We start from the raw sequence: 72,089 nt of genomic DNA, 5'->3' as shown, positions 1-72,089 counted from the left end.
AAGTTTATAATAATTTTTTATTTGTGGGAGTGCCCGTGCTTGCTTGTCCCAGGCCATCCCATCGTCTCCCATGATGAAAATTCAAAATAGCAGTTCCACTAGAAATGCTCCAAAGGCACAGTAAATACTCATCAATAGGAGGGTCGAGGGGACATATACACGCGCAAGCCCAGGGCATAAGCTCCAAATTATGGAAATGACCTATTCGTCTGATCAGGCACGTACGCAAGGGGGGGGGGGCCTTCGGCCCCCTTCACCCGGAATTTTGTGAAATGTTTAACTTCCTAATGATTTCTTGGGATTTTTGGCAAAGATAGGATATTTATTAAGCATCTAGATACATGTGTCAAGCCTTTTTTGGGGATTTTACAGCATGCCATTATCCGGTCAAGTCACTGCCCAATTGTTAACCCATTTTCTGTCTAACTTCTTACCCTCTTTGAAGTAATTAGCGATTGTACTGTTTTTTTGTTTTTCGTAAAGAGAGTTTGCTTTCCACAACAAAATAGAATTGTTCTTGATATTAGGGCGTTTATCACCCCTTTTCAGGAGGGGTGCTCCAAAATTATTAAGCTCCAAATTATGGAAATGACCTATTCGTCTGATCAGGCACGTACGCAAGGGGGGGGGGCCTTCGGCCCCCTTCACCCGGAATTTTGTGAAATGTTTAACTTCCTAATGATTTCTTGGGATTTTTGGCAAAGATAGGATATTTATTAAGCATCTAGATACATGTGTCAAGCCTTTTTTGGGGATTTTACAGCATGCCATTATCCGGTCAAGTCACTGCCCAATTGTTAACCCATTTTCTGTCTAACTTCTTACCCTCTTTGAAGTAATTAGCGATTGTACTGTTTTTTTGTTTTTCGTAAAGAGAGTTTGCTTTCCACAACAAAATAGAATTGTTCTTGATATTAGGGCGTTTATCACCCCTTTTCAGGATAAAGTACAGCTTTTAATGGATCAATTTTGGAAACTATCATTTTTCATTAAAATCGACGTTTTCGCAATAGAAGAACTACCCCCTCACAGCACCCATATTGCACTAATAACCCTAAAATTTCCCTTTCAGTGGGATATAATAGATTAATCAATGGTTCTAAATCGCTATGAACATAACCTGAGCCTAAAACGTACTTTTGAGGCTTCAGTCTTCTTCCCCCCATCCGCTACAATACTACATATTAAAGTTAATCTGTATTTTCCGATATACGTGCTTTTTGCATTTATTTAGTTACTAAATAAAAAAAGTGCTACTTTATATCTGCTGTTTCGAAGGTTTTGCCCCCCCCCCCCGAAAAAAATTCCTGCGTACGTGTCTGCGTTCTTATTTTAGCAGAGAAGGTGGGCATATTGCCTGACGTCAAAACTGGAATCATGCTAGAAATTTTAATTCATATGATTTGGGGCAAAATTTGGGCCAGATTCCCTCTAATAGCAGAAAGGTAGGCTGGTAGCTTCTTGTTAAAATCGGAAACACAAATTTATTTTCAGTCTACACTATTGGAGGCATAAAATGGGAACTTTCCTCCAGCACGCCCTCTCAGAAGGAAGAAAGTTATTTATCTATATTGTTGGAAGGGGAAACGGTTCCGTGGTCCCTTCAGCGCTTCTTCTCGCCACCAACTTTTTAGCAGAAAGATTATAAAGCAGGAAGAGAACTTCAAAAGAATATTTTTATTCCCATAATAGCACACACCTAACAGCGGACGTCACACGACAAGAAAATAAAACACAATAAAATGAATAAATATAAAAATGAATTATCAAAACTTTATACAGTATTTTCAAGAAGTTCACCATTGTAGTTCTTCACACAGTACAGAAGACGATACGTACCGTTTCGATGCCTCTTCGGGGTGGACGACAAAGAAAAAGATATGGCAAAGTGAAGAAGCCGTCACTACGTGTTTTTGGTCGACTGGTCGACGGTTTTTGAAAAATCCGTAAAATTTTGCAATGTGCATCAGAGCATAGGCATTTTTTTTTTTTCAAAACGCATCGTAAAATGGTGGAGCCTTTCAGGCAGCTTCTGAAGCCTTAGTGTCTGCAGGCTGTCTTCATAGAATGGATAATTTGCCTGAAGCATTAATTGGCACATCAATTCGTGAGAACCTGCTATAGTTTATTCAATTAGCAAGTACACTTTCTTCTTTATAGTTAGTGCTTCTCACACTCAGAATCACTGAATGTAAGGGTTCACGAAAGCAGATCCTTTGAATTTTCGGCTTATGAACAAATCATAGATTTTCAAGGATGTTAAGGTTATGTCAAGATTATGTTAAGCGCATCTGATTTACCACCAAATCAATACTTAAGAGAAACCATATACCTTTTTACTGTATCTACCACTGGGTTTACAATTTACCATCATATTAAGTACTGCAATGTTAGGCTAAATCATGGAGAATGAATTAGGAGATCTGTGAATTTGAGATTTGGAGTTTTTACAATTCGGATAGGAATTTCTCTGATATTTACAGAAAAAAAAATGCAGCCCCCCCCAAAAAAAAAGTCCCATGTAGATATGTGACGTGGATTCTCAAATATTTTATAAATAGCTAAAACAGCTATCCATCTAATTGCATTAAAGTAAAGCAAAGCGTCGCTTAGTCATTTGATACCAACACTGACCGTTTGTAGTGATATTTACTTCAATCTATTATGCTTACCTGATAAAGCATACAGCTTAGAAACTGAAAATGTAAGACAATTTTTCAGTAGTGATGGCTTTTTTCTAGTAACAACTTTTTCCATATCTGATTAAGGCTGGTAATATAGACAGATCTGCAAAGAAAACAGATGTTGCTAGTAAACAAAATCTGATATGAGGTTTTGATGTTATAAATACGCCAACAAAGTGTGTAGCGCTTCAAATTTTTTTCAGACTGAACTTGATATTATTAACAAAATAAGACTGACTGAAAGAGGAAGTAGAGTAGCTTATTCAGCTTTTAACAATTAATAAAACAAAAGAAATAACTTTTTATGGCCTTTCCAAATACGTAGAGTTCAGTAAGTTTAACGTTACCCGTCAAAGGCTACGAGCCTACAAGGGAAGCACCCCTAAAGGGCAAGTAATCTTAAAGAAAATAACACCATTAGATTCAGTATATCAGAGACCCCTATCCTAGAGATTTCAAGCTCTTTTCTACAAAATGAGAAATTGTGTATTTTTTTTCCAGAAGAAAGATCAAGGAAGGGTGTTTTCTTCTTCTTTTTTGTTTTACTTATTTTTTTTCAATAATAATCGCGTCGAACTGTTGGTCCTAGAAGATCGGGAAATGCCTTATTCAAATAAAAAATAAGAATTATATGGCCATTTTTAAGTAACCAAAAAGATTATGCCAGGGGAAAGTAAAATTTTCTGTCATTTTGTGGCACCGAACTACTATTTTGCCCCAAAGAATTGCTACCAAAAGAGAACTCTGAAATTGTCAATCGATTTAAAACTATCAAAAAACTATATATTGAGCTTCCCCACCGCAAAGCAAGTAATGCTGCTTGGGTGCCCCTTCGTTGCTCAAAAGTCACATAGTCACCATGTACCCTCAAATATATATAGAATCAGTTTTTGGGTAGGGAAGAGAGGTGGAAATTTATATATAACCCCTCTTGATTCATGCGCATGTTTTTGATCCACACTTTTAATTTTTGGTGCTAAGGGGGGGGGGAGTTAATAGTCACCCTCGTACAGCGACAGTGTCTTTCTAAATAACATAAAAAATTACATTCTCACGCCTACTTGCTCAGAGCTGGAAAAGGCAAGACAGAAATCATGAGCCTCGCCAGGACATTTCTTGTGGGGGGGGGGGGTGACAAGCACTACCAGGAGCTATGTTTTAAGCGATCTTAAACGGTAATATTTCTCTTTTACTGCTTATTTACTATTATTATTTTACTATTGCCAGTTTGAATTCTGAGCGAATCACTCTACAGAGCATGCTTGCGTAGCATTCTTGAATTTCATTCACTCGGCAATAGATTCTGGTCATATCCCAGCAGAATTATTTTTGGATGTTCGTAAAGCTTTTGATTCCTTGACTCATCAGATTCTTCTTTGGAAACTCTCGCATATTGGTATAAGACCAAACGCTTTTTCTTGGTTTGATTCATATCTTTCTGATAGGCTTATTTCAATTGATCCTCTTTTTCGAAGCTCTTCTGAAGTATATTATGGCGTCCCTCAGGGATCTGTTCTTGGCCTCATTTTATTTCTGATTTATTTTAATGATCTGATTTCGGCGGTAAAATACACCAGGCCTCTGGCATGCTGCAAGCTTTGTCATCCTGACGCTCGATCGTGTTCCAATACTGCTTCTAATGATGATTCTCTAGTTGCTTTTGCTGATGACACCACTCTTGGGACTCTTGAGAAGACGTAATGTGATAACAAGTCTAACCTTTAGGCAATATTCGAGAGAGTTATTTCATGGTTTAAAGCGAATTACTTGGCCTTGAATGTTGATAAGTCACATTTTCTTATTTTTTCTCGAATTAGTATAGCTTTCCCTCAGCTGACACATTTTCAGGTGTCACAAGGCTCCTTGTGTAGATCAGAGAATTGGGTGGTTCAGTTTCTTGGTATCCTGCTAGATGAGAACCTTTCGTTTAGAAACCATATAGCCATGATTAGAGTTAAAGTCTCACGGAGTTTGGGTATCATTCGAAAACTTGACACACATTTCCTGGACCTGTTCTGAAGGTTCTTTTTTTCTGCCTTGTCCAGTCATGTTTCTTATTGCCCCATTGTATGGAGGTCTACTTTTCTGTCTACACTGCGGTCGCTTTCTGTCGTGTATAATAAAGCATGGCGTCTGGTTATGGAGACTCCCGTTCCTCACCAACACTGCTCTTAAGTCTACAGTGTATTTACATTATTCCTTGTGCTTCTTTTGTCTTTCATCAGCTTCACGGCAATCTTCGAAAATCTCTTCAAAAAATTCCGGTGTTTATTTCCTATTCAGCTCCATATAGCCTTCGCTCGGCATATAATATCTGCATTCTGCCTATCCCTAGTATTCAATCAAATTTCAATCCACTCATTGCTTGTCAACAGGTCTGGAATTCACTACCTTCTTCAGTGCAGAGATGCTACTCGTTTGGGACTTTTAAAAGAATTCTTAAGGTTCATTTAGTAAACACCCAAATAGAATAGCATTTTGTATTTGTTTGCTTTTTGTTTCTTTTTCCTTTTCCTCTGAGGAGTTGATGTCCCCTGAGTGTTTGTTCATGGTGTATGGTTGTCTTCTCTGCGCTTTGACTCCCAGGCCAAGTATGTTCTCTTTTCCATCTTATACGATATTTGGCTATTATTCTCTTTTTTGGTTGTTGCTTATCTTGTATTTTTTTTGTATCTCCCTTGTATCCCTGACCATGGAGCCTTTTGAGGGGGAATAAGAGTATTGTATTTCCATTTCGTATTTATTGGTGAATAAAACTCTGAACTCTGAAAACTCTGAACTATACAAAATGTTTCAATGAATGAGCCTTATTTGTAGCCCAGCATATAACAAAAGAAATAGTTGGAGTAACAACAAGAAAAAAGCAAATAAGAAAGGAAAAACTAAGAAGAAAACTTCTTATTAACATATACACAAAACGCGAAAAATCGAACATTCAGTAAACGGGACTGTGGGTAAAGTACATATATACACAATCAGAAATACCAATCAGAGCTTTTGTGCAAGCATGATCTTCAACTTCAGGCAGCTGAATTAAAATATTGTGTAATATTATGTATTTCTGGTGTAAAGATCGAGATGGAGTAGAAACTTCAGGTACTTGAAAAAATATGACCTAATCTTTATTACCTCTGTAATAAATAGCCCATTCCACAATGGCAAACATAATAAATAACTGGTAAAGCAACTGCTGAATAAACTCGCGACAAAAATTTTCTATTTAGACTGAATTTCAGTGTATTAGTTGTAAATTTTACGCCAAAAACACTTCAGAGAATGATTTGAACGTGCAGCGTGGCCGTCAGCACTTATAACCACACTACTATGTAGGCTTCACATACGGAACGGCTCGTAAATGAGGAATTCAGCCTTAGCAGCATGAACGATACCCCAACAGATTTGTACCTCTCTACAAGTAACTCGAGATTCCTTGAAGCGTGTGCACATTGCTGCTTATCCTGAATAAATCATCAGCATAGCATATAAGGCTCAGGTAAAAAAAAAAAATCAAATACAAATTCTCTGGCTATTTTCTGTGCAGTAATGTGAATCCGACTATTAAAAGCAGAGAACTCAGAACCGGTCCCTGTCTTACACCTTTTAAAAGGCGCATTGGCAACGATAAACTTCCATCCAACAGTGTAACACAAACAATGTGACAAGAGGGCTACTATATAAGAGTTAACTCCTTGGCCCGGAAGAGTTAAAAAGAGCTGAGAAAACACAACCGAATCAAATGCGGCGGAGATATCGACACTACATGAAATAAAGGCAGGTTCCGAGCGTGAGCTTTAACTATGATTTTATTCACTAGCCAGTGCACAAATACACAACTCATTCTTATGCGAAATCCGAACTGGCATTTTCCAACGTTACATTTAAACACCATTTCAGAAAGTAGTATGCGTTCTAAAACATTACTTAAAGCTCCCGAAACTGTAATGAGGCGGTAACTAGGGCACAACTTCAGGTTTGTTGCTTCTTCCAAAATGTTTGAAAAAACACAATTACAAAAAAAAATTAGTTCCCGAATCATTAAGCATCTGAAGGAGCAAGGTGATGGACTCAAGGAGTAGTGACGATGCATTATGAAGGTGTTCGCTAACAATTCCATCAATGCCGGCCACTTTACCAGCCTTCAGCTTCCAAGTAATATGCTACACAACAAAATAATTTTTTTGTCATTAGGAACTTTAGACTTTTTTCAAGCTCAGGCCACCACTTATCTTCCAGAACTACGTTTTTTGGCTTAAAAACAGATTTGTAATGCTCAACCCACTTATCTTTGGGAAAGTTATCTGACTGTTGATACATCTTATTCTGCTTAACAGACTTCCACATATCATTAGGCGAATAAAGAGCTTGCACAAATACCTCCCAAGCTTGCACAATCTTTAATCTGTCAACTGCTTGATTATACGTTATGAAGTATTATGATGCATTATGATGGTCAAAATGAAGCAAAGACGGGACAAGAACGAGGCCTGTTCCATTGACGCTATACTTAGTACCAAAACTTTGATTTTTGCATCTTTCACGTGAGGATTTTTATTCCGACCCAGCTTGCGAGTCCCTAATCAAATAAGGACTTCAGGAATGGCTGTCGACTGCGCCAATTTCATGGCGTGGCTTATCTCACAACAATACAAATTCAATCCTAGGGTGTCAGACGACCCATGCTTCAGTAAATAAAGTGGAACCTTGATCTTCTGTAGAACTTCATAACAATCGGCCTGATACAGATCTCTATTATTTTTTTCCATTCAGTTTCAGTGTACAACTTGCTGGTTCTTGATCTAACAATCTTTAAATATGGCACTTTGAATCGCAAACCAAGGTGGTCACTCATGTTATGCACAGAATCAACGTAAATAGGATCCACAAGGTAATGAGTTGAAGAGTATGTGGTCAATGTTAGTGAAACTTCTGGAACTATGGATGTAAGTGCATGAACTGTCTTAGGAACAGATGACTAGATCGTCTGGTATACTGGACATAAATATTTCTGCAAGTTTGCAAGGGACAATAACAGATATATCGTATTGTAATTAGCCTGCGACTATACACCAATCCTCAAGTTTGTTCAGAAGTCACGATAGTTTTGTACAAGAACCTTTGTTCTTATAAAGGTTCTTATGTCCTTATAAGGAGATAAACATTTACAAGGATAAATCCATTAGCGTCTGGTACCTCGGCGGTGATATAACATTTGCAACTCAACTTTTGAAAAACCGAAACTTTACTACCAATAAAAGCTGTTTCTTTCAAGGACCTACCCCGAAAATAAAATTGTGTCGCTTCATAGAAAAAAAGTTCTTTCTCAGCATGAATCTGAAGCAACCCGTAATGTTACAATATTAAAAGGTGCTTTTGAAGGCATACAGGATCATATTTGTTGCTCATTTCAGCGACATAATCCATTTTTCCAGCATTGTGCCCATAAATTTTGCGATAAAAGATCAAAATACTGTTCATAAGGAGGCTATTGATCTCCTTTAAGAAACAACGTTCTTCAGTGCGTCCTTGACCAGACAGTTTATACTATAGCTCGGGTGCGTGTTTCTGCCATCAGGACATAGTGCATATTTCACAGTCGTGTTTGGTCATGGTGAAATTCTGGTAGCAACATGGGCACCACCACATTTAGGTTGACTAGTACAGGCTTTGGCGATGTGGCTGAAAAACTGACAATTCAAACGTCGTCGCAGTGGGGTAGCATTGCTCCTTTTTTTTTCTTGGATCCACTTAGATATCTTACAGTAAAGCTTTGTATTCTATCAGTTTGAGTATCAGAGGATATACATTGAGTTCTGTGCTCTGTGTGTTGTTATGTTCTGCAAGACTCATAGCTGATGATGACATTTTGTGGTGTTTGAAGCACTTTAACAGTTTAAGTTGCAGGGTATAGTGTGCAGACATCAGCACATTACACTCAAAAGGCAACAGTCAATTTTTTTTTTCAATGTCTGCAAAGAGGAGATGAGGGAAGTGAGCCACTTGAATTAGGAAATTGATACAAAAATTTGAGCCAGACCGAAATCTGTGATGAATTTTAGAAAGGTGCTTATTGGGGAAGGGAGATAAATTTGGTTTATTCTTATTTAACATTACCTCTGATAATCTCAGTGATAGATGTCTCTAATGGGGATTGTTCTCTCCTGCTATGCCTCTTGAAGCAAGAGTATCAATAATGCTAAGACAATAAAATGAATCGATATCCATCTTATACTGAGAAGCTGAATACAGCAGCTCTAGGCTTGACAAAGAGTCAGAATAGAGAATTTAGCCCATTTGAGCCAGACCAAAACTTATGATAAATTTTTAGAAAGGTGCTTATTGGGGAAGGGAGATAAATTTGGTTTATCCTTATTTAGCATTCCCTCTGATAATCCTCTGCACTAGACGTCTCTAATGGGGATTGTTCTCCTGCTTGGGTGGTCAATATTTAGAGTATTTTTTACAATTTCGTCTGCCTGCTGGTTAGCAATCATACCTGAGTGGATTGAAACATAATGAAGGTATGTTCTTATGCCTCTTGAAGCAAGAGTACCAATAATGCTAAGACAATATACTGAGAAAATCCATCTTATACTGAGAAGCTGAATACAGCAGCTCTAGGCTTGACAAAGAGTCAGAATAAACTGTAATATTTTGTAAATTAGGAATCAAAGGTTGATTATTCATGAGATGCTCTAATGCCAGAGTTATGGCATTTAACTCTGTAGACATTATAGATAAATTATCATACAGTCTCTCACCCATTCCAATATTAAGAGGTGGGAGAAAAGCTCGACTTGCCACCTTCTGGCCCCATCTGAGCCACTCAGTTTGGAAACATCGAGAAAAATTTGAAAATGATTTTTATCTGTAAGTTTATTAAATTCAGCAATATTTTTCTGGATGAAAGTAATGAGGGTAAGTTCTTTATTCTACTTTGTGAAATTAGTGTTTATTATGGGGATTGACCAACTCCATGGGGGCGCGGGGGATGTAGGTGCAGTAGACTTAGCTGGCACTGGGAGTTTCTTCAGGGTACTGGCAAATTCATTTGCAATGCCTCTATACATGGATGGATTTCTTAGCTAGTTATGCCGGGTATATGAGCTATTAGCTTCAATTTTTGTTAGATAGTTTATTAGAAGAAATGTTTGGCTTTCATTTGTTGCTGATAATCCACCCACAGTAAGCAAAAACTTAGTACTTTTTGGTTTCTTAAGACCAATGTGAGATGGATTATATCATTTTGTGCTGTTTGATTTTGTTTTGCATCTGGGTCTTACATGTGATCTACAACATAGGAGTAAGAATTTCTCATTACAACCCCAGGGTATGGATAGTAATCTTCTTATTATTCTGATTTATTATTATTCTGGAAACTAAGTTTTTGGTCAAGTATAAGGCCTAGTGATTTTGTTATTATCCTCTGGAATGATTATGCCATTTAGTGTTTGTTTTGCATTAAAATTTTTTGCCTTATGGTCAAACTGAATGATTTCTGACTTGGTAGGTGCAATGGGTAAATCAGACTTTTGAGAATTTTTTCAAATAGGAAAAGTGACTTTTGCAACTCCAAAGGTGTTGCAAAATAGCATAATACCAGATCGCCAGCATACTGTAAAGTCCCAGAGAAATAAAAAGAAGATGAGGCAGCTCAGGACTGCACCCTGTGGAAGACCTTTGGTTATTGTAGTTTTGGGTGAGAAGGCTGAACCTACGCAAACAATGAAATTTCGATTTTCAATGAAACATTTTATGAAGAATACTAACTTTGGGGGTAATCCAAGATTTGCAAGTTTGGCTAAAAGGACCTGGTGGTTAACATTGTCATATACCCCTTCAAAATCTAGGAATGCAACAACTGGGACATTATTTTTTGATTGAGATTCATTTATGGCATTTGTTAACAAGATAAAAGCATATGTTGAGGAGTGGTGTTTTCTTAAACCAGTTTCAGTATGAGGTACCATATTATTCTTCTCAACAAACCAAAGGAGTCAGTTATAAATCATTTTCTCCATTAATTTTCCCAGCACAGGAGTAATCATTATCGACCAGTAAGATCATATTTGGGTTTATTTTGCTTTAAATTTGGTAGGAGGGACGAATATTTCCAAACATTGGGGAATGTGGAAGTAGCCCATGCATGATTATAGAAATTTAGAAGTTCCTGTTTATAAGAAGGGGTAAGATCCTTTATCCGTGTAGGGTGTATGTTGCTGCAGCTACTATTAGATTTAGCCCTAATGTTTTGTATTGCATTATTTAGTTCATGAACTGTGAATGGTTGGGTTACATACTCTGAGCCTGGACAAAGCTTTTATATGGGATTTATGCAAATTGGGGTTAAGGCTGTGCTAAGGTCAAGCAAAAAACCATCATGACTAGAGAGTACTGGAGAGATTTAATTTAAGCCCACTTGGTAACATTGACTTTTTTGGCAGTATTTGGGGTAGGGTCTGGGGGGGACTTTTTTTGGGGGGGGGTGTTCTCTACATTGTCCATTTGAATAAATTTTAATGCTAACAGAAATTACAACACCAAAGCGTCTGCACTCTTGTGAAGGGAGGTCTTTGCCATCCACAAAAACCATCACAGCATGATCCAGAGCGTGGTTTGGTGCACAATTGGTTGGTTTTTCTTCTGATAACTCAAGATAAACATACACAAGACATTTTTTTAATAAATTTGTAAAGATGTTGCTGTTGTTTACTGTTGACTTGAAGTTAGTGTAGTCTATAAAAATTCTCTTCTTCAAGGAGTGATCACAAGACATGGAATCCTTAAACAACACCTCAACAGTGGAAGTGCAGAAAACCATTTTGTGACCATTCTGGACCAAGGATTATACAAGGCCACCATTCAACTGGAGGTCCCAGAGACTTCTTGCTGTCTGGTACTAAGCCAGCTTAAGCATATCATGGAATCCTTAAAGAACACCTCAACAGTGGAAGTGCATAAAACCATTTTGTGACCATTCTGGACCCAGGATTATACAAAGCCACCATTCAACTGGAGGTCCCAGGGACTTCTTGCTGTCTGGTACTAAGCCATCTTAAGCATATCATTTAGAGTTGACAAGGCTTGTTAGTTGCCCTCCTACATTGGTTCTGGGACCACTGTTTTTCCTGAGGCCAAAATAATTTCAATGATTAAAAGAATATGGAAACTACAACATGAAATGTTACCATGTTAAAAAACAATCATCATACCAATATTTTGACTGAAGAATCCAGAAACTTCAGACTGGATTAATTAGGAGTTCAGAAACTAATATGTCAGGATTGGGGAGCATGAAATTAGGGGCTACAGGATTTATTTACTCATGCAGGAAGGATGAGGTGCATAGACATGGAGTAGGGATCATTTTGAATAGAGAAGATTTGAAGTTTTGCTAAAGTTGAAAAGGTATTAATAATAGAATACCAGTTGCTCATTTTATGACTAAAAAGTGCAGGGTATCAGCCATATTAGTATAGGCCTCTGTAGAACCAACTGACAGATAGCAGTGACTCAGATAAGTTTTACTTACAGCTACAGGAACAAACAGTAGAGATAATTTCATGCAGAAATAATGCCCAGGTTGGTAGAAATAGGGATAGATGGTATCCTAGCCTGATAGAATTTGGTTTTGGAAAAGAAAACAGTAATGGTTTGAGACTGTTGCAGTTATGATGTTTAAATTTTTTTATAACTAATTTGGCCATAAAACAGTCAGACAGCTAATGTTATTAATTATTTTATTGAAATTGAAGAGTAGCAGAATCAGTACAAGATATTAGGGTATATAGAAGTGCTGTTAATGATGTTAAAAGTAAAGATCACTATCTAGTAGTTTCTAGCATTAATTTAAAGCTGAACTTTAGGAAGTGTAACTACCTTCCAGGAGGCTATGACATTGGTAGATTCCAGGATGAGAATTTTAGAGAAACTTCCCAGGAACAGTTGAATATTAAACAGCAGAGTTTAAAATTTGACAATGTAGAAGATAGGTAGAACAATTTAAGTAAAATAGTTTGTGAAGTTGCTGAAGGTGTCTTAAGAAAGAAAGTTAGGAATGCTGCAAGGAATATTAGTGAAAATACTTTATGTTTAATAGAGAGGAGAGGCTTTTACAGGAATTGTTTGACTGATAGACCATATGAAAATAAAAGTAATGTAAAGAAAGAAGAGAAAGCATTAAAATATCTGCTAAGGAGGTGTAAAGTTGAGGTCATGGATAAAACTGCCAAATATCTGGAAGGTACAACCAGACTGCATAATAGTAAAATATAGCACTGGCAAGTTAATAAACTAAGAGGGGCTAGTTGATTCAGACTTGTCTGAGTTAAAGATAGGAATAGAGCAACAATTAGTGATAAGGGAAGGGTCAAAGAGAGAAGGGTAGAATATTTTGAAAATGCACTTTACCTTGGTAGAGTTGCAGGAAAAGATGTAGAGAAGAATAGTGTGGTAAGTGAGTTTCTTAAATATGGTTGATATGAGGTTAGAAATAAGTAACTGAAGATGATGAATATAATTTCTGAAAAAGAAGAAGTACCTAGTGATCTCAGAAAATTCTGATTATACCCCTCTATAAAAAAGCTGATAAGAGTGAATGTGACAGTGAAAGTATATAGCAAATTACTTAGTATGATGATACTTTTTAGAGAATATTGAGGAGTGTATTAAACTGAATCAAAACATGTTATGTGTGATTACTACGAATGCCACAAGGAATATTAGTGAAAATGCTCATGTTTAATAGAGAGGTGAGGCTTGTACAAGAATTATTTGAGATATAGACCATAGGAAAATAAGAGGAATGCAAAGAAAGTGAAGGAAACATTTTAATATGTGCTAAGGAGGGGTGAAGTGGAGGTAATGGGTAAAACTGCTGAAGATCTGGAAGGTGCAGCCAGACTACATAATAGCAAAATATAGCACTGGCATGTTAATAAGTTGAGAGGGAATAGTCAATTTGGACTGGTTCAAGTTAAAAATAGGAACAAGGCAACAATTGTTGATATGGAAAGAGTTAAAGAGAGAAGGGTAGAACATTTGAGAATGCACTTAACCTTGATAGAGTTACAGGAAAAGATGTAGAGAAGAATAAAAAAAGTTTGCAATTTGAATGTGAAGGAAGATTTATTTTGTAAAGAAGAATTGGTGACAGTACCAAAAGGATTAAAAAACAACAAGAATCTACTGATAGTGTGGTAAATCAGTTTCTTAAATATGGTTAATATGAGGTTAGAAATAAGTTACTGAAGAATATGAATATGATTTCTGAAAAAGAGGAAGTACCTAGCAATTTCAGGAAAACTCTAATTATACATTAGAAAGCTGATAAGAGTGAATGTGACAATGAAAGTGTGGAGCAAATTACTTGGTATGTTGATAGCCTACTTTTTATACTGAAGATATATTGTAAACTTAGTTTTAAGAGAAGAAAAGTGTAGTCTTAGGAAGGACTGAGGATGTGTTGACCAAATTTTCACTCTTTTTCTCTGGTTTTAGTTTTGAAGATGCAATTTCTGTAGGCTACTTGTGTAGAATTTTGAACAATATTAATGAGTTTTTTCTAGGCCTAAATTCAGGAAATATATTTACAGATCTTTGAAATCTCCTAAATTCAGACTGATCAAAGTAGTGAAGTTAAAATAAATTTCTTGCACTTCATTTAAGTAAAAGATATGGGATAATTTGCAAGGTTTAGTTTTTATAACACAAAGATTTTTATTTCGCTCCAAAACCCAAGAAATTATACTTGCTTTTTTACTGAGTTGTCTAAAAAAATTGAAGAAACTCTACGGCATTCAAAGAATCAACAATACTCACAGAAAGATTGCTACCTTAAAGAAAAGATTTAAATCCAACCAGTACGCTTTATCATGTTTCGAGAGTTTAAATTTGTTTATTAACGTCTTTCCTGCCATCTAATGAGGCAGATTTCAAATTGTTTTCCGCTAATAAAGTCGACCCAAGTATTTCAAACACTGGGAAGGGAAAGAAAACGATGGATGTTTTTTTTACAGCCGAAAACATTAGCAATAGTGCATTCATGGTGCTATGATATGGTTTGAAAATAAAAATAAAACCTAACAGAAGTTATGAGAAGAACTAATGTTTGGAGGTGGGTAAACATGTGTATTTGACTCTTTCGGTGATGCAACTAGCCCATCTACCCTTGTAATTCTACCCTTGACATTCTCATACAAGATAAGATATTTATTTTGAAAATGTCCATCCCAGGCAAAGAAGAGCTGAATTAAAATTTTAGAGTCATAAGAAACAAAACAAGCAAAAAAATCCATAAAAAAGGGAAACAATGCCAAAACGAGAATATCACAATGAAAAATAGCTTGTTGGTAAAAGTAATTAAACTGCCTAGTGTTAAAGAAAGCTAAAAAAAACCTGGTAGGATTGAAAAGAATTAGTTAAAAAATACATTTAAGAAAAAATCTTTTTAAGACGAAATACAAAAAAAGGGAAGGCAGATCAAGCGAACGAGTGCAAAACTTGGGAATCCTCCAAAAAATGAAAGAGGAAAACTTGTGGGATATTTTTTAAATATTTTCCATAATTGCGGGAACAAAGATTTTTTCGTACCTCGAGGTAAAGCAACGAATGTGAACAAAGTAGGAACGGGTTTAGAAACAGTCCCAGGTGGGCAAAATCTGGGCGGAGAGTGTCTTCTTGGAAAAATGCTGTCCATGAAAAAATTTGTAATTGCGTTTTCTGCAAAACAGAGACAAAACCAATGGCAGATCGAGAGGGCCCCCCCCCCCTGAAAAGGTGGTGGATTTTTGGTTGGGACTGTTTGCTCTGGTTTGGGTTGGGATGAAAGTTATTTTTTTGTAATTGGTTTTAATAAGTTTTTAATTATTAAGATTGTTTCTTTTTGCAAGCAAGTTTGAAGCAAGGTTTTAGTCACTTTTTGTGGTCTCTGTTAGATTTTAATGTCGCATACCGCCAAAAAGTATTTAATTAAATTTAGGTTTATCAAGGGAATCCGTCCGTATTACCATATATGCCAACTGGGAGGCGAAAATATTCATTTCGGAATAACACAGAGGGGGAGTTTAAAATCCTAACTTCTATGGCTGTCGAAATACAATTTCAGGATTGTGCTGTCACAATGGGGCCGAAAATCAAGATATTCACTTCTTTTTACTGTCAAAAATTTGGTTTCGAGTCTTGCTATGACATTGAGGTAAAGAAATCGATATAATTACTTTTTTGGCTGTCGGTTTCGGTTTTTTTGATTTGCTTTTTTTCAAAGCTGGATAGTTTTTCAACAATGTTGTTTCTTAAGGGATTTGTATAATATAAAGTAAATATGTGAGAAGTGCAAAAATCATTAATTTTAGTTTTGGATTTTGGTGAGGAAAGGGTGGCCACTTTCATGCCTATTTTCATCTAATTAAAGCTCTGTATTATATGACACATCACCTCCTCTGTTCATCCTAAAACATTAAAATAAAGGCCAAACTCTTTAGAACTTTAATATAAGTTTGTATAAGTATATACTTAAAACTCAGTATATAAGTCGAAATACTCCTTCCAAAGTCGGAGCAATCATTCAAGAAAAATTATTTTTTGAACAATTTGTTTATAGAAGAAGGCAAATAACAATGTGTTTTTTGTTTGTTTGTTTTTTTATCTAGCTGGTATAGATGGATCTCTGAATTCTCATTTTGAATCAGACGAATGGCAGGGATTTTTTTTCAAACATTTACTAATAAAATATCAACAAAAAGAGAAAATTTCATACAACTTGAGTTAACCACGGAAATAGAATGCAATTACAATATTACTTTAAATTTTTTCACCTTCTCAATACTAACCAGGCACAACATAGCTCTCCTGCGCTCAAATGTGTCTTACCTGGAGTTTTTTAGAAGAAAAAAGAATGAAGCCTTAGCTTGTTTGAAGTCTTCTTTGGTGCTATTTCATAATAATGAAAAGGAAAATTACAGTAGACCTTTCTGCAAATTCTTGAATGTACGAAAAACTACTGATACTCAGAGTCAACGTTAGGTGTTGCCTATAGTAAAGAGCCATAATTCATCAGCTTATTCTAAGTTTTTTCAGGCACTAGAGTCGACCCAGCTCTAAATGGATACATGGAGAAATCTGGGGAAGGTAAACAGGAAGGGTGTGCGAAAGCACAGGATGGTTGGCCCCCAACCCCTATTGAACTTCGTGGCTGAAGGGCCAAGAAATGGAGATCAACACCGTCGGTAGGGACTGTAAAATCGAAGCCGTATTCTTTAACTTTACCTTTACTTTTTATGCAAGAGAAGGTATTACAAATATCGGAAGGGGCTAAAATGACTTTGAACTGAAAGTACTGGTTCTATTTGTAAGGTATTAAATGCGGCTCTGTATCTGTTATCCCAAGTTATTCACTGAATGTTGAAACCAGACTTCCTGGTAATACTTCCGTCCTCTCGGCAGAGCTATCGGCAATGAAAGAAGCTTTATAGGTCATCAATATTAATCCACCGTTTTCCAAGACAGTAGTATTACTCTGAAACTCTAAAGGTGCCTTTCAGCTCATTGATAATATCCATTGGAGGGCCATGGATACAGACCTGAGGAATATCAGAGATCATTTCATCAGTCACTAAAATAGCCGTATTGAAATCAAGTTCCAGCATATTTCCAGTCACCAAGGCATTAACTATAATGAAATAGCAGACCAGTTAGCTAGTAGCTCCTTGTATAATCCAATCAACCCCAATTTGAAAGCCCAGAACTTCAAATACATACTCAGAAGAAGAGTTCCTTCAAAAAAAAATGTCTATTCCATCCTTAGTTCCATCATGTGCAGATAAAATTTTTTATTGTTGAATCAAAAACAACTCTTCGTACTTGAGAAGAGAGAAGTTTACTTGAGATAAACGAGCAGATCCATATTGGTGACTTTGCAACACTATTCCGGAATCCTTGAACCACCTGATTTTTGAATGTCAATGCATCCAGCAGAAGGTATTCAACATAAAGAGAATATTCAATGAGGCAAACATCCAGCCTGACATCAACATGTTGCTGCTCTCAAGCCTACCAGCTAATACAAAAAGACCTCTATACAAAAGAATGTTCGATTTCATAAGACGTAATAATATCTGCGAGTAGATCATGTAGATGGTAGCAAGACTTATTCCTTACCCATCATCTCCTGCAGATTGAAAGACTTCGTGAAGCCAAAAGGAAACCGAAGGAGAATCCAGAAGGCTTGGTATTCCGAAAAGGAGAAGGATTAACATTTATTTTTGGAAGGTAATGGCATGGATAATAACGGTTTACATAAATTGACTTCACGTTTGCGATTTTTATCATTAGAATCACGTTTGTGATTCTCAGCAAATTCAGTGTGTTGTTTGAATTGTGTTTTCCACTAATCGCACCAGGTAGGAACTAAAGGAAATGTAGTAATATGATGACTATTTTCAAAAATATGACTAAGTTTCTTTCAGTAGCACTCGGTCTATTTAAAATCAAATATCAGATGGAATTTTCCCATTATTTCTTTTCGTTTTTGAAAACTATGGTGGAATTGTCAATTTGTGGAAATATATATATGAAAACATATAGCATGAGCCAAACTACAAGTGACTTTATGCAGCATTATTAACCTAAAACGTAAAATGAAAAATACGAAATGTAAACTTGATCGCTATTGGATAAAAGAATTAAAATGGCGGAATTAGAAAATGCTTCGCGGAAAGTATGTACATCAATCCATGTGAATAATGATTTAGCCGATTCAGAGCCTTACCTGTGTATCTGTTACTCACAGAATTTGTCCTTATCGCTGGCAAACTCAATTTAATATTATTTTCTACTACAAAAATTTTCAAGAAACCCTATTAGATTTTTTAAGATCAGAAGGCTTTTAAAATCTTTAGGGTCTTTCTAATAGCCTCTTAGGGTATTTTGATAAAGTTTCTTGATGAAAGTGATGATTATATCTTCTATAGTCAGGAAAGTAGTATACGTCTGAACATAGCACAAGATAATTTATTGTAATAATAAACTTTTCCACCAATTTCCAAATACCTTTAAAATGTGCTTTATAAGAAGAAATATAATCTGTCGTACTCTGAAACTATAAAAATTAGCAACGTGCCTATAATTAAATAATACTAGTAATTTTGTTCAAAAACTACAACAATTTCTTTAAATAATATTCAATAAATTTAAATGAATATCTATTGGTACTTCCATGTTCAATTTGACAACTACATGTGATTCGTCACAACATTTGTGATTCTATGAAGTTTGTTGTTTTTTACATCGGTTGTAATCTCTCTTGGAAACTTCACAGTGGTATTGTGGCAAAAGGAGTCGCCCATGGCCTTTGCGTGATTTGGCACTTTAAGAATTCTTTTTACCTCTAAGGGTATTATCTTGATAATACCGTGCTTTGATTCACCCTCACGCCTCAAATACGGGCATGCTATGGTCAAGCAATTTTCAAAAAAAAAAAATTTGGCTAAGATCCCTCAGATCAAAACAATACTTCTAATTTGAACTTGAAGAAAAGGGACAAATAATACTGGAACTTGCTTCAACATCTCAATTTGGAACTCAATTCCAGAGAACATTCGAGTGGCTGAGCATGTTGGGCTGTTTAAAAATAAATTGAACATATATTTTCTGAGTGAAGGGTCATAGTTTTCATTTATCTTCATTTATACATTAGGCATTAATGTTGCTCTATAATTATATCTATCCTAGAGCGGTTGATAAAAAATTGATAATAGTTTGGGTGTAAGGATGCAAGTGTGTTAAGTTGTGTAATCTATTATATTTCTTGCGTTATTTTAATTATGTTACTAATTATTTTTTTTCTTTTCTGTTATTGTTGTATCTGTTAAGAAAAGCAAGTAGCCAACATTGGCAAGTGTTGTTGGTATATTTTAGGGGTGGCTATTAGCAGTTTAGTCATTAATGTTTTTGTGTTTGTGGTAAATTGTATTTGAAATCGGTCTTGAAAGCGACGGTCAAATTGGAAATAGCGCAAAAGCCTATCGTCCAACATAACTACCGAAAAGATCTAGGCCACTTGCAATGAAGAATTCTGAGCTCCCGTCTGAAGAAGCAGTAGATAAAAACCAGTGTTTCCACTTCTACCGATTTATCGGTAGATCTACCGATTTTCGGACTTTTCTACCGAATAAATTTAAAGCCTACCGAAATACCGACTTTCTACCGATTTTTGGCGATTTTTTGCCGATTTTTTTTCGTTTCAATTGGACATAATAGGTGTGACTGTGAACAGCACCATTCAGCGAAATCCTGGAGCGACAACTTAGACCTGGTTCCTTCATTCCATTATGTGGATTTTGCTGTTCAAATAAAACATCATGAATGGGAAACAGAAGAACCAACATTGTCTTTCCTCGTTCCACTTAAAAATTGTGGAGTTTATCGAATTTTTTTTTCTTTTTCAACCATCTCAAATCAAATGAAAAGGGAGTAGTTAATTTAGTAACTAATTATATTAATTATTTATTAATTATTAAAATGTTTATAGTAAGTTACATGGCTTAGACTCGCTATTTCAGAGCTTGTAGAGCGTGACCCTAAGGTGGACCATAATGAAGTAATGAAGGTATACCTTACAGTAAGAGAATTTTACAAGGGAGCAGTTCCATAGTTCAAAACCAGGCTCGTATTGGATGATGATTTGAATGAGATGTCCTGTCTTATAGAGCCTTCAAATGCTGCTAAGCTCAATTCTTCTAGTCTTGCACCACTTCTAGTTAAGTATTTCCCTCCTACTTGTCTTAGAGCTGCCATTGACTCGGAATGGTGTGAACAAAGCTCTGTTGATGTTCTGAAGGAACCAGTATCAGTATCAGTCGCCAGTAGAATATTGGAGATTCATTTTGTCCATTGTTACCCCAAGTGGCCAACCAAGGTTCGCAAATCTAAGGCCCGTTATTTACTTTTTCTTTTCATTGCCTTTCTCGAATGATATTGCAGAACATCTTTTCAGTACTATAAAAGAAGTGAAGACTGATAAACAAAATAGATTGTCGACGCTGACCTTATCTGCCATCTTGCGTCCCAAATGCGGGATGAAGAGGTTGATCATGCATTCTTCATTGCTGATAGTTGATCATGAAGTAGAGAAACGGCTAAAGGAAGTTCGAGCATCTGCGACAGTTGAAGAGTGTAAATGAATGATCAAATTTAGTCTATAAGAGTAAAAGGTTCTGTTTCTTGTTGCAATAGATATTTGAAACTTCCACTGTTCCTGAATTGTTGCTTGAAGACCAAACTGTGCTTTATTTATTTATTGTGATGAAAAGTACCTAATTAAGTAATTAGAATTCAATCAACGTATGTATCGATACGATCCTAGGCTAAGGCTTCAAAATGTTAGTGATGTATGTCTACTGTGGAAGATCAAAAGTTTCTGTTTTGAGTTGCATTGGATATTTGAAACTGCCGCTGTTCCTGAATTGTTGTTTGAAGACCAAAGTATGATTTATTGGTTTATTGTGATGAAAAGTAATGAATTCAGTAGATTAGAATTACATCAACGTATTCTACTGATGCGATCCTAGGCTTGATTCCTTTGTTTGCAGATGCGTATCAGTTGCTTTAGTCATTTTAACCAAATATTTGATTTGTTGTTTGAAGTCCAATTTTAAATGCTTTACTATGATTAGCAGTACCTGATTAAGTAGAATAGGATTCCATCAATAATAATTGAGTATATTGAAAGTGCATTTCTTAAGCCCTGTTCTCATGCGTGTCTAGCTCAGCATGTGTGTTTACGCGCGTGTCAGGCAATATATTCGTGTCTAAACATATCTTGTTCCAACATAGGCATAAAAAACAAATGCCAATTTATATAATATATGAAAATAGTTCTTTCCTTATGTGAGCATTCGGATTCACAGGTGCTGCAGATTTGCAGCATCTATTGTAAATGCCGCGTTTGCAATATTTTAGAATCGCCGCTAGCTCAAGAGTATACCATATTGGTATACTAGCGATTTACAAGAACCACTGCAAATGCTGCATTTGCAACGACTGCAGTATTTCGTAACCGTCGTTGTTACCACGAGATCAAACAACACCTCATTACTCTTTTGCAGTTTTAAAGAAAACATTGCTTTAAATCGTCGTATGATCAATCGAAAGTCGATAGGCCGTTGTAGAATGCTGTAATTCTAAATTGATCTGGGACTTCAGCAGAAAATTGAGCATTTTTGCAAACTTAACATGCACTTATAGGGTTTGGGCATGTCAAGAAATTCCCTACCGATTTTTCAACCGATAGCGGGACGCCATCTACCGTTTTTTTTATCGAATTTTAGGTACGCCATACCGAAATCCAAAGCCTGCGAAGTGGAAACACTGATAAAAACGATTAAAGTTTGGGATTGGAAGTAACCTTGCTAACTGGCCTACTAATAATTTTTTTGCTTCTAAAGCACATCTAAAGAAGATGTCTGGCCCATCTCTCAAGGTGAAGCTGAAGCAAAAGAATATCAGGATTAAACACCAAAAGAAAAAGGTGTTCCAGGCTACGGATCCTCTTCTGTCTGTTTTCATGTGGGGAGTCAATCATTCAGTAAGATTGTTTTGTTTCCTTTTTATTCTGTTATGAGTATTAGTCACTAAATATAACTGTAGGCATTGGAACCTATAGGAAGAAGCAATTCTTCCTCTATGGTGCTGACCCAAGCTAGGCCTTTGTCTAAAATTAAAAAATAGTCTAGGCCTATCTAAGGATTTTTGTTATCTTTTACAGTTTTTGAGCTAGGCTTGTTACATTAAGGGGTTGAGGGGTAGGTAATGGTTAGGACTTGGACTTCTTCAGGAGCAGACATGCTAGAGCTAAAAGAGATTCATTTATAGATTGGTCATTTTATGCTCATTATTGTTTTTCAGGAATTTGTCCCAAGCTCCCTCTAATGGTCTCTTATATCCATAGGCTATACACAAAAATAATATAAATTTTACTTCATAATGTGCATCAAGAATCAATAAATTACCTTAAATTGCAGCTTAGAGCAATCTAAGGGCTTCCTAATCATATTTCTTCTCAACATCACTCCATTCAGTGCCCATTCTTAATTTGAAAATGTCAAGACACATTGCAGAGCCAGCATATCCTGACAGTCTATTCTAAAGGCTGATGATTCTGTTTGAAAAGAACTGATTTCTCTGGTGGAGTCTGCATGACATCTTAGACAGTTTCTGGTAGAAGAGGTGGTGACAAACAAGAATAAATCAGGGTCAGTATTTGTCAAAATAAGTATGAAGGCAGTTGTGACATCCCTAAGTTTGCACCTATATGATAGGCTTAGTATTTTGAGGCAACAAAGATGTTCACAATAGGGAACTTTGGAATTTGCTAATAAATTTTTTTGCACACCTTTTGACTGCTTCTAGGATGAATTTGTCTTATTTGTACAAAGGGGATGCATGCCAACTTCAAGTTTAGGTTAAACAAGAGCTTTATATAGGGTTGTCATGACTCCTAGAGAGCAGCTGCTGATAGCTCTGTTTATTGTTCCTAGGGTCTGGTTAGCTGATGAAGCAGAAATAACAGCATGAGAATCAAATTTAATTGTATTTCCTTGTTTTTTCCCATTGTCATCTATGGGTAAATATTTAATAATTCTCATAAATGACCTACAAACAGAGTGAATACACAACTCAATGACTTTTTGTGCTCCTTCCAAATATAATAGGCTAATTGTTTTTGCCACAAACTTAATTTTAATCTAAACTTACCCAAATATTTGGCCCATGTTATATATTTTCTATGCATTTGTTGAACCTCAAATTTATCACTGTCACTTCAATTTATGGATAAATCAGTTTTACCAAGAGTTGTGCTAACAGATTTATATAAGCTATATCTGAAACAAGAGAAAATTGTATCATCTTTCAGGGTCTGTAAGGGTTCAAAATTGAGTTCATACCAAAAACAATTGTTATGTTTTGAAAGAGCTTAAAAAGGGGTAAATTTGCAGCAGATCATATAATTTAGCTAAGATGAAAGTGAAAATGTCATTTGGTGCCTTTTTATGCACTTCATAATTTAATGATTGCTTCTGGGGCTAGTTGCATCTTCAGCCCTTAAAGGGGTCCCAAAGGTATTTCATTTTTGTTACCACACAAAGAAATTATCAACACTAGTTGAGTTATTGAAAAGTGGTTAAAAACATATCACTAGTTTATAAACATGTTGTTATAAACAAATAGTAATATAATCAAAAAAATACCTTATTTTTAAGAATTCAAACCTCATTTATTCAGCAACTCAAATATAAGCCATTTTCCTACTATTTCAATTAAGGCTGCATTTTTTGGCAGTTTCAAAATATAAAGTTCAGCACTAATTTTTGTCAATGTTATTTGAAAATACCCCCTTTTCATGAAATTTGAACCAGGACTGGTTCATCAAGTGAAGTAAAAAAGGCATTTCATTCAAATAGAACAAAAAACATTTACAAACAAACTCTTAAAAATAATATTGCCTTTTTGGTAGCCAGTCTAGAAGGTCTGTCAATAACACGTGTAGTTGTATTATTTTCCTGGTTTTTAATATAATTTTCTAAATCATTTTTAATTAAATTTTTATGTAAGGCATTAAGTGAATATTCTCCCAAGTCCATGTTTAAAGAAATATTACTATATATGTTTAATCTAATTTCAATTCCCTTTCAAACAACCTGTTTTATGCCTAAATCATTGCTAATAAGAGAAGTTTTCAAAAAGTATTTTATGGCTAGGATTATCAAAAATATGACTGCTTACAGCAGAATCAAAAAAAATATTCAAAATATTCATAGTATTAGAATTTAACCATTACTTATGTCATCTTTGTGCTGTTGTAGGTGTTATTTTAATTTTAATCAGTTCTACCAACATGGTTGTTCCTGCAGTCAAACCCCTCTTTGGTGAGTGACTGGGGTTATATCTTTACCAGAGTTTAGGAAGTTCATGATTTTAAAATTGTTTATAAATGCTACATACAAATAATTTTGTATGCTAATTTTTTTTTAATTTGTAGTGTATTTTGGAATATATAGAAGGTAATTTATATTTGAGAGCTTGGAGGGAGCTTTGCATGGTAATAGACTCTTGATTTTATGTGAGTGCCTTGCCAGTCATTGCCTACAACAATTCAATTATTGTTACATTCCACTGTCTTATATATATATATATAAAATTTACCTATTGTTCTGCTTGTTGTTTGTTATGGAAAGGCAGTGTGGTCTTCATTGCTATTTACCACTGCAAATTTACCAAAAAGGCATCAAGTGGTATATTTACTTTATTTGTTGGTTGTTTATGTGAACTATTCAATATTTACCTGTCCATGTTGTTCAGTAATTTCTTATTAATAAAATCCTTTCATGAATTGTCAAATTTAGAATAAAATGTTGACCATTGTTTTCATTCTTAAGATGTGTTTAATGAATTTCAATACATCAACAAAATACTTTGCCCAATTTTGGTCAAATTTTTTAATTAGCCTTCAATTTCAGGGAGGCATTAGCTCCTTTATTTTTTAAGAATAGGGTAGACAACTGTAAGTTTAGTATTATCATGAAAAATTGCTTTTTGGTAAGCTAGGCTACTTTCACTACCTTCAACAATCTTACATAACAGCTTAGAGCAATTTAAAGATTTTATTACTTGCTAAGCTGTCAGTGACATCTGTAAAAATGACTTAGAGACATTGGAAAAATTACCCCTCCTACCCTTAGTTTTTAAAAATGCATTGAACAACACATACATATTATTTAACTTCCGTTCAACATTGCAACTGTAGTAATGTATTTTGTTGCAACTGTAGTAATAGCATCCTTGCAAGTGAAGGTATAGATTAGAGGTTGTTGAGAAAGAAATTTGTTAAGAAAATGATTCTCAATAATCATAGCTGACTTATTTTATTGTAGGTCCAATATGCTCTACCCTCAACCCCCTTTATATGCAAATTTGTAGTCAAAATTGCGTGTTCCAAATACATTTCACCACCCATTACTCTTATTTTTCTGGTTCTTGTTTTATCACAGTTGATTCAATTTACTGGTACATAGGTCGGAACAAAAGAGATGCATTATCAGAATATATTGGAAATACAGGCCTATAATGTTGGCCATACATTTGCATATTAGGGGGGTTAGGGTATAGCATAGTGGAGCTGTAGTCAAAGTGTGTTAGCTACAGTTATTTTGCAAATTATGTAGTAAGAATTGTTTTCTTAATATGTTTCCTTCTCAATAGCCCTAAATCTAGACTTTTACCTCCCTGCCTCCTTCTTTGTTCATGAGGCCAAATATAGCCCTAGAATATAGAGCATTCAAAAGTTTATTAACCCTATTGGTTTGCATTATGGTAGCATTTTTTCTATGGCTCATTTGGACAAATATTAGTCTATAATAAAAAAAGAGCATAAAGGTCTAGATCTAAGGCTTTTAAGTAGGAATTTTGTTAAGAAGACAATTTTTACTTCATAATGTGCAGAATAATTATAGCCAACAGATTATAACTACAGCTCCACAATACTTTACTCCACCCTCCCCCCCCTTTAAGTTGCATATATATAGCCCAAACAATACATTTCCCTTGCGTTCCACCATGCATATCTCTTGTTTCAACCCATGTATCCATAAATAGAATCAACTGTGACATAACAGGAACAGGAAAGACAAGGGCAATGCATGGGAAGTGTATGATTTGGCCTATATATTATGGAGATTATGGAGAAGGGGCTGGAGTAAAGCATAGTCAAGCTACAATCATAGTGTATTAGCTACAATTACTGTGCATGTTATGGAGTAAGAATTGTTTTCTTTACCGTGTTTCCTTCTCAAAAGTCCCAATTCGAGACCTCTACAAAAAAGAGTAGTACTATTCAGTTCATCAGTTAACCCTCTTTTATTCTCTAAAGAACAATTCTTATTTCAAGTTGTGTGTTTTAATTTGTCATAAAATCAATAACATAAGTAAAATAAAGTAAGTCATATCATGCTTAACTTAAATTACTTTAAATCAAACTGGCTAGCAATAGGACAAATCTTATGTCCACCAGCGTCAGTGATGTTAGTTAGTCCTCTATGGTTTCCCAAGCAGTGTTCCATGGTTTAATGAGCTACTCCCTCTCCACTGATGACTTGAACACATCCACACTCGTAGAGGTTGCTTTTTTTCTGTTGGGGAGTTCCACAAGCTCATAACCCTATTTGAAAACAACTTGTTCCTTAGTCTGGTATTTGCTTGTCTCTGGAAAAGCTTATGAAAATGACCATGAGTTGTCTTTCAATTTTCCAGTTGGAGAAGATCAGGAATGGTATATTGAGCATTTAGAAGCTTGTATGCTGTTATCACATCGCCATGTTTGTATCAATATGTTAAAGATGGTATTTTGAGCTTATGGAGATGGGAGGGATAAGGAGCATCATAGAGGTCTTGAATACATTTTGTTTCCCTGCCCTCCTTTGGACTGATTCCATGGCTGCTTAGTCAGTCTTGTTGATTGGGCATGGAACACACATTCCAAAGTCATAGCCATGGTTGAACTAGACTCTTGTAAAGCTTAGTCTTAACTGTCTTAGATCTGCTAGTGAATATTCTTTTGATTAGCCTTTGTAGTAGTTGCTTGTGCACAAAGATGAAAATTCAACTCGTTATCGACCAGGATACCAAGATTTCTCTCTGTGGGGTAGCTAAAAATAGCTTTGTGGGACCCATCACTACAATTCATATGGTACTGAGTGTGTGAGTTTTTCTTCCTAAAGTTGATAGTCTTGCGTTTTTCTGCATTGAATTCAAGCTTCCAAATATTAATCCAGTGAGTTTGATGCATTAAGGTCCAGTTGTATTGATTCAGTGTTTTCTATTGTGTCAACCAGTAAGTTTTGAGTCATCAGCAAAGAGTCTTGCTTTTTTCTGCAAGATATTCGACATGTCATTTGTATATGTATTGAATAGATTATTGAAAAAAATCTTATGAAATGCAGATTGACAGTTTAGTATGTAAAGATATGTATGTAAAGATAAAGATCCTGAAAGTCTTAGCAATTTTGTATTTATTAGTATTTTAAAAGAGAAGATTTTTAAATTCTTTTAAGTTTGCCCTGGTTATTCATTGTAATTTCTTTTTTTTTTTAGGTTTCACTTGTTTATTGATAGTAATTTATATTCATTTTACACTTAGATTGCCATTTCTCTTTACTTTAGCTTATCTTAGGTTAAATGTAGTTCCTTACTTTTCTTTGAGAAACTTCTTTTGTGCAAAAAGTCCTTAAAAAATAATATCTGTTTGTTTTTAATTGACATACCATACTTTGTTTTTGGTTAATAAAAGGAAAATTTGTAAAAACTTTTTTCAGTATTTCTGTTTAAGAGGCAAGATTTTGGTTTGTTTTTATTATATTGGACAAAGTTTCACTACAAATTTTGGTGAAAGCTGTACTATAGAACTTTAGATGGATGGATACATGGAATATTATTCAAGTAAATGGATTAAAAGGTCAAAATGGAAGTGGCTGTCCTTCATTTACTTTATAATTATTAGAAAGGTGCCAAAGCAATTAATTTTTTTTTGAATGATCCTACTGTCATATTTTTATGACTGTCCTTCTTTTATAAAAAAAGATAATATATTGTGGGCACAATGCATCATGCATGCAAATCAAAGCATGATCATGCTTTGCATGATCATGCATGCAAAGAAAAAAAAATGCAGTAACGAGTGCAGCAAATGATGTATAATTTTTATGAATCTAAGGTTACACATTTAATTCAGGAGCAAAAATTTCAAGAACATAACGCCTTACCAAATCAGCTACATTGGCTTGAATACATTCGTTTTGAATTGGTATATGATGAAATAACTCAGACGTTATGCGGACAAACACGACGTCACTCGACAGACAGACAGACAACTTATTTTTATATATATTCCCTGTGTCCCGGTGTCCCGGTCGTCATTTGTGTCCCGGTGTCCCGGTCTGTATATACATTCGTTTTTGAATTGGTATATGATGAAATAAATTTTTAGTTTTTTTCCTTTTTTTTAGTTTTTTTGCTTTTTTCTTTTTAGTTTTTTTGTAGTTTTTACCTTTTTTTAGTTTTTTTATTTTTATTTATATTTTTTTAGTTTTCTTTTTCTCCTTTATTTTTCTGTTTTTTTCTTGTTTTAGTTTTTTTTTTTTTAGTTTTTAGTTTTTTACCTTTTTTTTATTTCTTTTAGTTTTTTTTATTAGTTTTTAGTTTTTTTGTAGTTTTTACCTTTTTTTAAGCCAAGGTTCGAACCTGGAACCTCTTGAACCTAGAACCTGGAACATAACGCCTTACCAACTCAGCTACATCGGCTTGAATACATTTGTTTTTGAATTGGTATATGATGAAATAATTCAGACGTCATATGCGGACAAACACGACGTCACTCGAGAGACAGACAGACAACTTGTTTTTATATATATTCCCTGTGTCCCGGTCGTCATTTGTGTCCCGGTCTGTATATACATTCGTTTTTGTTTTTTAGTTTTTTACCTTTTTTCAGTTTTCTTTTTCTTCTTTATTTTTCAGCGTCACGATTAAACATTTTTCCGTCCACGATCTTCTTACAATTAAAAATTTGTCTTTGAACGATTTTCTTAAATACTTTTATTGACGTCATCGTCATAACAAACATGACGGCAACTAACTTCATAACGACATGATGACATGACGTCATTCGACAGATAGACAGACAGACAACTTATTTTTATATATATGGATTTCAGAGGATATATGTATATATATTTATAGACAATACATAGACAAAGAGACAATACATAGACATATACATAGACAAAGAGCCTGCTTTTGTGTGGTTTGTCATGGTCCTCTCTTTGCTTTGGAAAGATCATAAGCAGCTTGGGCCTTTGTCCCTTGCAGATGAGTTTTGTCATTTAGTGCAATAGTTGCGTCATTTAAATATAATTTTATGCATGTTGTCTTTTTAGTTAGTTTACAAGAAAACAGGTCAGACCATGCTTCTTATGGTGGTAACTAAAGTATATGCACAGTAATTTCTAGTGTTCGGCTCTGTAGTCTAGGAATGCATTGCGCATATTAACACACCTCCAATTTTATCTGATTGAAAGAGACAGCTGTACTTCTAAATTTTATAATACTTATTGCGATATTTTGAAGTAGTCTAGTTAAATTCAGGCAGTTGGAATCTGAAAGAAGTGGACGAAATATTGATTACGAAGTTGGGTCTAGATTTGCTTGTTAAATTACGCAGGCACAATTAAAAAGAAGCGTAAAAATATTACTTTAACGAACTTGGTTTAACATCCTCTAAAGAAACAACTGAATTTAGTTCTGTTTTCGTAATTGCTCAGCATTTTTCTTCATTGATAAATAACTTTTTTCAGATTAACGAATTGGGCCATGTTAACATTCCAGTTATGCTCATGCCGGATGATTTTAGAGCCTATTCAAAGATTAAAGTTGACTATCATCTTTATAACAAGTAAGCTCCACCTTTATTTTCATTTTATACTAGTTAATAGCTGCCATCCATGACAGCTGCTCCCAATTATTCTAGTATCAGCGTCAAGGAAACGGAATGAGCAACTGACGATGGCTTATTTCATTTGTGTCTCTGAGTTATTTCCAGATTTAACTTGTCAAGAAGCTAGAATAACTGTGGTCAATTGTTTAGATTTTTTGGGGATGTAATTATGAATTGGACATCCATATAGCTGCAGCTCTCTTAGTCTTTTCTCGACTCCTGTTGACTATTGCAGTTTAAAATCTGAGTTTACAAATCCCACATATGCACTTGCCTCCTATATGGCTGCAAAAGTTGGTGAATAAAAACTCCCGAAATTCAACCTCATAACTCCTTCAACCAAAAGTACATCAGACAAATGGTCGGAATTAATCTCAATGACTGGTTGTCTATTGAAAAGAACGATTCAGACAAATATAAAACTATGATTCTATCATCTAGTGCTGCACTCTTGGCTTGGCCAAACCTATTGAAAACTGATTGGCTCTTGCTCAAAGTTACTCTCCCTTTACTTAAAAGCATCCCTGGGGTAGAGACGCTGCCATGGAGGCCAGACAAATCCTGACTAAACACCATCAAAACTGACCTTGAATTCTTTTGGTGGCTTCCAAGGCCATGGTCGGTGATGGTGCTCCTCTCCGCTTAAAGGTGTCACTCCTATTAATCAATACTGCACCCAATGCGTCTTGAGAATCTGCCACAACATAGCTCCAGACATAGCTGTCACTCTGCTTTTGTACTGAACCAAGTACAACTAAGTAAGTGATAAAAGTTTTTCTGATAGACCAGTCCAAAGTGTTCCCACTAATTCATAGCGAGAGACCTTTTCTCCTTTTCCAGTCCTTCTTCTAGAGAATAATCATTGCTCTATGAGAAGCTTTGAGATTTAATAGCCCTAACCCCTGAACCCTACATCAAGCAAGGGTTTACAAGTGTAAAACAAGAATAAGAAAAACAAGTGAATATCATGATTAATAGGCAGTAACCACAAGCCCTCTAGTAGGCAAGGCAACGAACCTGATTGAAATAGAATCTAATCTGGGGGTATTTACGGTAACTTTTTGTAGGTAGTTAAATATGCTGCAAAGGTATGGGTGCTAAAGAAAAAAAGGGAGGTACATTCTAGATGTTATTGAGAGAAATCGTTTAAGGTTAGTTTATGCATAAATCTTTGAGATTAGGTGGCAAGCACAAGTCTGTAAATGAAGTAGTTTGAATCAACTGAATATATGGTTTATGAAAAATTATTATGGGCTGCTTAGGTGTGTTCTACACAATTAAAATGTTTATATTCCTAGTTAGCCCTACTAAACAGCACATAAGAGGATAACAGAAAGAAAGGTGGGGTAGCGTGGACTGTGTGATGAGATATGCTACGCCAGGGATAAAACGATAAGAAATCACTAAAAACTGCTAGGGATTTCTTGGTAGGTGATCAGACCAAGAGCTTTAAACTAGGTAAGGTAAAGGGACAAATATTTGTTGTTTGTCTTAGATGACTCTGCTCAGCTACGAGCTTTAATTAGCTGTAAATTTATATTCTAGTAAAATTTTCTAACGGTTTCTAAATTTCTGAAGAGCTAGTGTGTGAACTTTTTCGAAACATATATCATTTATATTTTTTACTTATATGTTAAATTTAAAGCGAAAGCAATTATGGGTCTTCTTACCCAGAAACCTATGGGCCTCTTCTCCAATTATCCCTATGCAAGTTAAGTGAAAAAGTTTGTAGAGTTTTCTATTTAATAAAGTGAAGTTTATTTCTTCCAGACTTTAGAACATGGCTTTAACTAAGAGAAACAAAACATATCTAAAACTAAAGCTAGTAGTCTGTGAAGAAAAAGAGTAATAGTTCGTGGTAGCGGGCTTTAAGTTAAGAGCAAACTGTGCTATTAGTAACCAAAATTCGATTAAATGGGACTTTCATAATAATATGTACACACAAAGAATCTGATTTTCGTATTGACTTCGTCCGATCTTGTAATATTCGTTTAGTTCAAAGAAGTCCATTAAAATCTTAAAAGCCCAAGAAAATTTTGATGATTTTAAAAAAAATGGGGGAAACACCAACTAAAAACGAAGGGGAATTGATGAAAAATACGACATGAAAATGTTCATCATGTCAGAAAGCTCTTTTGTTAGGGTTCTAAGCTCCTATTTTAAAAAGCAATGTGAAAAATCATTTTTTTTTCCGAGGGAAAAAACGATAAACGGTAACCATTTATCGTTTTTTTTTGTCCTGGTGATTTTGTCAAATCAATGATCCTAGAATGTCAAAATGAGGGCATAATCGAATAAATATTGAAAGTTGTAGTGCCCTTTCAAGTATCTTAAGAGATAGTACCATAGCTTTATAGTATCCCATTTTATGGCAGAAAAGAATGATTTTAGCCTAGTGAGGGCTAGCATGCTTTTGAGTGGAGCATTCTGTGATGACTAATTGACTAATTGGTTTTAGATTGTCGAAAAGTTGTCAATTTAGCCTCACTATTTCAGAAGCCGTAATCCCACATGGTGGTGCATTCGTTCCTAAAGATGCCTACAGCCTACACAAAATAAACGGTTAATATAGACAGTCTTTTTAAGATTCATTCGACAAGTTCGAGGCATTTTATATCTATGTATATTGATGTGTAGCTATGCACTAGGTATGTGTATTAGGGGCGATAGTTATAATGTTAGCACTTTAAACCTAAACGGTGCTAAAAAGCCTCAATATACAAACAATCAGGAAGAGGTAATTCAAATAAATATGGAAAAAGGGAGGATTTACTCCAGGATGACAGTTCCCCTCTTATTGCAGAAATGTTGTAGATAAAGTAAAAGTTTCCATATGCTTACCTTCACAGAAGTACGAGGATGAGCATTTTTCTGGTTTTTCTACGAATTCCCTTTAAGAATGTAAAGATAATGATGTTATAATTAATTTAGGGCATTTTAACTCTTAGCACCCCACCCCCCCCCCCATCCTGAGAAAGTATTTAAACGCTTTTATGTAAATATCTAAATACAAACATAACAATGGCGGGTTGAGGAGTAGGAGGTAGACAACTTCACATTCAAGAGAGTTTGATTCCAATAGTTTTCAGAAAGAAACTGAAAGTCTAGAGACCGAAACTCTAATAAATGAAATTTTGAGTACAATATTTCTTGATTTCTTTGGTTTCTTGATTTCTTGATTTCAGTATTTCTTTGATTGCAAAATTTCTTGTTTTTCCAGAGAAGGATGGTCACTCATTGATGATCGTATCAAACCAATGGTTCCATACTATCGAAAGAGGGCTCATAAAAAAAATTAAAAGATCCTGTGCCCTTTTTACTTAAAAAAATACATCTTACCACAGGAAAGGGGCAAATTCTAGTGTTATGTCTTGCAAAACAACAATAGCGCCTGGACTTGCCACAGATAATTTTGAGCACAAATTCTGAGATAGCCAATTGACCTATTAATTGTTGAATGGTTGTTTATGTAGCCTACCCAAACCTGGAGGTCTTGCTAGCGGCGTGCGGTATAACATTCTTTTCTAAACATAAATACAGTCCACAAAAAACTGAACCATTATTGTAAACCACTTATTAAAAAAAAAAAAAAAAAACGAATAGTTATACAGCACTGCATAGTTACACACTGGCCTCTAAAGTGAGGCTATAGGGATATAATTATATGCTTTTACAGATGAAGTTGTTCTTCTTTCCCTGTGCGTTTCCTTTTTTCTATTTCTTAATTTTTTAAACTAAAAACTACTTTTATTTATAGAGAAAACATGCCTAGTCATTTCAAGTTTAAAGAGTACTGCCCAATGGTTTTTAGGAATCTCAGAGAAAGGTTTGGAGTTGATGACAGTGATTATTTAAATTCTTTAACCAGGTATTTTTTTCTTCTGCATCATTTTCCTTTCTTTTTCTTTCTGTAACAGACTTCCTGACTCTTGATTCCCCAGCCCTGTTTTCTTGCTTGATGATAGTTCTCTTTCCACCTAACTGTTAAATGTTCTACGGTCAGTTGAACTATAATAAAGCTTACTGATACTCTAAAAATTTAACTAATTTAGAGCTATATTTTACAAAAATGAGCTTCTTGGCTTACCTAATATCGGCGTCGTCACTCTAAAATAAAATGATGTAATTTGGCCCTGACACGCGATTACCTAATATCGGCGTCGTCACTCTAAAACAAAATGATACTCTAAGATAGGTACTGTATTCTAATACCATTTGCGTTATATTCGTGTAACGATTAAACTCTGTATACTATATTACTAAATATGTTTGTTTTTTTCGGTGAGGGAGGGGGGCTGAGGGGCTCCAATAAAGTGTTTGTGCAGACATTAGCCCTTTTTGTTATTCTGCTGAACATTTAGCGTGCCACTGCCTTGATGCTTATACCATCCCGTCTATTCCAGTGTCCCTACTTTAATATCTGCTAAATCCAGAAAGGGCGTTCCGACCCCGGTGCCCTTTTGAAACCATATGATTTTCCTATAATTAAAATATGCTTGCAATTTACTGTTTTTACGTTTTTGCTTCCCCCGAAAATAAACATGCCGGGCTTTTCTGTACGCTACTAGACACAGTTTTACGTAATTGATCATAATTGGCAAAAGTATAAAGTGACTCTTTTTGTTCTAATCTATTTATTTTCTTTCTTGTGCTTTCGGATTTGGATTTTTACTTGCTCACTCATTACTGACGGATTTCTGGAATACGACTAATATTTTTTGCTATAACTAGTATATAGCAAATACTTACTTAGTGTAGTATATACTTAGTATCCCACACTAAGTGGGAGTACTAAAAACAATTTCTCCTCCTTAAAATATATGGATAAGGATTTCATTACAACAGTAGTTTTATTTAAAAAATAATTTTTGAATGAAATCTAAAATGCTGATGAGTAAAACCTCGCTATGTGTCTTTTTTTGCTGCTTATTTGTCAATTTATCTCTACTAGATTTATTTATATTGCTACAATCTGACTTTTGGAGTATGTTTTAAAACAGAGGTTTCGCTTCTCTTTTTTGCTCCTCATGTAATCGATTCTAATCGATTTTACTGTAAGATCCTGTTTCCATAATGACCATAGCACGCTCTGACGTTCAAGTCCCTTTTTTTGCAAAATAGTCTCTCAATAGTCTTTTTCGCTGCTTATTTGTCAATTTATGTCTACTAGGTTTATTTATATTGCTACAATCTGATTATAAGAGTGTGTTTTAAAACAGAGGTTTCGCTTGTCTTTTTTGCCCCTCCTGTATTCTATTCTAATCGATTTTAGTGTACGGTCCTGTATCTATAAGGACAATAGCACGCTCTGACATTCAGGTCTCTTTTTTCTTGCTTTTTTTGCAAAATAGTTTCTCAAAAGAATTTTCTTCAGTATGTTTTAACTACTCTTTTTATAATAGAATCTTATAATAGTAAATTGGAAGAAAATGATCATAAGCTGAGCAAGACCTTAATTGCAACCTATTGTTCGGGAAGAGTTCTCTGGAAAATTCAACATTTGATGAGACTGCCTAGCATTTTCAGTTCAGTAGAAAGCGAGATCTTTCAATTGACAAATCTTTTTAAATCATATTCCTTTTTCTCCGGAAAACTGTTCTTCACACCTTTAGAATATGCTTTTGTAGAATGGAAAGTGAAGAATATCATGAAAATCTGTATGAGGACTAGGGAGTTTAATAGGATATCGATCTTAAGATCAAAAGTACCTAGAGATGTTTCTCCAGCGTTCTGAATACGATAGGAGCACAATTTGGCTCTTTTCCATAAGATTATATAACTTTCAAAGGGTCGAAGGATGAATCAGCGTGATGCATATGTGCGCTTATGCACATCAGCCAAAATTTAAAATCTGTATAAATTTAGAACAATCTTGTCTTTTTAGTTATAATGTGCTAGAAGTAAGATATTTAGGCCTAAAGCATGTGTTTTATCTGTATCAAACCCTCTGAGAATAAAATAGTGTTCTTTTAAGGTTTCCGCCGAAGAGTATCGGAAACATATAAGGACCGAAAAGAAAACCACCTGCGCCATCTAGTGTTTGGTGTCTATGTTTGACCGAAGATCACTGCATATTTGTCTTTTCAGATCCTTCAAAATGTAGGGGAGGATAAAGATAGCAGAAATCTGTTCCCATTAGGCCTACCAGCTTAAGATCAACTAGAATACTTAACCTTCCGAGATTTCGCAAGATAACCTAGGCCTATTTTGTGCAAAATGAATTTTGACTGAAAACATTTCTTGGAAACAAAAATACTGATCAATTATCACCTACAGAGAAATTTAGTTTTAATTGTATTTTACTGTATGTTAATCGTGTAAAATCTACTATTTTCTGTACAATTTTCTACTTTTTAATCGAGTCACCAGTCGCTACACTGTCAATAGTGCTAGGAGTTTTCACTCCCTGTCTTTTTATGCTAAAATGCCGAAGGTCCATCTTTTATAAGTTTCTATTTAGTTTTGGCCCTACAGTATGCTTCCGTCAGCCAATTGGAGATTTATTTTTGTTTGACAATATTGTATAAATTCACGGCTTTTAAAATTTAAATTTTGGTAAAATGCATTTTTATTTCTCATTGTGCTACAGGAGCAAAACTTTGGTTTTGTCCATTTTTGCTCTTATGCTTCTAATTCTGGTTTATTGCGAAAAAAATTGTATGGGTTTAACACCTGTGTTTTTATTCAAAGTATGAACCTCTGGCCAGATTAATAAATGAGATTTAAAATTTGGAAAGTTGCTAATAATTGTCGTCTAGGGCCGAAACCGTGATTTCGCTTGCATTTGATCCCTGGCCTTCAGTGCTGAAGGGAAGTCTCATTGTCTTATAGAACTGTCTGAAGCTCTTCTGCCAAGGTTTCATAGAGCTATGTTTCTGATTTCGAGTGGAAAGCTATTTAAGCAGGCTGGCATGCGGCAGTTTACATTTGAAGGCAGACTAATATATAAGGGTGTATAAGAGATTCGACAGTTCTCTGGTCCCTGAAGCAATGTATTGTTTTAGAAAAATAAAAATTAAGCGATGAAAAAAAAACAAAGATTTTCTTGTTGGTTCGAAATTGTTGCCATCTACCTCTACTAGCGAGTGCTGTATATAATTTGGGTTCAGTTTGTCGTATCATTTTCCGCGTTTGGGCCTAAGGCAGACAAATTTTTGTTGTAAACTCTCTTATTTCTGTCATTGCCAAAGAAATTGGTGCCTACCCTATGCTCATTCCTTAGTATTCATATTTGAAAATTAGCTTGCAGAGGGCAGTTGATAAAAATTAATTTCTCTACTTTTTTCAAAAAAAAAAAAAAATAAATGTCGTTGATGAAATATGCAATTTTGGAAATTTCGAGGGCTGACAAATTTACTGTCGTGGTACATCTCAGGAAAAAGTCGGATAATGATTTTGCGCAAAAACAACCGGTACGTCCTGACTCGGAACATAAACTAGTTTAGTTCTGATTTGTTGCAAAAACAGGTTGGAGGCACAAAGTGGGCCCGTGGCTTCTCCCCTCCCGCCACTGCCAACTTGTTAACAGAAAGCTAGCTATGTAACGTGTTGTACCCGGAATCTAACAAGGATTTTTTTTTTTTTTTTTTGGCTGGAGAATTAATGTGGAACCACGATCCTTCAGATGACCTCTCTCCTCCCATTTTCAGCTTTGTAGCAGAAAGTTAGGATTTTCACGCCTTATGTAAATCAAAAACATGCAGTGGTTTTTCAGTATGTATGATTTATCATACATAATGGCCCTTGCTTCCCCCCTTCAATAAAAACCAATCCATTCGCCAATTTTTTAGCAGAAATGGAGTCCTAATGTAATTTTTTTGAAGCGGAATCACGTAAGAATTTTGATATCCTTTATTAGGGGTCCAAAATTGGCCAGATCTCTTCAGCAACTCGCCCCACCCAACTGCAATTTCTTTGTCCAAAGACCGGCATATTACACCTTTTTAAATTGAAAATGTGAGAATGTTTTCAATCCACTTGATTAGAGAAAGAAAAAGGGGTCATTAATAGTGACGCCTGACCGGTTTTAAGAGCGCTCATAGGCGCTTCCCTTTTCTACTTCACTGTTAATCACGAAAGAGTTTAACGGCGATCCCCTCAAGACGCAGGTGTTATTAATTTCTTCGAGACGCAGGTATTAGTTACTTAATAGGGAATGTTTTCTAAAAGATGAAGGTACTTGTTACGTAATATGGGATTTGTTTACTTTTGGATGTTCCGTAATAGGGCTTGTTAGAGTTCAGGGGCTGCTAGTCAAGATGCAAACGTACGCGTTACGTAATAGTGACTGTTTTTCTGAAGACATTTTTAAGACGTTGCAGACATTTCAAGATGCTTTTTAAGACATCGTTCAAGACATTTTTCTTCGAGACATTTCAAGACTTTTTTTAAGACATTTTTCTTCAAGATGTTTTACAAGACATTTCGAGACATTTTTCTTCAAGACGTTTTGATGACATTTCAATACGTTTTTTTAGGACATTTTTCTTCAAGACGTTTCTTAAGACATTTTCTTCAAGATGTTTTTCAGATATTTCAAGACAATTTTTTAATACATTTTTTTAAAGACGTTTGTCAAGATTTCTTTGTTTGTTATGGAATAAGGGAATGTTTACTGATGTTTAGAATGACGCATTCTCGCATGACATGCTAAACTTCAAGGGATCTGTGAGGGAATCCCCGATTGTAAATGAGCAAGACACACACTTGGGTGCTACGTAATGACGGTGCATATGTGGGTGTCTTAATACTTTAAGATTTCATTTTCTTTCAATTAATTTTTTTTTCTCAGGAAACAATTATATTAAAAGATTTTTGTCCGTATCATTTTCCGCGTTTGGGACTAAGGTAGACAAATTTGTGTTGTAAACTTTCTTATTTCTGTCATTGCCAAAGAAATTGGTGCCTACTCTATGCTCATTCCTTACTATTCATATTTGAAAATTGGCTTGCAGAGAGCAGTTGATAAAAATTAATTTCTCTACTTTTTTCTAAAAAAATGTCGTTGATGAGATATGCAATTTCGGAAATTTCGAGGGCTGACAAATTTACTGTCGTGGTACATCTCAGGAAAAAAGTCAGATAATGATTTTGCACAAAAACAAGCGGTACGTCCTGACTCGGAACATAAACGAGTTTAGTTCTGATTTATTGCAAAAACAGGTTGGAGGCACAAAGTGGGCCCGTGGCTTCTCCTCTCCCTCCACTGCCAACTTGTTAACAGAAAACTAGCTATGTAACGTGTTGTACCCGGAATCTAATAAGGATTTTAATTTTTTGACTGGAGGATCAATGTGGAATCACGATCCTTCAGATGACCTCTCTCCTCCCATTTTCAGCTTTGTAGCAGAAAGTTAGGATTTTTACCCCTTATATAAATCAAAAAGATGCAATGATTTTCAGTATGTATGATTTATCATACATAATGTCCCTTGCTTTCCCCCTTCAATAAAACCCATCCACTCGCCAATTTTGAGCAGAAATGGAGTCCTAATGTATTTTTTTTTAAGCGGAATCACGTAAGAATTTTGATTTCCTTTATTAGGGGTCCAAAATTGGCCAGTGATCTTTTCAGCAATTCGTCCCACCTAACTACAATTTCTTTGTCCAAAGGCCGGCATATTACACCTTTTTAAATTGAAAATGTGAGAATGTTTTCAATCCACTTGATAAATCACTGTTAATCACAAAAAAAGTTTAACGGCGATTCCCTCAAGACACAGGTGTTATTAATTTCTTCGAGACGCAGGTATTAGTTACTTAATAGGGAATGTTTTCTAAAAGATGAAGGTTCATGTTACGTAATATGGGATTTGTTTACTTTTGGATGTTCCGTGATAGGGTTTGTTAGAGTTCAGGGGCTGCTAGTCAAGATGCAAACGTACGCGTTACGTAATAGGGACTGTTTTCTTGAAGAAATTTTTCAAGACGTTGCAGACATTTCAAGATGCTTTTTAAGACATCTTTCAAGACATTTTTCTTCAAGACATTTCAAGACATTTTTCTTCAAGACGTTTTACAAGACATTTCTAGACATTTTTCGTCAAGACGTTTTTCATGACATTTCAATCCGTTTTTTAAGACATTTTTCATCTAGACGTTTCTTAAGACATTTTCTTCAAGACGTTTTTCAGACATTTCAAAACATTTTTTAATACATTTTTCTAAAGACGTTTGTCAAGATTTCTTTGTTTTGTAATAAGGGAATGTTTACGTATGTTAAGAATGACGTATTTTCGCATGACATGCTAAACCTCAGGGGATCTGTGACGAAATCCCCGATTGTAAATTAGCACGACACACACTTAGGTGCTACGTAATGACGGTGCATACGTGGGTGTTACGTAATGGCAGCGCACACATGGGGTGCTACGTAGTGACGATGCACACGTGAGTTTTACTTGATACTTTAAGATTTCATTTTCTTTCAATCAATTTTTTTCTCAGGAAACATTAATATTCAAAAGATTTTTGTCCGCATTAGGATCCAAAAGATATTTTCCCTCAACGGATTAGAGCATCAGACAACTGGACCAAAGAAACGTTTCTAATATTATTAATCAGGGAATATATTCTACGTGATAGCCTTTTACATACACGGAGAATTTCCTGCCCCGCTTTCTAGAACGATTAAATGTATCGCATGTTTCCAATCCTTTCCATGTGAGAGTGCGCAAGCATCCTAATGCTATTGATTTTCGGTTTATTAAGCACACCTGTTACAACGTTATTGATTTTCTAACTTAACCTAGACAGATTAAGTTTGCTATTGAGTCAGTGAGATGTTACATAGCATCGGTTTTAGATATTTCATTGGATAAATGATTACATATTGAAGATTCATCCTAGAACAAGAAATCTAAAGAATAAAGGTTTTTTTGTATACAGATTTCATTAAGCGAAAAATAAGTGTGAATTAAAGGAAGGTAGGGGGCCTTAGCAACCAATTCCAGAGAGGGAGGGGCGGAGGGTTGTTATTTGAGGTAAATTTAAGCCATATCAAGACATATTTCAGAATGGTCTCAATGAAGATGCCACATTTCTATTGCTTCATTAAGCGCACCTTCCTGCTACTTCGTATCAATTTAAATCTTGATTTTAGCAAAATCACATTTCGAATGAGCCGTAAGTATTACGCTTCATGCAGCAGAAGCCTCATTACTTACAATAGTAGTAATAGGGAAAAAATGTTTGCTTCACAATACGTTTTCTCGCTATTAAATTTCACTCCCTCTACGTCAAAAAATTCTTTAACACCTTCTGAGGTTTTAATGAAAATACCTCGTTTCTCTAAGCCAAGAAAATGCATTCCTGATTGAAAAGCGCCCATTTAAATAATATTCCTCTTCGTATTTCGCATAATATCATTAGAGGTAAATTTGACCCATATTAAGACACATTATGAATAGCACAGGACGCTTTCTGGCACCCTTCATCATTCCTAAAGCATTTTTCAGATATTTTCTTGTTAAAGAGCATGCTTTTAACCCATTGGTTAGTGCTATTGTAAGCCATCCCTCTGTGATACAGTATGTGAAATCACGCCACGATGGCAAACTACAGATGGCACACGACACCTTCTGGGCCCCATCATCATCCTTAAGACAGTCTTTTTCATTTTTTCGGTTAAAAATATGTTTTAAATCCATTGGTTTGTGTTTTTACAGGCCTGCCCTCCGTGATACAACATGTCATTTCACACCACCTTGTCATATTGACTGGCCCTCTGGCACCCCTCATCATTCTTAAAACATTCTCCAGATATTTTCTTGTTAAAATAATGCTTTAAATTCATGGGTTCGCGTTTTTGCAAGCCAATCCTCCGTGATACAACCTGTCATTTTACACCACCATGTCACACTATTACTGGTCCTCCGGCGCCCCTTATTATTCCTAAGACATTTTTTAGACATTTTAAAAATATAATAATATTCAATTCCGCTTCCCCCGCTTCTTGTTGCCATTTCCAGCCCCAGTCCGTTCCAAAACCGGCTCCGGTTGCGTCAGCTTCCGTTCTCCCACTTCTGCCCTCCCCGTCTCCCCGGTTCTGGCTCCACTAATACCGCTCCATGCTCCATCAGTTTTAGTCCCAGCCCCAGTTCTATCTATTCTGGTTCCTTTAGTTCCGGTTCTAACACTTCTCCCCCCCCCATTCCACAGATCTGATTCCACCAATTCCACTCCAAGTTCGGCCGGTTTCAGGATTTCTTGTGTGGCTGCTCCACGGTAATCTTTGATAATCACGGTTTTCTTAGAGAAGGATATAAACTTGTTCAAAATATCAGAAAATAGTCCGTCTAAGAGTATTTTTAGAGTTTTTTCTTAGATAATTATATAGAATTTGTTCAAAACATAGGAAAATAGTCCTTGTTAGAGAATTTTTAGAGGTGTTTTCTTAAAGAATGATAGGTTATATGTAGGTTAGGTTAACCTAACCTACTAGCATGTAAGAAATATTCTAAAGGTTTGAGTTGTTAACGGACCCTAAAAATAATGGAAACATAAGAAAGTAATACAATAAAAATATCTTTATTCAAATAATGGCATGTAAAATATCTTCATAAAAAATGATTGCTTTGAATCCATCACATATAATTCTCCATTTATTTTATTATTAAAGAATTAACGACGCTTCTTGACTACTAAGGTCCCTGCGTTGGCCCTGTATAATTCTCCATTTCGTGGTCTTACACAACTTTTAACAACCTCGCCATACATTTCATCGCTGATATTACTGGGTTCATGGACTGTATCTGCTGGTAAACCCACGATGGTACTAGTCATGTTTGCCGATACTTCATTTTCATCAGTTCATCTTTATATTCCTTGGGGATATTTTCTGTCAATGTCCTTTTTATTTTACTTGTAGTTTTACTGTCTGTTACAAAATTATTTTTACATAGGTCGCAGTTTTGACACTTGCATAAGATATGCAGTATGACCTTGGTACTGCATTAGGCTTGTCTTCTTTTTGTGTTCTTTTGAATGGTTATGCCAGAAAGATGATGAAAGGATCTATCAACGGCTAATGTGTTACCAGCAACAGTAGCAAGAAGTTTGCCTTCATCGTCAACTAAAAGTTATAGACTTGCATTCTTTTTAAGCATTATCATCTCTGAAAATGTTACTCTCGCACATCCGCCATTACATATGATGAATTTTTCGGTAATCCAAAGGAGTTTAATGCCTCACTGTCATGACAACGTACGCATTCATTTCCAGTAAGATCCCCATTAATGCTTGTTCCATAGTTCAAATAGTTCTCGTTGTCAGCATTCAGCGCAACGGTAATTTTATCGTGAGCACAAGCTCTCTCGGAATGTTTCATCTTGACCTTTTAAAATAGGACATGAGTGTTTATCCTTTCAATGTACAAATGATAGTGATCTAAAATGTATAATAAACTAGCTATGGTTGATGAACAGCCAAAGATTACTATGGGGCAGCCTCTTGAGAAATCTTGGAGCCGGCGGAACTTGGAGCGGATTTGGTGGAATTTGAACTGTAAAGTAGGGGGGGGGGAGAAGTGTTGGAACTGGAACTGACGCAACCGGAGCCGGATTTGGAACTGAGACTGGAACCGGCGGTCAGATGAGGGGAAACGGTGTTGGATATCACTTCATTTAAAAAAATTTCGTAAATGTCTTTGGAATGATAAGGGGTGCCAGAGGGCGAGTAAAAGTGTGACACGGTGGTGTGATATGACATGATTTATCACGGAGGGTTGGCTTGCAAAAACCCGAACCAATGGATTTATAGCTTGATTTTTAATATTAAACTATCTGGGAAATGTCTTAGGAATAATGAAGGATGACAGAAGGATAGTATTAGTGTGGCACAATGGCCTTAATTCGCATGTAACACGGATCGTTGGCTTGCAAAACACAAAACACTGGATTTAAAGCATGGTTTTTAACAAGAAAATATCTGTAAAATATGTTAGAAATTATGAGGGGTGCCAGAGGGCTAGTCATAGTGTGGTACGGTTGTGTGGAATGACATGTTATATCGCGGAGGGTTGGGTCTCAAAATCCTGAACCAATTGATTTAAAGCATATTTTCAATAGGTACATACCTGAAAAAGAATGTCTTAGGAATGATGATGGGTGCCAGAGTGTGTGGTTTGCCATCCTTAGTTTTCCATGTTGGCGTAAATTGATATGTTGTATCATGGAGATTTGGTTTTCAAACACGAGAACCAATAGGTTAAAAGGTAGAAAATATGAAAATGCCTTAGGAATTATCAAGGGTGCCAGAGGGTTACGTTAGCTATCCATAATTTTTCATCATGACATGAATTGTTTGGACTAGTGTATTCTACGGCCTAAAGTTAAGCTGGGGAGTGTTAAAAGATTTTTTTAACGGAGAGGGACTGAAATCTTTTTGCGCTTGTCAACCAGGAATGCATAGTCTTGGCTCAAAGAAATGAGGCATTTTCATTAAAACCTCGGGAGGTGTTAAAAGATTTTTTCGACGGAGGGGGATTGAAATCTAATAACGAGGAAACGTATTGTGAAGTTGACATTTTTCCCCCTATTGTTACTATTGTAAGTAAGTAGGCTTCTGCTGCATGAAGCGTAATTCTTACGGCTCATTCAAAGTGTGATTTTGCTAATATCAATATTTAAAGTGATACAGTGTTACAGGCAGGTGCTCTTAATAAAGCAATAGCAATATGGCATTTCCATGAAGACCTCTCTGAAATATCTCTTAATATGGCTTAATGTTATCTATAGTAACAGCCCTCTATCTTTCTACCTGGAATTGGTTGCTAGGATTCCCCGCCTTTCTTTAATTCACGCCTGTTTTCGCTTATATTTTATCCTATTTCAGCTTTTTTCACGTTTGTTTTTTCCGTTTGTTGACTTTTAATTGCTCTTTCTGTGATTTCATGGTTTTATAATGTTTTCTTATTAATAAAACCTGTATGCACAAAATTCTTCATTATTTAGATATCTTGTTCTAGGATGAATATCCATCCGTAATCACTTACCTAATGAAATATCTAAAGCCAATGCTATGTGGCATCCCACTGATTCAATAGCTAAGTTAACCTGTCTAGGTCACATTAAAAAAATTAATAATGCTTTAACACGCAGGTGCGCTTACTAAAACAAAAGTATGCAGCCTTGGGTTGCTTGCGCGCTCTCATATGGAAATGATTGGAAACATGCTATCCATTTAATCGTTCTATAAAGCGGAACAGGAGATTGTCCATGCGTGGAATAGGCAATCACGTAGAAAGTATTCCCCTAATAACAATATTAGAAAGGCTTTCTTGGTCCAGTTGTCTACTGCTCCATTCTGTGGAGGGGAAATTGCTTTCAAATCCTAATTCTGACAGAAATCTCAGGAATATAAAGGTTCTCTGAGAAAAAAACGCATTGTAATAAAATCAACGTAATACTCACGTGTGCATCGTCATTATGTAACACCTCACGTGTACACTGCCATTACGTAATATTCACGGGTGCGCTGTCATTATCTAACACCCACGTGTCCTGCTCAGTTACAATCGGAGACTCCCCCAAGGGTTTCCGGAAGTTTGGCATGTCATGCGAGAACTTGTCATCCTTAGCATAAGTAAAAATTCCCCTATAATATAAAAACCAAAGAAATCTTGAAAATGTCTTGAGAAAAATGTCTTTACAACGTCTTTAATTGTCTTGAAAAACTTCTTGAAGAGAAATGTCTTAAAAACGTCTTGAAAAAAACGTCTTAAAAAACTTCTTGTAATGTCTTGAAACTGCTTGAAGAAAAATGTCTTAAAAACCTCATGAAAATGTCTTGAAAACGTCTTGAAGAACTTCTTGGACAAAATACTGTTACATAATGTGTACGTTTGTATCTTGACTAGCGGCCTCTGAACTCCAACAATTTCTATTGCGTAACATCCAAAAGCTAAGAATTCCCCTATTACGTAACAAGCACCCGTGTCTTGGAGAAAATTAATATCAGCTGCGTCTTGAGGGGACCGCCATTAAACTTCTTCATGATTAACGGTGAAGAAGACAATACTGGCGCCTATGGGCGCGCTTGAAAGTAGTGAGGCATCTCTACTGTCATTCCCACCTAAAATTGCTCACCCTTACTCTCCTTTTTGTGCGTTTTAGTAGAAAGGTGTGCATATTCCATCTTATTTTAACCAGAATAGTACAAGGAAATTAAAATAAGTATAATAGGTGACAAAATGTCGGGTCGTGGAATTTCCAACACTCTCTATCCCTACACAAAGACATGCTTGTTGAACTTCAGCTGAAGCAAAATCACACCAGGGTTGTTAGTCCATATAGCCCCTCGAACATGCGGCATCCCTTTCCTCGTATGCTATTTAGTAGAAAAGAAGCCACGAAAAAAAGTGGGCTTTTCTAGCCCTTAGCCTCTCTAGCCTACTGTTCATAAGGATAGTAGGTGTGTTACACCTTGGTTGAACCAGAATTACGCAAGGATTTTCAATCGTTATGACTGGTGAATCAAAGGGTGATAGTTGCTCCTTCAATACGCCCTCCCCATACTTATCCCACCTTCAACCAGTAAAGCACCAAGGACATCCAAATAGATACATTGCTTGTCCCTTGACCCATATTAGGTCTATTTGCACCCGAAGATATCGATGTTTTCTCTTCTTATTTTTGCTTAAAAATAACAAAGTTTTCAGTGCAGTACCACATTTTTGTTAGTGTTGCACGTTTAACCCTGAAAAAAAAAGCAAAATTGTTTGTTCGTAAAAGTTCACACACTAGCAATCTGATGATTATCAAAGACATCTACACTTGAAAGGAAAGCTAAATGTTTTTTTTTTTCGGTGCCGTAGCGGAAACGGCATAACTGCATATACAAGTCTTTTTGAAAAAAAAATGAATAAACATATTGTATCATGTTGAAATCGAAAGCTAACATTGATTTTCAGTCCGTATGATTTGAGGCATGAAGTAAGACCATAGACCCTAGAACAATCTCCCTAGCACTGCCGACCTTTTAGCAGAAATGTATAAATATTGCGATTTGATAGATATTTTGAATATTCGTTCGTAGCAACAAACTGTAAGTGAAGAGCGAATCTTGTCAATAGAAACCAAAAATGTAAAAACACGGCATAGCAGTGTGTGCAACAACTAATATATTGGGCATGCTGGCTCTAAATATACACATTATTAATTTTTAAGCTACACAATAATAGCAATTAGCAAATAACAATCGGCATTATTGTAGGAAAATGGGGCTAAACTACTTCAATAATGAGTGTTATCTTGATAGAAATTGTAAAAACGAAATTAACATATATGGAAATTTCATAGCTTGTATCCAGGGTGATGAATGTGGTCGACAAGTATCACTGTCATTTTAAAAATAGAACACACAAGTTTTGCTATTTTGGGTCAAAAGTAGTAAAAAAAAAAAATTCTTCGGAGCCGTAAAAATTAGAAACGGGACCGCAAGTGCTAAACTCGAACCAGAAAGATCGTGAAAGGATCTTTCCATGGAAGAATTTGTCTTGGGGAAAGAGAATTTCAATGAAGGGGGGCATATGATTTTCTAGCATTATTTAAAAAAAATAATGAAAAAATAAATATGAAATGTTTTTTCCACTGAAAGTAAGGTGCAGCGTTAAAACTTAAAATGAGCAGAAATTATTACGCATATGAGGGGTTAACCTCCTCGTAACACCTCGCTCTTCACGCTAAAGTATTTTTAGTAATTTCAACTATTTATTCTACGGCCTTTGTGATTTATGGGTCATTCTCAGGGAATTAGGATAAAATTTAAGCTTTAGTGCAAAGTGCGATGTATTGACAAGAGATTGAACCCCCTCATATACGGAATAAAAACATAAGTTAATTCATAAGTTGCGTATATTTTTTGCTAATGAAAACGTTCGTAAGAAATTAAAAGTTCTAGTTGCCTTTTAAGCAATCAAAAAATTGGAGGGCAACTAGGCCTCCTCCCTCGCTCCTTTATTTTCTCAAAATATTCCGATTAAAACTATGAGAAACCATTTAGCAAAAAAAAATAATATGCAAATTTCGCTTTAATTATTTATGTGCGGAGAGCCAAGATCAAAACGTGGATTAAGTCAAAAACATCCAGAAATTAAATAATAATAAAAAAAAAACAAGTTCTTTTTAACTGAAAGTAAGGAGCGACATTAAAACTTAAAACGAACAGAAATTACTCCGTATATGAAAGGGGCTGTGCCTCCTCAACGCCCCACTCTTTACGCTAAAGTTTTTTACTGTTTTAAAAAGTGGAGTAAAGAGAAAGAGTCAAACTTTAGCGCAAAGAGCGGGGCGTTGAGGAGGAAAGCCCCTTTCATATACAGAGTAGGCTAATTTCTGTTCGTTTTAAGTTTTAATGTCGCTCCTTACTTTCACTTAAAAACTTGTTTTTTTTATCTAATTTTTTGTCAAATAAATCGTTCCTAATAGTAATCAGGCTTTTTGTTTCGAAACGGTTTAATTAGACTTTTTTGTCAAAAAGCCTAAACTTTGTGTTAATAGAAGACTTTAAGGTTAGATGCGTCACGGTTTTTTTTTTCATTTAGAAATCAGACTTAAAACTTCAATAAATAAAAAATAAAAAAAAACAATGGCGTTAAATTTGTGTGAATTTTAGTTTGTTTCATAGGTCTCAAATTGTGGATTTCGATTTGAGTGGTCGTTCCGAAGGAAAATTCTACCAATCAAGTGATCGTCTGTTCGTGATAAAAATGTTGTCCAGTGATGAAGTTGGAAGAATGCATTCGCTTCTCAAACAGTATCACCCTGTGAGTAGCCAACTAAGCTAGTAAACAAAATCTGATATTTTTAGCTCTTTTTAGGGAGCATGTTGTTAAAGTGGATAAAATAGTTTTTCTTACTGATAATATCTTGACATTTTGGCTGAAGGAAGCTAGAATCCAATATTTGTTAGAGGGTGGAGGATATAACGCACTTGTCTTGGATTGGGCGGTGCGAGACGTTGGATTTAGCTCGTTTTTGTATCAAGGTGCACCAATTATGGCTCTTTTTTGCGCTGATTCACAAATTAGCTTGTTTTTGCATTGGTGCACTTGTACAAAGATTGTGTAAATAGGAATTTCAGGGGGGGTGTGATTCATGATTTGTAGTATTTCAGTTTGTCAAAACTCAAAATAAACAGTCATAATTAACAATTGCCAAGTTTTCTACTACCACATGCACCTTTTGTATCATGAGGAACATTTGAGTGGGAGTGATGTTAAAGCCTAAAGCGAACAGAAATAAAGTCATGTAATAAGTCAAGCTTATAACGAACAGAATTATTATAAAAGTGGAAACTAAAAGGAGCAGAAGTTAAAACGAATAGTCAAACTCAAAACGAACAAAAATTGCTATGAACAAACGAAATCTAAAACGGACGATGGGAATTCCTCCCTCAAGTCTCCTGAAAACTAGAGTGTCCGTCAGTTCAGACTTTGTTCGTTTTGTATACACTCGGGACTAAACTTATTAATGCGCCACTTGTGGAATTGGCTCGTTTGGCGTTTGGTCTTATCTTAACTCGAAGATCGATTCAGTTTCTGTGGTAAGGAGGAAGGGATCATTTTAGATCTTATCCATGTCGCTTATTGCTTGCACGAGAAGCGGACTTTGGATTTAAACCCATCTCGGTTAGAAGTAAACAGCTTAGACTCATAGTGCTGCCTTGTTATGAGCTGTACCTGATCCAACCGCTGGGGGGGGGGGTATAAGAGCATTACGACCTATATCTATCTGCCTAATTCATCCATAGGCTATTGGGGTTAATACAGCAAAATTTGGTCTGAAGTTGTGGCCTTGGGTGCTCATGCTCGAGTGTACTTCTGTAGATGTCATCTGTTTCTATAAGAATTGTCTATTGGATCTTAATTTAATTTGGTAGAAAATAGCAGGTACGACTTTTGTCTCTTCTTAGAAGGTTTAAACCCAATTTAATAGAGGCTTTTGCGTATGTTGACACCTGTGACCCATGGGTCGCAGTTGATGTCACATGTCACGAGGTTGTAGAGTTCAAAGTCGAGTTAATATTTATTTCTCATTGATTATGCATTATTTTTTTCAACATGAATTGAAGAGTATCGTCAAACTCTTCGATTCATTACAAACCAGAGTGTCACTTTGCCTGATTGTTTTTGGGATTACGTGAATTTTGGGCTTAGCAAAGGGTTCCTCCCAAAATCCAAGGTTTTGCCTGACTTCTTAATTACTAATTTGAATTAGAAAATAGGGTGAAATTCGCGCGAGAAGTTTTTTTTCAGGATTTCTGAATCTCTGATCTGTTATATTTAAGCCTCAAAAATGTTTATGTAGGGGAAATTGTTCATTTTGGGAGGTGTAACCCCTTTTGCTTTAAAAGAGACTGCAATTGCTTTAAATGAATACGATGCTATTATACGATGCTTCAGCATTGATGCTGAAAAACAGCATCAATGCTATTTGATGCCGAATAACATATTAATTTGGCAAGATCCAAAATGCCTCCAATGATAAATAAAGATAGTAAATTAGATTTTTGTTTAAGAACTGAAGGAAGAAACAGATTTATCGATACGAACTGCCATCTATGAAAAGTAAAGAGCATCCCGATCAAGCGGAATCCTCTTAAGCCTTATCTTGATCATCGGATTTAATTACCATTTTCACAATGTCTCAGGATAAGTCCCTTATGGATTCTAGCTGGGGACCTTGAATTGGCATGGGACACGCAGTTTTCTATAGCTAGTAAGCATATATGATTGTTAATTCGGGCTCATCCATTACATATTATTTTGAAGTTGTTTATGTCTTGTCTACCAGACGATCGTTATTGGTAAGCGAATACAGGCAGAGGCATTTTCATTAGTTTTCTGAGTGTGCCTGCAACTCAACCCTCATTTAACTGAACTCTGCTTTATTCAACCCCCTGTTTGCTCAATCCTCTACCTTCAACTCGGCTCCCGTTTAACTCAACCCCCAGCCCATTTATCGCAAACCCCATGCAACTGAAGCCATTTAACCCAACCCCCTTAACTCGACTCCTGTCTAACTCAACCCTAATGCAACTCAACCCCCCATTGAACCCAACCCGATACAACTCATCCACCGCTTAACACCGTTTAACTCAATCTCCGTGTAACTCATGCCACGTTCCATTCAATCCCTACTCAACTCAACCTCGATTCAATACAATCCTCATTTCGTTCAATACTAATGTAACTCGACCCCCATTTTACCAGACCCTAATTGATTCAAACCCATTCCTGCAACCATGAAATTCAAGGGTTTTCGGGCCCCGGACACGGACATTTTCACCCCTTTAAAGTATACAAGACATAAGGATAGATTGATATTTTTTTCGGGAGAGGAGGAGGAATAGTTTTGCATTAAAGCAGCATAAAAAATGCTTATATAAGAATTAACCAGTGAATAAAGACCATTTCATTTTGAGTCAACGTTTATTGAATTATAATTATACGCTTAAAAGTTCTTGATATCATGGCCGTTGAAATATTGTTGAAAGCCTTATCATTTTCTGAAGGCTACTCATGGAATGTTGCCCTCCCGAGAGATTGTGTTTTTTGCGTCATTTATTGCTTCAAATACGTGTTTGTAAAGTGCTGATTTTAGAATTCAAATATTTTGAATCAGATTTTGAATCAAATATTTAATTCAAATACAAATATTTTGATTCAGTTTATTTTTGCTGTTTTTTTATATCTATCTTGCATGTTCTGCGAAGTAATATTTTTTGTTCTTTTTAAGTTTCACTTCTAAATTTCAACTTTGCTATTTACTTTCGTAAGAAAAACTTTATCATACGAAATGGATTACTTGATATCGTTTGTCTTCGGTGCTTTGATAAAAGTCGAGCTTTTTCGTCTTTTTAAAAGGGTCAGTAAGAGAAAATCCCTTTCCCCTGCATAAGCCTTTGTTTCAATCATTTCTAATTTTTCTAGTACATTGTTGAAAGACATGGCAAGACTCTTCTCCCTCAGTATTTGGCCATGTATAGGCTTACTGTTGACAATGCTGAATCGTATTTTGTTGTGATGAGGAACATTTTTAGCAATCATCTACCACTACACAGGTGATCTTTTCTATAGTTTACTTTTTTAGCTTTTCCTTATCTAATCTTTTTTTCTATGTTTTAAGTGTTAAATGTGTATTTGAGTTTAGAATTTTTTCAGAAGCGTAAAAATCTGAACGGCATCAATTACTACATAAAGTTCTATTTTTCACTCCACATGCCTTTTGATATGATTTGACCTTGATCTTACATTGTTTATATTATTTACTTCCTCTTTAATTTTTTCTTTTTTTTTAGTACAACTCAATCGCAGGTAATATCACCTATTGTGATACAACAGTTTGATATTCCTCCTAATAGAAAAAATAAGCTACAGTGATTCCTCGCATGTTCGGGGACCCTGTGTTAATGTACTACATCAAACTGTCCTAAAGAAAGTTGAAAAAGGAATGAGCCTCTCCTCTCCCCCTCTAGAAGTAAAAAAATATACAAACAAAATTGAGTTTGTAATATTTGGAAAAAGTATTTCCCAAGAAGTTTTCTAGCAAGTAGGGTTCTTACAGACCTTATGAAAAAAAATAAAGATTGTATCTAAAATATACATCTTCAGTCCAACTGTTGATGCACCTAAGCTTTTGTATTCCTAGGTAGCCAGCCAGTTTATCTTTATCGTTGGGTCTGCATATTCTTTCCTTCTTTTTTTCAAAATTTGAAAGTCTGTCAACATTTCTCAAACAATTTTAAACCAATGAAAAAATTTTTTCATGATAAAAATACAAAAAAGACAGTCCCCACATGTGATAAACTTTGATTAGCGGGCTACCGCTAGAACGGGAGTACCATATGATAATAGAGTAACTTAAGGCACCACTGGCAACCAGTGCTTCCACTCTTACTGATTTTTCAGGAGTTCTACCGAATTCCCAATCCATCTTCTGACAAAACAATATACCGAAACTACCAATAGCCTAATCTACGAAAAACTCTGAATTCCCAAAAAAAATTTACTTTGTGGTTCTTCTTTGTTTTTTATGCGGCGGTTGTTTGTGATCTTCTAGAGATTTTTCTGGAGCAAAAGAACACAGCTGCAAACAGCACAATTTGTGTTATTTTGAACATATCTGAAAAATTGTCCATTCGAATGTGGTTACTTTGATTTTCAGCTTTTGAACTTTTAAGCCCCTTCAAGGTCTGTGTTTGTTTCAAATCATAAACTAACCATTGATGTCCGCACAGCCGAAGAAGGTGGGAGCTAGTAGTACCTGAGCTCAATCGATTCATTAGATTAAAAATTATCAGAAATTGAAAGAAATACGACAACAATTCGAGTTTTGAATTTCTTTGAAAGCAATGTATGACTGAAAGCAAAACTTTTACCCCACCCTTGTGTATTCAGAAATGGTGTGTCAATTATAAACAGAAGAGTTATGTTAACCCATCTAGCAATCATGTAATTGTTCTGTCCCGGTTTTGCAGTTCCTTCCTGGGGCAAAATTTCAGATGAGGAGCTTTTGGTTACCTTGAAAGTAATTGAGTTAGGTCTATGAAATTAACCATATCTTTGTTTAATAAAACCATTAGAAATAAATCTGATTAGGTTACTTAAACTTTTCCATAAAAGTTCATCTTAAAAAACCAATGGTTGAAGTTCTCAGCAAACTTGTTTACAGCAGATTTGTTTTCGCTTAGCAAATGCACGTAAGGATAAAATAGTGAATATGTTGAATTTTTGACTAACTCTCTAACTGAATGATAAACATACTAAAACATAAAGATTTTGTTTGTCATTCAAAAATTTTCCAATATATTAGTGGCTATTGTTGCTCTGATCTTTTGACCCTTTCCCCCCCCCCCTCGCCGCCACTCCTAATGTTAGCAGTTGGTTTGTGACTTATATATTACTATGCGTAAGCAATCGAAGTATGGAACGAATAAGCTGATTATAATGACGCTTTCATGTTGATTTCATTTTACATTGACTTGCTATATATTTAGGGATGGAATAAGTCAATCCACCCCCGTAGGTTCTTGGAAACCGGGAGGTTATGCAACGGTTTCTTATAGTTTCAAATTTAAGGGCAGTCAAATAATTCTTACTTGATATCTTTTTGGCTCTGTTCGGACCAAAAATGTTGTATGGGCGTTAAATGAACTAACTATATATTTTGGGATGGAATAAGTCAATCTGCCGCCTTAGGTTTTTGGAAACTGAAAGCTGTTATGCAACGGTTTCTTATAGTTTCAAATTTAATGACAGTCAAATAATTCTTACTGATATCTTTCTGGCTCTGTTCGGGCCAAAATTGTGATTTGGGCGCTAAATGGACTTATCAAACAGTTAGTGGTAACGAACTGTAGTAAGGAGCGACCCGGCTCAATAGTAACCGAAACTCTAAAAAAAAATGGAATTTTGATACCAATAGCTACATCAAAAGAGTCGCATTTTAATGCTGATGTTAAATATACAAGTTTCATCAAGATGAGTTATACCCATCAAAAGTTACGAGCCTGAGAAAATTTGCCTCATTTTAGAAAATAAGGGGAAACACCCCCTAAAAGTCGTACAATCTTAACGAAAATCACACCATCAGATTCAGCGTATCAGAGAACCTTATTGTAGAAGTTTCAAGCTCCTATCTACAAAAATGTGAAATTTCGCATTATTTGCCAGAAGACAGATCACGGATGCGTGTTTATTTGTTTGTTTTTTTGTTGTTTTTTTTCCAGGGGTGATCGTATCGACTGAGTGGTTCTAGAATTTTGCGAGAGGGCTCATTCTAACGGAAATTAAAAGTTCTAGTGCCCTTTTTAAGTGACCAAAAAAATTGGAGGGCACCTAGGCCCCCTCCCACGCTCATTTTTCCCCAAAGTCACCACATCAAAATTCTGAGATAGCCATTTTATTCACCATAGTCGAAAAACCTAATAACTATGTCTTTAGGGGCGACTTACTGCCCCGCAGTCCTCGTGGGAGGGGCTGCAAGTTGAAAACGTTGACCTGTGTTTACATATAGTAATGGTTACTGGGAAGTGTACAGACGTTTTCAGGGGGATTTTTTTGGTTTAGGGGGGAGAGTTGAGGGGGGGGGGGTTACATGGGAGGATATTTCCACGGAGAAACTTCTAATGGGGGAAGAGAATTTCAGTGAAGGGGGTGCAGGGTTTTCTAGTTTTATTTGAAAAAACAATGCAAAAATAAATATGAAAAGTTTTTTCTACTGAAAGTAAGGAGAAGCATTAAAACTTAAAACGAACAAGAATTATTACGCATATGAGGAATTTACCTCCTCGTTATACCTCGATCTTTACGCTAAAGTATTTTTTGTAATTTCAACTATTTATTCTACGGCCTTTGTGATTCAGAGGTCATTCTTAAGGAATTGGGACACAATCTAAGCTTTAGTGTAAAGAGCGAGGTATCGACGAGGGTTGAACCCCCTCATATACACAATACAAACCTACGAATATAGAAGTTCGTTACGTAAGTTAATTCGTAAGTTACGTATATTTTTTACCAATGAAAACGTTTGTAAAAACGTTTCTTTTTTCTCAAAATCTTCCGATTAATTGCAATTAATTAATATGCAATTTTTGTTTTAATTATTTATGTGCGGAGAGCCAAGATCAAAACATGCATTAATTCAAAAACGTTCAGAAATTAAATAAAAAAAACAAGTTTTTGTAACGGAAAGTAAGGAGCGACATTAAAACTTGAAACGAACAGAAATTACTCCGTATATGAAAGGGGCTATTCCTCCTCAACGCCCCGCTCTTTACGCTAAAGTTTTTTACTGTTTTAAAATGTAGAGTTAAGAGGAAAAGTCAAACTTTAGCGTAAAGAGCGGGGCGTTGAGAAGGAAAAGCCCCTTTCATATACGGAGTAATTTCCGTTCGTTTTAAGTTTTAATGTCGCTCCTTACTTTCATTTAAAAAACTTGTTTTTTTTTTTTATTTAATCATTTAAGACACGTTTTTGTACCATGAGAGTTTTCTGGAAAAGCCTTAGCCACATTAAGAGCGCCAAGCCTCCTCATATCCAGTGGTGTGTCCCTAGTTTCTATTTACTTTCATATTTATTCTGTCTTCTTATTATTTTTGTTTGTTTGTTTCAGTCCTGATGAATTGCACAAAATTAGGCCTTTTCGTTTAAACTGAGAAATTCGCTTTGTTTTTGCATAATGACTGAGTCGCTAAAGTCTCATTCCCAATGAGAATTTTTCTTATACCGAGATTTGACTAGTGTAAATTTAAGCCAATCTGAATTTTTCAAAAAAATTTAAGCCAATCACAAGATCTACGAAAGATTTAAGCCAGTCAGATCTTTCGTAGACTCTTGTGATTAGCTTAAAATTTTTTGAAAAATTCAGATTGGCTTAAATTAACGCTAAGTAAATCTCGGTATTAGCAAAATCTTTTAGTGATCTCTGGTTGTCTTTCTCTCCGACACCAGCTCTAGTTTCCAGTATTTTTATTTTGTAATAGTGTTTGATTTTGATTTGTTTTAATTCTACAGAAAGTATGACCTAAAGGGCTCTACTGTTGACCGTGAAGCTTCAGAGAAAGAGAAAGAAAAGGATCTGCCAACATTAAAGGATAACGATTTAATGAAAGATGGAACCAAAGTAATAATTGGTGAAGAAGCTAAGGAGAAACTTGTGGATACCTTGACTGCCGATGTAGATGTAATATTTCCTTGTTTTATTTATTAATATCTTTTCTTAATTAACTTTAAGTATAGATCAACTGAGTGTATACACTTTTTTTCTTTTTTCCCAAAAGTAAAAAAAAAAAGGTCTGAATAAGAAATATCAAGATAAAAGCATCCGTTTCTGGGAAGCTCGAAAAGAAATCAGGTTTCCCTTTCTAGTATTAAAAAAAACAGATAACTGCTTAGAAATTAGGGTAGTTTTTCTGAAACTTGTTTTTCCTGAAAAAAACGGATAGTTGCTTACAAGTTTTTATGAAACTTTTGTATCAAAGAAAAAACAAAAAAAAACTGATTAGTGTTTAGAAATGACGCTATTTTTTCCGAAAATTTTTCCTAAAAAACCCGATATCTGCTTACAAATGTAATTAATTTTTCTTTTTTTTTTATGTATGTGTTTTTGATGGCTTAAGACATTTTAATACTTAAAAAAACGTTACAAATTTTAATGTTACAAAAAAACTGACAATAAATGAAATAACGTTACTTTTGGTGCTAAAATGCAGCTCTTTGAACCCTTGATAACCGGTTTTCTAAAAGTTACTCTTATAAATAAAATAAATATTAAAATTTAATAACATTAAGTCTGCCTTATTTATTATGTATATAAACAAAATTTTTCTTTCTTTAAAACTAAATTTTTAGATTCTATTAGAACTTTTTGGATGGACTTGAATTTTCAGCCGAACCTCGTCGTTCGGGATCCAGTGCTAAGAATAGTTCATTGTCGGACATTATCGCTACTCTTTCTCGCTGCTCTGCAGAAAATATTGATATTCCAGAGTTCGTGATCAAATCCCCCTCTGAAGTCCCTAGCATTCCGGCGTCAGCTTATTCTATCCTTACCGCCAAAGTCAACCAGTGCCTTGATCAGTTAAAATCGCTTGCTCACCTCAATAGTTCAACAACGCCTATTAATAGTTCTTTGTTCTCAGATAGTAAGGGTACCAATCACAAACCCTCGTACGCCGTTGTTCTTAAATATCCGCCTCCAGAACTAAGAGACCCCGTTTCTCGCAAGAAAAAGCTTGATTCTTTCGCCGGACATGACGGTATTGTGTCGGTAAAGTCCGATCCGGTAAGGAAAAGATGGGTTGTTGTTACGCGGGATAAAGTTTCCGCCAATTCTCTTGCCGCATCTGCTGTTGCGAGCTATTCAAATATTCTTGCTAAAGTGATTGATCTAAAACCTCTCGGAGTAATTAAGGGACTTCCCGATAGTGTTTCTAGCAGTATACTCATCTCCGTTATTCCTGGTCTTGTTGAGGCCAGCCAGATTGGCTCTTCTTATACATTCCGTTTAGAGTTCCTTGATTCCGCTGCACTAAAATCTGCCATCGCTAGAGGTCTGCGCTTGGGTTACGAGTCTTTTAAAATATCGGAATACAAAGAATTGCCCAGACGGTGTCTTAGATGCCAAAGTATCCATCATTCGTTAGCTCACTGCCCATGTGCCCCGAATGAGATGAAGTGCTCTAAATGTTCTGGATGCCATTCCAATACTAAAGATAATCCTTGCTTAGATGCTCCAAAATGTGCCAACTGCGGCGAAGCTCATGTTTCCTACAGTATGAATTGCCCAGTGATAAAACGCGCTCTGAACTTTGCTCCAAAATGAACCAAGCCACTATTTTAAGTTTTGCTTCTCTTAATATTAACGGCACAAAAGACAAAGACTTGTTAATTAATGAATTATTAGTCCATGACATAGTGTTCTTGCAAGAACATCTTTTGACCAAATCAAACGTTTCTAGCCTGAAGCGATCTTCTGTCCACCATTTCTTTTCGCAAGAGGCCAAGAAAACTAGAGGCCGCCCTTCCGGTGGCCTAGCAATTTTTTTCCGTTCCCCATCAAAGCCCTCTGTGATTCATTGTGATGATAACATCTTAGCGATTCAATGTGACAGTACCGCCTTTATAAACGTTTACTTACCTTGCGATCGACGTTCTATAGCATCGTTCACATCTTTCGCTAAATGTTGCTCCAGTTTAAAGTCTCTACTTGAAAGTCTACGTTTGAAAGACCTAAATTGGGTTTTAGCTGGTGACCTTAACTGTGACATTCTTGGTACCTCCGATAGGTCAATCCTCTTGCTAGAATCACTTCCTAGCATATATCACGTCGAAGTTATGAGCCTCCCATTTACGTATATTCATAACAGAGGCTGTTCAAAATCGAACCTGGATCCCGTGATCTCTTCCAGTTCCAGCTTAATATCATCGATTGTCAGGGTGGACGAAGAGAAGATTGACGACGATCACCTTATTCTTAGCTGTAATTTGTCCTCTGAGCTATCTGGCAAAATACTTTCGGCTTAGCCGAAGTGGCATATGAAGTTGAATTGGGATCGTGCTAATGTCCCACTATACCTTGCTACGCTAACTGCTTTACTCTCGACCATAAAAGTGCCATATCACCTGCTGCAAACGTCAGTTTCCTCGCCTTCAAGTACAGTTGACCTAAATTTCTATTATTGTCAAATCGTCCATTGCCTTAAATCAGCTTCCAAAGCTGCAGTGCCTGTGGATAAAGTTAGGATTGGTACAAGAAAGCCTAATTGGAACGTTGATCCTGAAGTAAAACGTGCTAAGCAAAAAGCCAAATTTTGGCTACGTATGTGGATATCATGTGACCGACCATCTTCCGGAGCTGTTTTCTCTGTGAAACAAAACTGAAAATTTGAATATAAGGCCAGTTTGAAGAGGGCACGCTTGAATGCATGGCCAGGCCCCACCGATAAGGCCTCCTGGAATAAGGTTATTAATAGTGAGAAATGTTCCCCATCTACCCTATCTTGTCTCCAGCTAGTTAATTTTGTGATCATTATAAGCGTGTGTTCTGTGTATTTAATAGTTTTCTTCAGTCTTTTTATTATAAGTTGCTTATACCACTTTTACCATACCGTCTCCTGCAGGCTCATGTCCAGCCTGTAGCAATATCTGAAATTCGCCGGGCTTTAAGAAAAATTAAGCGTTCAAATAGCCTTGATCTTGACGGCCTTTCTTACCGATTTTTTGTTTATGATTGTCCTGCTCTACTTAACCATCTACAAATATTTTTCCAGTCTTGCTTAGTACAGTCGCTTGTTCCTGATAGTTTCCTTTGTGGCCGTGTAACGTCTATTCAAAAGCGAGGCAAGGACCCCACGTCATGTGTGAATTATCGTCCCATTACAGTATCGTGTTTCTTAAGTAAGTTGCTTGAACATTTGTTACTACCAGAAATTGAGTCGAATTGTGATTTTACGCCTTTTCAATTTGGTTTTCGGAAAAGTTTCGGTTGCTCCCATGCACATCATGTTTTAAGCCGACTCATGAAAGATGCCGTAAAAGCTAAAATGTCTTTATACTGTCTTACTGTTGATATTTCTGGAGCTTTCGACAATATTGTGCACTCTCAGGCTCTATTTTCCCTTGCGTCTTCAGGTGTTAATCCTTCCGTACTAAGTTTATTGTCTTCTTGGTATTCAAAGTCTAAAATTCAAGTTACCTGGAAGGGCCAAATATCTGACCCGGTAAAAATTAATAAGGGAGTTCGGCAAGGTGCCGTATTGTCTCCTAGTATATTTAAATGCGTGCTTGCATCGTGCCTGCGTCCCCTTAGAAGTTCCATTTTTTACGGTAATACTGGTTTGTCTTCTATTGCATATGCAGATGACGTTCTTCTTGTTGCCCGGACTCGCCGTGGATTGCTTTCTAATTTTACTATATTAACCAATGAACTATCCAAGATTGGACTGTCAGTTAATGCGTCTAAATGCGAGTTTATTTGTTTTAGTAGCCCTTATGCGGTCGCTTCATTCGTTACTGGGACTGCAGTTCTACCATGTTCTTCTTTAGTTAGTTGGCTTGGTCTGTGTTTCGGCCCAACACTTTCCGCTACCTGTTCATCCCTAGTGAATCAAGCCGTGAAAAACCTACGCGTCGCTTACGGAAAAATATCCCCAAACAAAAGCCGTTACAACCGCAACGGTTTGTGCATGATTTATAACGCTTATTGCGCCCCTGTGCTTTTGTTTTTATCAGGCATGGCTCATCTGTTCCGTAAGAAAGATCGACATACTCTACGTACGGCTTATTTCAGATATTGCAAATTCCTCCTCCGGCTTCCTAGATGGCACCGAAACAAAAAAATAATTGCTCGATTTGGTTTAGTAGATGTGCCTTCTCGGATTCGGTCTTCGAGTGATGATTTATGTAAAAAGACAGTCAACTTTATTCACGTTTATGACCCTCTGCAGCCTTTTTTCCATATTGATACTGGTTGATTAGTCCATATTGTCTTTTGTTAGTTTGAATTTTGTTTTTCTTCGCTGTTTATCGTATTTGTTTTTGTTTATTTATTTATATTTATTTATAATACTCCGTACTTTGTGTTTTTTTTATACTTTACGGGTAATAAAGTTCATTCATTCATTCATAGCTTTTTGCGTAACAACTTTAAAAGTTTGCTTTTAGTCAAATTTGCCTGGTTTGGATCAATAAAATTTGATCATTTAGTGAATTTCTTTATAACGTTTGGTATGTTTCATTCGAAAAAGTAATCACAATATTTGTTTGTTTTTTGTTTGTTTTTTTTTTTTGTCTTTTTTCGTCTGAAAGTGAAAAAATCCTATATACAAACTTGTGTAAGAAAAAAAAACCGTTTTTTTTTTTTTATAAAAAACGGGAGCAGGAAAAAAAATATCTCATACTGTTCAATTTAGTGTGTAGAACCGTATGTGGAATTTTACCCAATAAAAAAGTAAAATGTTTCAATTCAAAGCATAAACAAGGTGTCAAATTTAGAAATAAGAAACTTTAATTACTCCGAAATTCATTTTTTTCCTGCTGAAGAACTAAAATATTTGAGATTAAAAATACAAATCGGGGTTTTTCTTTCTCTCTCGGTTTTATTCTGGTGATGCATGTTTTCTGTCTGGAACCTAAGAAATCTGATCAAAGAACACGCTAATTGAATTTTTGGAATTTAGCAGACACAACTGTGCTAGAGAGCTTCCATAAACAAATAATTTGTTCATTTTTTCAAAACACCCAAATTTTACCCCGACAAAAAATCATTACACAAATCAAATACTTTGAGTGATGCAGTGGTTTCGGTTCACGAAAAGTTAAGGGGGTTGGGGAGAAATTTGTAATTTTTTCAATGAAATTCCCAAAAAGCGTATTTTTATTTAAAAAAGCACCCGGAATTACGACGTTTTTCAAAATCTAGGGGCTGGGGAATATAAGAGCACATTCCCCCTCTCGTAATTAATGCCACTGTAATGATGATAAACTTGGTTGCATGTTAAAATTATGTGCAAACATGACCACTAGAAGCGTAAAGAAGCCCTTTTGGTTAAAAGTGGGAGTATATCCATGATATCAGTCCCTTGCCAAGCTCCTTTTCCTTCAGTTTTACATCTATGTTATGGAGCTTGGAGTATTTCCTTAGGCGAATATTTGTATAAGAGACTCTTTTTGGGACTGATTTTTCCCTAAGAATGTTTCTTAGGTGACTTCCTAAGTAACTTTAGAATTCAGTAAAAGTTTGTCTTTAGAGCTGAGCTACTACCAAAGGAGAAATCTATTTCATACGTGTTCCAAAGAAAAGTAAAGAATGTTTTTATTTGTCATAACGCTAGAGTTTCAGTTATGCTTCACGGAAGCCAAAATAAACTTTAATATTTTTGTCATTGTATGAATGAAAATGTTACGGTCAAATGCAAATACTGGTCAAAGATCGTGGAGTTTTTTTCTTTACATGTAATTCTGTTTTAAACAGTCTATCTTGGTTCGTTAGTGTAAAGCTCCATAAATGACTTATTTATTCACCCTTTTAAAATACTGCTGCCTCGGCAAACTAAACAGATTGCTTTTGCTTCAAAAATTGTCAGTTGACGTTTGAATGTTTTATTTAGCTATCAGATTTCTATACTTCTGTATGAAATGTCTACAGAAAAAATTGACCAGAATTCTCCTTTTGAAATAGTAAAACTAAATATCAAATGAAAAACCTATCCATTCTGTTTTTTCTTTCCTGTATACGTAAAAATATTTAACTATTATTGTTTTTGTCTTGATGGTACGGCAAATAGAAAGCACACTAATCAAAATACATGTCATTTCAGTAACGCACAAATGACGGTCTAGCCCTTAGAGGTTTCAAAGGGCCGGTAGCTCTATTCTTCTTTGTGATAATTTCCGCTCATTTTAAGTTCGTTTTGAACATTCATTTTAATTTCTGTTATTTTTGTGCGTCAGTAATTACTCTATATAAATGTCGATTGGTTTTAAGTTCCGCTTGATTCTCCATTTTAATTTATGTCATGTTAGGTTCACTTATTCATTCTTTGTAATATCTGTTTTTTTTTTTTTTTTTAATTTGACTCATCATATGACCTTATCTCTACTTGTTTTAGGTTTTGATATTGCTTCTATTTTTGTCTCTTAATTAATAGCAAAAGAGAGAGAAAAAAAGATTTGAAAACTAAAATACTTCTGTGAACTGATACGAATCGAATAACCACAAAGCTTTCTGAAATTTTATTTAGTTGTGTTGCCAAGAAAGAGAGTTCAAGAAAGAATTTCGCTAAAAATCTCATCTTATTTTTCAAGTTCACGATCTTTTAATTTGCATGCTAATTTCACTATATGAAAAATTCACACTATTATAGAAGGAGCGTGCAAAGTGATTTAGGTGTGATTTGAATACTCGTTTTATTCTATTGTTTTTATGCGTCAGTTATTAGTTTACGAATGTGTCGTTTGTTTTTAAGTTCCGCTTGATTCTACTTTTTAACTTGTGTCGTGTCGGGTTCATTTATTCATTCTTTTTAATCTCTGTTTTTTCTCTTTTTTTTTCTTTTTAATTCGACTTATACCCTTATCTGTACTTGTTTCAAATTTCAATGTTGCTTTTTGCTTCTTTTTTTTGTCTCCTAATTAATAGGAAAAGAGAAAAAAAACGACTCGAAAATTAAAATATTTTTGTGTATCGAGACGAATTGAATAATCACAAAGCTTATTAAAATTGTACAAGTTGATTTGGTTGTGTTGCCAAGAAAGAAAGTTAAAGAAATAATGTCGCTAAAAATCTGATCTTATTTTCCGAGTTCGAGTTCTTTTAATTTGCATACTAATTTCACGACAGGACAAATTAATGCTGTTATATATAATACAACAAAAAAGAGAAATATTTAAAGTAGCTGCCTACAAAGTGATTGTTTCATTTTGAAGTCACATATTTACTCGACTTTCTCTTCTTGGGTGGCCGTACAACGCTTTTTCAATTTTTCGATAAGTTTCTTTTGGAAAATTAAAACTCTTGTGTTGAATTACTTGAAGTTCAACTTTTTATATTTGATAGTATTTTCCAAGACAAAAATATCCTATAAAATATAACGAGACAGCTGAAAAAGGGTACGTAGATATCAGGAAGTCACTAGAATAACTGAAGGAAAAAACATTATAAGGAGGTTAAAAATATCACAGCTAGTATTAAATCACTAGGGATGATATTCCTCAAGTATTGGAACATTTAGTGCACCTGAAGAGTTTAAACAATACACAGAGTGTCAATAAATATGTAGTGTTACATTTGCCCAGCCTCTTTCCACTTGCTCGGGCCCGTGCTCGGGTTTCACTTGCTCCAGCCAGCACTCAGGTTAATTGGATAATTTTATTCTGACATTGTATTGTCAGTGAAACGGGGCCTGGCAATCGGGTATAAAACCAATTTTGTCGGAAATTTTTCTTTTGAATCTTTTCCAAAAATCAGGCTGTTACCTCTTCATCTTTAAACTCGAAGTATTGTCAGGCCTGGCATCAATTGTGCACCTCGTTCTCTCCTTATTGTCTTCTTGTTTATTATCTGTCATAAATTCAACAACTTTCTCAAGTGAGTTTTCTATTGACCTTTTTTCAGTTTTTGATGAATTTACAACTGATGGACTATTCTTTATTACTTGGAGTTCATGACTGCGAACGATATGCGAATGATCTGCGTGAAGGATTAGTCACAGAAGATAGCCCTTTCACTGTAAGCTTTTTTTCGTATGTAATCGCAAAAGCCTTAAGAATACAACCTAATAAAGCTTTCTGAAATATTAATAAAAATTATTATGCTTGTATAGCAACTATTAGCATGTCATACAATCAAAATTAAGGACTTATCTTATACTTTCGTAATTTTTACCGGAGAAAATTAGGTTTTCAGGGTTTTTCTGGAAATTGATTTTCTTGTGCATTGATGTATAGCAAGCGTATTGTTGCAAGCGTATTGTTGTGTTATGTATTGTTACTGTGTAGCATAGGAAGAAAAAAAAGTCTGTAAAAACTATATTGCATAGCTAAATAACATAAAGTAAGATTTATTTCTGAGGAAATTTTTATCAAAAGCCCAGATTTGCTGATTTCCTATTTTCGAGTCAATAAACACACTCACTAAAAAAGAACAGCAGAAAAATGAATCAATATAATAGGACTAGTGAGGAAAATAGAAAATTCCTAAAAATCATAAGAGTTTATAAAGAATATTAAAAAATGTCAAAAACAATGGAAACTCGTTGGATTCAAAAGGAATAAACCAAATAAAACTCAAGAATAAAATTTAATGTCATAATTAAAACATGAAAAAAAAAATCAAAAAAGAGAGAAAGAGAGTAAGGCTGTAAAAAGAAAACTCAAAATTTGCAAAATAAACAACTGAAGGTAAAGTAAAAGTGGGGGCCTAGAGTCCTTCTATATCTTTCAGGGAAAAATTTTATCGGTGTAAGGGGTTGATTTTTATAGAAAATGAACAAGGGAGGCGAGGTCAGAGGGGGGAAATTGTCTAGGGAAAAGGAAATTTATTTGGGGGTTATGGACGGCATTGTTAGCGAAACACAAGGATATTTGTATTATCTTTTCCTTGAGGGTGACCAGATTTTCTTTCCAAAGAAGGGAGATATAAGGGGCTTTACCGTCATTGAAGATAATTCTTAAGCACCTTTTGTGAACTGCATTGTCTGCCTGACATTTCACCATAAATGCCAAGATGCCAAACAGAACAGTCGTACTCGAGGATTGGGCGTAAAAATGAGAGGTTAATCCTGAAACGATGGGTTTTGGAACATTAGATTGTTTAAGGAGCTTAAAGAAGGAAAATGTGGCATTTGCGGGGTTTTAATGTGTCATTAATATGGATATCTCATTTTAAATCACTAGAGGTAGTAACACAAAGTATTACTGACATCTCAGGGGGTATTGGGCAAGTGAAAGAGAAAGGATTCTTAAGGAAATCAATTGTTAAAATTGTTTTCTTTAAAGGGTTGACTCTTATATAGTTAGCAACGGCTTTATGTGATATCTGTTCCAGGATATTTATTCGGCCGCTTTTCAAATTTCTAAAATGTATTTCTAAGACTTGGGAGATTAACTCCTATAAAGGAACATGAATGCTCTGTCAATGCCCTATTGATGTCGCGTGTGGGGCTTAGCACAAACAAAGTCCAGAGTTGATGCCTTTCCAGCTTGACTTTCAAGTATCCAGGTGGAGTTATGGACCTCACTAGTGTCTCAACAGTAAGAGCTGAATCGTGGGCTTGCTGTAGGATATGTGTCATTCAATTTTGTATTTTTCTCTGGTTCTGTTTATTGTATATTCACTTCTCCTTGTCATTAGATTATAAGTCTTTCCTGTATTTTTGACCAGTTTTACATACTTATTTTTTCTGCTTTGTTATTTCTGTTTTCTTCGACATAGTTTATTCATATTATTTTTCATATTGAATTTCAAATTTATTTTTCATCTGCAGGATGAAGATGATTCTTGCGGTTCTGGTGGAGAAACAGGTAAGGGTGGACTTGGTCCAACTCCGCCTGAATCACCTGTTGCTCCAAGAAGACGATATAAATCAGGACAGATTGACCCAGACTTCGATATATATGCAATCTCTAGTCTCGACGGTAAGTTTTTTCTCATTTACAACTAAAAAGTAACGATTATTTCAAGCTGAGCGTTCAGAGTGCATGAGGAAGGTATTATTTAGTCCAAAAAAATATTTTAAACCTTTCTTGAGATCAGAGCTGACATTCTGGTACCTGGCCTGTTGCAAGTGTCAAATCTTTCAACTTTAAGTATAAGCCAAGAGAAGGAAACCAGTTAAGAAAACTGATAATATGCAAGATAACTATAGCTAATACATTTTGCAAGCAACTCTGCTATATTTTACAACCCCCCCCCTCCCCTCTAATGTGGAAATATATTTCCCGAATTATATATTTCCAATGCATTCTTCCACCCGTCATTCGTTTGTCTGGTTCTTGTTTCGTCACAGTTGATTTAATTTACAGATACACGGGTTGAAACACGAGAGGTGCATTGGGAGAGTAGATGGAAAATATATAATTTCAGCTATATGTTTGCACATTAGGGGGGGGGGGGGTAAAGTGCAACGAGGATGCATGCAAAATGTATTAGCTACAATTAATCTGTCTTTTATGAATTATGATTGTTTTTTTTTAACATGTTCCCTTCTCTATTTAATAAACTTTCTTTATTAAGTTGTTAAATTTGGATTGCTATTTGTGGTTAAAATATTCGATAACAAGAAATCTTTTTCTTGGTTTTATTGTTCTCTTCACTTACAAGCAAACGAATGGGGCATCTTCAATGGGGCAAACGAACCATTACAGAGAAACATAATAATCTTTACAAGTGATCTAGCTTACTTGTATCACATCCAAACCTTTTTTTCTCTTTTCTTACCTAATTATTTTGAATAATTTAACCGTAGAATATCCCATGATAATCATGTTTCAAATACAGCTGATTTATGAAAGCTGTTTCTTTCACTGGTTGTTATTATCCTCGTTTCTATATGATACCGATATAAATAAAGAACCGATTGTCTTTTAAAAATGCTCTGCATAAATTGAGATTGAATTGCCATTCAATATTTTATTTTTATTCAGTTATCCTTTCACCGTCGCTTTGAGAGGGTATTTCTATTTTAGTTTTTGTATTTGTTTTAAGGTTTGAGTTTTATATTATCTTTTGGATTTTTATCGGTATTGTTTTATTATTCTGCACTGAGGACGGTCAAGCGAAGGTCTTGACCAAAAAATTTGCATTGTAATCTGCGTGTTTCTCACTGGCTGTTATTATCCTCGTTTCTCTCTTCTTTACGGTTTTTTATCGTTTTATCCATCCTTAGTCAGAGCCATAATAATTTTAGTGCACATTTTGTACGTTACACCTTTTGTTAGGAATCATTGGGATACTTAGTTTGAGTAATCAGACATGCTTTATTTCAGCTCAAGCAAAGAAAGAAGTGTATTTTTTGGCCATTATTGACATATTGACCCATTATGGAGTGAAAAAGCAAGCTGCGAAAGCAGCTAAAACGGTAAAATATGGAGCCAATGTTGACGGAATTTCAACCATAGAACCAGAATCATATGCCCGTCGATTTTTGGATTTCATTTCCAAAGTCATTGAATAAACAGAAGAAGGAAATGTACTCAGTGTTTGTGATATATGTAGTAAACTGCTACTCTTACGTATTGTGACTTTTCTCTTTTCTCGTTTATTGCCTTCTACTGTTTTTATAAGTTAGAATAGTAGTTTTGCTTTATTTCCATATTTCCTGTGTTTTAGGCATAAAATATGCATTTCGGAAAATAGTCTTTTTTATCCAAGTACATACCGACTTCTATACTGTGGCGTAGCTTGTGGGTGCTCTTTGGGGTGTAACCTCTCCTTACGAATTTAGTATCACTGTCATCGGAGCTATTCACTTATGACTTTGCTTGACTGAATGACTAAACATGCTGCTATTATTAGACACTTCAAAATATAAATCTTGCTGCGCCATTTATTTTATATTTATAAGATATTGGTATAAATAACTTATGTTTCTATTATTAATTATACGCGTCAAAGTATTTGGGAATTCGTTTTGAGCCAATGCCACCTGCAGTGATGCTGTGCCAAAATTTGTCAAAATAGTCGGCAACAATAAATATGGTAACTTAGTATAGAAATGTTAGCTTAAATCTTGACAGATGAATTTTTGCCCTTTCATCATCCCTCTTTTGTAGGTATGGTAAGGGGCATAAGTGTCATCAGGTCCAGTTCTTGAGGGTCTACCTTCCCCTGTGTGGAGGTATGATAGTAACAATCTAAAAAAAAAAAAATCTAATAAAGTGTAGAATAGCACTCATCAAAAGATTTTAGAGATGAGATGATAGACGGTGATGACAGTAGTAAAGAACTTCTTATTATAGCTGCACATTTGTATGACCCTTAGTTATAGGATGATATCCGAGGATTTTCGGATTTTACCCATTTTTCAATAATTCTGCCAAACTAGCAATTTGATGACATTAATATAATGGAGTACTTCTCGGACTAAAAAGTCTTCAATTTACAAGAACCAAATAGTCCTTTTCAACAAATACACAGGAGTGGAGAGGAAGGAACACCGGAACATTTGGGATTTCATGCCTGAAAACGTCCATCCATTGGCAAGTCCTTCAATGTCTCCTCCGCTGCTGAAAAACCAAAAAAATGGCATCTGTTTTTTTTTTTTTTTTTTTTTTTTTTTTTTTAAGTGAGCCACCTTCTAATTCACTCTGCCTTCAATTTTTACTTTTTATAACTGCTTATTCTAGCCTAAATTATTTATGTACGTATTTGAAACTTAACTTAGTTCTTGATCCATGATAAAAAAAAATTTTTTAGCGCTGATATTACCTCTATTGACGTACTCTCTACACATTAATAAAAGAGAGAAATTAAACAGATATTATAGAATTTCTTTCTTTCTTCGATCCCGCATTGAGTATTATGCTTCTTTTTTTATAACGGTCTAACAATTTGACACTATTTAAGGGTAAGGATAATGATTAGTATTTTGGAACAATAAATTTTAGTTGCTTGTTCTGAAAGAGAATCTCTCAACATAAGAAGCGCAGAGGAAAGGGATCGCTTCAACAGTGACGGTGGCTGAAAGATGATACATTTTCCTAATGTTTTAGCCGTTGTAGTTTCGGTGCTTTGTTTGTTTCTTGTTTCACTAAAGTTTTGAGGAGAAAAATAGGCTTCATGTAGATATTATCAACTTGACCTTAAAGTAGCGTTACAGAAATCAGGCTTCCTTACAATGTATGAATGTGAACCCCCTTTTGGGATTGAATTTATTTGAAAAAACAGGAATTTAATAAAAATTTTGATTTCTTTGGATTCAGGTTTAAAACCTTAGACAATAGATTTTGTGCTAGTTTTTCATCATTATCGTCAATATTAAGAAATAAATATCATCAATAGAACGTCATTTTTGAAAGCTCTATATGCAATGAACTTAAAGCTACCAATAAAGTGTGTTATGTGCCTCTGCTTTTCCTATTGATTGCTGCTATTTTTAATCTATTACTTTCTATTCTTCTGCAGGCGAAGTTAGACATAGTGCTTGAGTTATATCGCTTTCAATCAAGCGAAATTTATTTTGTCTTTTATGAGGTACCTTGATTAGTCAAGAGTGAGATTACCTAGCTAACCGATCATCCAATAGTGCTTTAGGAAACCACGGGTGTAGAAAAAGACTACTACATCATTTAGATTGTTTCCCAACAAAAAATTGCATTGAAAATTTTTTTTGATAAACTTAAATGAGCTTCGACGTAACCATTCGACGTTCAGGTATGGTGACACGGATATGAATGGCTGAAGAGCATCCTGTAAAATAACACATTCAAAAGGATTCCCCACTATTTCCGAAGGTTGAAATAAAAAGAATTATGTATGACATTACACTTCAAGTTAGCTACCAAGAAAAGCAAAAACGATTGCATTTATTGTTTCCGAATAAAATCCTTCTACAGTCCAAGTTTTTTAATATTACTCTGTATCGATATACTGCTTGCGGCACTGGCGTTATAGGCACTCTTATTTGATTTTCTTTTGTTGAGTGATCTTTGATGCTAATAGCTGTTCGTTCTATATAAAAACCATGTTCCACCGCTAAAGAACCAATTCTCCTCAGTCTTGTATTTTCTATGTGGTAAAGCTGAGAAAAAAGAGCCAAGCGCGAAATTTGTAAGGCACAACCTGGTATTCCCCCCTTTTCTAATCTATTCTATTTATTCTGTTATCTTTAAATGTAAAGAATGTGCAAGTAAACTCTGTAACTAACTGTGCTGTCATTTAGAAAAAAATAAATCTATAATTATTATCCTATACTATAATATACTATAATTATTATAATATATACTATTATAATTATTATTATATATATACTATAATTATTATTATCTATAATTATATTATAATTTATTTTCCGTCTGTTTAATATACTTTATGTTGTCCATGTACAAAGAGATGCAACAATCCCGAGAAAATCCTGTGCAGTATTAGTATTAGTTAATGGTGGCATAAAAGTCGAAACCGGTAAGATGTCTTCTTTCTGCAATTTTCTTTGCTGCTAGTTTCATGCGTGTAACATGGCTGGTGTCTAAATTCTTTTTTGTTAAATTGCCTAAACTAAAATAAATAATTTGATGATTCAGTTTCTAATACTATTTTCGTACGATAAAATTGTCACCTGTCTTCTTTTTTAAAATTTCCCAGCTGTTTGTTCTATGGGCTTAATCGGACTAGCGTCTAAACTATTTAGGTTTTAGAATGCGAAAACTAAAATACTACTACTACTAATAATAACTCACTGCAGCACCAAGCCGCCTAAGCCGCACGCTCAACCAGTTCATAAACCTGATCTTTAACTTACATATTCATAAGGGCATTAAGTAGAGTGAAGATAAATGCTTAAGAATACCACGAATCACTTTTTAAAGCCGTCTGACCAAGTCACACTGGCGTTTAATTAATGCATTATCTATTTTAGGACACGATAAAAAAGAACAAGCTGGACTGCATCCACCAGATGGTAGGAACATTAAAAGTAAAACAGCAATTTTTCTTCTTTTTGAATTTTCTATGCATTTTGGTGTATGAAATTGACCAATTTGGCTTTCGAAAGCCTCATATATGCCATTAAGAGCTTTTGTTGACGATACCCTGATTACCCTTTGAAGGAAACAAATTATATTCCAAAAACTTTTGTCTTTGCAAAAAAAAAAAAACTCAGTAAGTGCCACCTACAGCCGACATGATGAATATACATTGCATTTCGTTCCA

General features: G+C 35.3%; 2 protein-coding genes across 5 annotated transcripts in view; one reads left to right on the top strand and one right to left on the bottom strand.

Annotated features, from left to right (window-relative positions):
- The window catches only part of LOC136030193 (elongator complex protein 5-like), a 21,446-nt gene extending 6,798 nt beyond the window's left edge, over positions 1 to 14,648 (bottom strand). For 2 of the 4 annotated variants that reach the window (XM_065708946.1, XM_065708949.1), the window contains exons 1-2: positions 14,502 to 14,592; positions 2,673 to 2,787 (exon numbers count right to left, since the gene is read on the bottom strand). In XM_065708946.1, coding sequence (XP_065565018.1) covers positions 2,673 to 2,757 — 85 coding nt within the window. In that variant the 5' untranslated portion in view covers positions 2,758 to 2,787; positions 14,502 to 14,592. Of the gene's footprint in view, positions 1 to 2,672; positions 2,788 to 14,434; positions 14,454 to 14,501 lie in introns of those variants that run through there. The other 2 variants (XM_065708947.1, XM_065708948.1) reach the window with 2 other exon arrangements.
- Positions 14,649 to 22,025: 7,377 nt separating this feature from the next.
- Positions 22,026 to 70,139, top strand: LOC136030192 (phosphatidylinositol 5-phosphate 4-kinase type-2 alpha-like). The gene is made up of 9 exons (XM_065708945.1): positions 22,026 to 22,263; positions 30,083 to 30,180; positions 33,980 to 34,090; positions 48,847 to 48,985; positions 52,154 to 52,284; positions 56,738 to 56,906; positions 64,839 to 64,952; positions 66,709 to 66,859; positions 68,210 to 70,139. Exons 1-9 carry the CDS (start codon positions 22,138 to 22,140, stop codon positions 68,395 to 68,397), a joined length of 1,227 nt encoding a protein of 408 aa, XP_065565017.1. The 5' UTR covers positions 22,026 to 22,137; the 3' UTR covers positions 68,398 to 70,139.
- Positions 70,140 to 72,089: the final 1,950 nt, after the last annotated feature.

The sequence above is a fragment of the Artemia franciscana genome, chromosome 8 (assembly GCF_032884065.1).
Source record: "Artemia franciscana chromosome 8, ASM3288406v1, whole genome shotgun sequence".
Lineage (NCBI taxonomy): Eukaryota > Metazoa > Arthropoda > Branchiopoda > Anostraca > Artemiidae > Artemia > Artemia franciscana.
The sequence above is the reverse complement of the archived record's forward strand: the minus strand, read 5'-3'. Positions and strand labels throughout refer to the sequence as shown.

What these genes read in the sequence shown, in the direction of transcription:
- LOC136030192 (XM_065708945.1), top strand. Translation starts at nt 22,138, where the DNA reads ATGTCTGGCCCATCTCTCAAGGTGAAGCTGAAGCAAAAGAATATCAGG. An exon ending in TGTGGGGAGTCAATCATTCA is followed by an intron (nt 22,264 to 30,082) that starts GTAAGATTGTTT and finishes AACTTTTTTCAG; the next exon opens with ATTAACGAATTGGGCCATGT. An exon ending in CCTTGACTGCCGATGTAGAT is followed by an intron (nt 56,907 to 64,838) that starts GTAATATTTCCT and finishes ACCTTTTTTCAG; the next exon opens with TTTTTGATGAATTTACAACT.